This window comes from Vitis vinifera, chromosome 14, assembly GCF_030704535.1.
Source record: "Vitis vinifera cultivar Pinot Noir 40024 chromosome 14, ASM3070453v1".
In the NCBI taxonomy this organism is placed as follows: Eukaryota; Viridiplantae; Streptophyta; class Magnoliopsida; order Vitales; family Vitaceae; genus Vitis; species Vitis vinifera.
This window is the reverse complement of record NC_081818.1, coordinates 10,508,318-10,580,406: the sequence shown is the minus strand read 5'-3', so window position 1 is coordinate 10,580,406 and position 72,089 is coordinate 10,508,318. Positions and strand designations below refer to the sequence as shown.

General features: G+C 34.4%; 1 protein-coding gene and 1 pseudogene across 14 annotated transcripts; one reads left to right on the top strand and one right to left on the bottom strand.

Annotated features, from left to right (window-relative positions):
- Nucleotides 1-36,880: 36,880 nt before the first annotated feature.
- Nucleotides 36,881-39,182, bottom strand: LOC100255392 (cytokinin riboside 5'-monophosphate phosphoribohydrolase LOG5-like; annotated as a pseudogene).
- A 2,726-nt stretch (nucleotides 39,183-41,908) lies between these two features.
- On the top strand, nucleotides 41,909-59,831 carry LOC100243365 (putative lysine-specific demethylase JMJ16). 14 transcript variants are annotated; one of them, XM_059742921.1, is made up of 15 exons: nucleotides 41,921-42,039; nucleotides 42,517-42,587; nucleotides 42,787-42,839; nucleotides 46,388-46,567; nucleotides 46,675-46,970; nucleotides 47,304-47,378; nucleotides 47,656-47,733; nucleotides 47,879-48,424; nucleotides 48,517-48,741; nucleotides 50,498-50,659; nucleotides 52,543-52,911; nucleotides 53,543-54,992; nucleotides 55,101-55,204; nucleotides 57,273-57,470; nucleotides 59,202-59,831. In XM_059742921.1, exons 5-15 carry the CDS (start codon nucleotides 46,680-46,682, stop codon nucleotides 59,517-59,519), a joined length of 3,816 nt encoding a protein of 1,271 aa, XP_059598904.1. In that variant the 5' UTR covers nucleotides 41,921-42,039; nucleotides 42,517-42,587; nucleotides 42,787-42,839; nucleotides 46,388-46,567; nucleotides 46,675-46,679; the 3' UTR covers nucleotides 59,520-59,831. The 14 variants fall into 14 exon arrangements, with proteins under 14 accessions (XP_010660223.1, XP_010660215.1, XP_059598900.1 ...); XM_059742920.1 differs by having other exon boundaries at nucleotides 42,517-42,627; XM_059742916.1 differs by lacking the exon at nucleotides 41,921-42,039 and adding an exon at nucleotides 42,163-42,312.
- Nucleotides 59,832-72,089: the final 12,258 nt, after the last annotated feature.

Sequence of the window (72,089 nt, the reverse complement as noted above, 5' to 3'; positions counted from 1 at the left end):
TATGCCCGCTTGTAGAAGCAATGGATGTTGTAGTTTTAACAATGGGATCTCATGGACACGGATATGTCCTCACCCCAACTGATTCACCAGAAGCTATAAGTGCAGCAACCATTTTTTCCATTCCAAAACGTGTTGCCCAATGAAGGGGTCCTGTTGGGGATAAATGTATGCCCAATATCCAATCTATCATGTAATCAACTTTAGTTTTAATAAGGTATTAATTCTTTATTTCATTATCATATCTGTTTAAAATAGTTTATATGATAAGGTCCTTGATTAAAATTTGAAAATTGTTATCATGATAGAGATTATGATAATGAGAAGCAATTCTTTTAATAATTTTAATCTAAACTGTTCTTGATCATAGGATTATTGTCAACAGGACATCAATAATCCAGATAGATCAATATATATGTGATGGTCTTTATTGGATAAAGATTGATATATCTCATTTGTTAAATTACATATATAGATGATGCACATGTAGATGTGATCATTGAACTGACTCAACTGAGAATTTCTAATGGTTATCTTTACCTTAAATTGTCAATAGGAATTTCTCAAGAAGAAATATAATAGTTTTCTTTGACCTGAGATTATCAAAGTAATTAACAAGTTATTTATTATATTTTAATCCCGGACACTTAATGCCTTAGGGCACTAGTTGAATGGATATTGGATATAATTAAATACTTGTTTAATTAATGATTAATCAAGAAGGAATCCATCAACTCGTGGTAATGAGTTTGAGCTCTATGATAAAAAAAAATAAGACCTTGGCCAAGGGCAATTGAATGAATGAAGAAATGAGTTTCTTAAGTCATTCACTAAATAAATAATGTGTTGACTTATTAGAGTTTGACAGTAATACCATACTCTAGAGTTAGCCCAGAGCTGTAAATGATGGAAGGAAATATTACATTATTCTTCTACCGGTTCTTGAAAGTAAAAGATATTACTTCATACTATCTGGACGTTAAGGAGTGTTGCTAGACGCCTACCTTAATTAGTAAATTGATTTGATTAATTTACTACCAGCTTAGTAATGAACCTACGGGGTCACACATAAACGAGTGTTTTAATCTTTGCAAAGAGCTATTTATTATTATTTGATAATTAAATTAGAGAATTTAATTTTAATCAAATAAATAAATATGTTCTATGTGGAATATTATTATATTCTTTGCTAGCACCAAGAATATAATTAATATATAGATAAAAAAAATAAAATATTTTTCTTTGGACGTGGAAGTTAGTCCACGAGAATGTTTGCTAAACATTTGCAAACATATGGGTACATGCAGCAACTTACAGGAGGGATGTGGGTTTTGTTTTTAACTTACAAGACTTGGTCAAAGTGTTTTTCAAATGCTATTGAAAATAGCAAAAGAAAAACAAATGGACCAATAGAATCTCTTAGTAGCCCAAAAAAGAAGGAGGACACGATAGAGATAGATTAAGTGATAAAATCAAAAATCAAATTAGTTGAGTTATCTTATCACTTAAAACAAAAGTTGTATCGGATATGCTATATAGCATATATACACAATCTGAATAAGGATCGGTCTATCTTTATCCTCCTTGTTTTTACGCCAAAGAAATAAAAAGTGTTGTTCTATTTTTTTTAAGTTCCGCGTATCAAAGGGTTGATAGCAAAGATTAATTTCGGTGTGGATACACGTAGAGTCTTCATACAATTGGAGAAAATTTTATGCTTGAAGAACTGACATCCAGGTTATTATTTTAAATTTTTTGATAGCTGCAGTATATATTTTGAATGCAAAATAGATCAATTTTCTGCTGTATGTGTTATAAATTTATTTTATAACCTTTCAGGTCCACCCATTAATGTCACAAAAATTTATGCTGACTCCAGTGTTAAGAATTGGGTTTAAGGCCCACTCAAAGCCTAACCCAGCAATCATGTGTATCATTTCTTGCTTATCTCTCTATAAATAACTAGAACAATGTGCTCATATGTCGGATCCAACATCCAATATCTACGCCTTTGAAAACTGGGATTCTATTCTCCGTGTGCATAATAACAATTTATAGTTTCAACAGTTCTAACCTTGAGATGCTCATGTGCTTCGCCAACAATCCTCTCATCCTTCTTCTTACGCAAACTATGACCATCTTTACGGAAAAAACGAATGACTCTCTTATTAAAAAAAAACAGAGAACCACTAGTAGGTTTCTAAGGAGACTCTTAAGTAAGCTGATGCTTCTCATAATTCGGTAAAATAAAGAGCGCTTCGGGAGGCTTTAGCCAATGGATTTGAGCTTTTTAAATGATTTTTAAAATCAAAGCACGCCATTTTCGTTGCCCTAGAAACCAAAACCACACAAATTCCAATTCGTCTCTCACTCATTTCGACTCAGTACTTTTTTCTCCAAAATCACACCAACATGTTGAGAATTTAATACGGAAATTAACACACAATAATCCAGATCATTGAATTCAAACTCATCTCTGATAATAAAATAATAAAAAAAACATTAATTAATAAATAGATTACATACCGTTTGAAGAACACGCAGCCATGAGAAATTTCCCTTCAGTTTATAGATCTTAAATCCTTGATCTCTTCTTCTCCTTATCAAACCTTAATACATAGAATTGTTTTTTGTAATTGATGGAAGAGAGCACACTCACCGCACATGAAGGGGTTTCTGTATATATATCTTATTAATAGGAGAAGAGGGCCAAGAATACACGTTCAAAAACCGTTCTAAACGTGTTATTCGAATAACTATTTTTTATTCTAAATAATAATATTATAATTATTATAATTTACCCACTCCATCAAGGGTAAATATCTTTATAACAGTTTAAAGATATTGGGTATTCTTTTAATTGGCTAAATACTAGGTTAGTGGGCCACCCACTTAATTTTAATGTGGAAATAACATTCTCCCACTTGGCCCACTAAACCGATTATGAAAACTATAATATATATAGTTTATATATAAAATATATACTGGAAAATAAATTTGACACGTGATCACGATTTTAATAAACTTAGCCAATACGTCCAAAATCATATACCATAATACTGAATAGTTTAGATCATAAATGCGAGTCATGGCGGTCACATGACCATAATGTCATGTTTCCTTCCATGCACCACACATCAATAACCCTTACTAACCCAGTCCTTAATGCCAAATAGCCCTTGTAATTTGTCTTGTCAGGACAATTCTTGTTTATCAAACAATAAAACGTGCACCCATAATTGAAAACAAGAATAAACAGAAACAATTTTAATGCGCAAATTGTCAATTACATAACCACCATTCATTATCATACATATTATGGATTACTCAAAAGGCCCATCCTCATAACATGTTCCAAATATGCCTTTGGAGGTAATCCTTTAGTTAATGGATCAACAACCATAAGTGTGGTCCTAATATTTTCAATTGACACTTGTTGTTTCTGGACTTTTTCTTTAACAACTAAATACTTTAAATCCATGTGTTTCGATCCACTAGAATATTTGCCATTCTTAGAGAAGAAAACAGTTGCGGTGTTATCACAATATATTCTCAAAGGTTTAGCAATAGATTCGACAACACCAAGCCCTAAAATAAAATTCCGCAACCATAAAGCATGACTTGAAGCTTCAAAACAGGCAACAAACTCGGCCTCCATCGTGGATGAAGCAGTAATTGATTGTTTTTCACTCTTCCACGAGATTGCCCCATTTGCTAGCATAAAGACAAATCCTGAAGTTGACTTTAAGATATCGAGACAACCACCATAATCAGAATCCGAGTAACCGACAACCTCTAATTGTTCTGATCTTTTATATGTGAGCATATAATCCTTTGTCCCTTGTAAGTACCTCATCACCTTCTTTGCAGCTTTCCAATGTTCGAATCCTGGATCACTTTGGTATCTTCCTAACATACCTACAACAAAGCTAATATCCGGTCTTGTACATGTTTGAGCGTACATCAAACTCCCCACAGCTGATGCATAAGGAATTTTCTTCATTTGCTCCCTTTCCATGTTATTCCTTGGGCACTGCATTTTACTTAATTTATCAACTTTCAATATAGGTGCAATACCCGATGAACATGACTGCATATTAAATCTCTCTAAAACCCAATCAATATATCCTTTCTGAGATAAACCTAGCACTCCTCGAGATCGATCCCTAAAGATCTCGATGCCAATAACATAGTTTGCCTCACCCATATCAACCATATGAAAGTTTTTAGAGAGATATTCCTTGGTTTCACGTAATAAACCAAGATCAGTGCTAGCAAGCAAAATATCATCCACATACAGTATCAGATATATACACTAATCAACAATGTTCTCTTTAAATCCGAAAGATGTAATGGTATTATTGAACTTAACATACCATTGTCTGGAAGCTTGTTTAAGACCGTAAATGGATTTCTTTAATTTGAAAACTAGATGTTCATTTCCTTTCTTTGCAAACCCTTCAGGTTGTTCCATGTAGATATCTTCATCCAAATTCCCATTTAAGAATGCAGTTTTCACAACCATTTGATGTAACTCTAAATCAAAATGAGCTACAAGTGCCATGATGATTCTAAGCGAATCTTTCTTGGAAACCGGAGAGAAGGTATCTTTGTAATCGATACCTTCCTTTTGAGTGAAACCTTTGGCCGCAAGTCTGGCCTTAAATCGTTCGATATTGCCTTTAGCATCGCGCTTTGTCTTAAAGACCCATTTATAGCCGACGGGTTTACAACTATTAGGCAATTCGATGAGATCCCAGACACCGTTATGGGCCATAGATTTCAACTCTTCATTCATAGCTTCCATCCATTTACTAGAATCATCACTTTCCATGGCTTGTGAAAACGAAACCGGATCCTTCCTTATCCCAATATCAAAATCAGATTCCTATAGATACACCACATAATCATCTGTAATGGCAGGTCTCCTTTCTCTTTGAGATCTCCTCAAAGGTGCCGGTTGTGGTGGCTCTACAGCATTTTCAATGGCAATATTTTCTGGTGGTAATGAACCATCTCTATTATGTTGCTCATTTTCCTCAACTTGTTGAACAGGTTGAGGGACAATAATTTCTTGAGGTAAAAAAGGTGGTGGGATATCCACTCTTATCTCCTCAATATCTACCTTTCTTGGTTCATTACTCCCACTGATTTCGCCATTCTCTAAGAATCTGGCATTACCGGTTTCAACTATTCTCACACTGTGGTAAGGACAATAAAATATGTACCCTTTCGATTTATCCAGATAGCCAATGAAATATCCAGATATTGTTCTTGAATCAAGCTTTTTCTCATGTGGGTTATAGATTCTTGCCTCCGCTAGACAACCCCATATATGTATATGTCTCAAGCTAGGTTTCCTACCAGTCCATAACTCGAAAGGAGTTTTTGGAACTGCCTTACTAGGAACTCTGTTCAAGATATACATTGCAGTTTTTAAAGCTTCACCCCATAATGAAATAAGTACAGAAGAGTAACTCATCATACTCCTAACCATTTCCATTAATGTGTGATTACGTCTTTCAGCAACACCATTCTGCTGTGGCGTACTAGGCATTGTGTACTGAGCACGAATGCCACGCTTTTCAAGGAATTTGGCAAAAGGACCAGGATTTTGTCCTGATTCATCATATCTGCCATAATATTCACCACCTCGATCTGATCTCACAATTTTAATCTTTTTATCTAATTGTCTCTCGACCTCTATTATGAACATCTCAAAGATGTCAATGGCCTGAGACTTTTCATGCATTAGATAAACATAACCATAACGAGATAGATCATCTATAAAGGTGATAAAATATTTCTTTCTTGTAAAACATGGAACAGAGAGTGGTCCATAAATATCTGTATGAATTATCTCAAGGAGCTCATTAGTTCTTGTGGCACCTTTCTTTGTATGTTTAGTTTGCTTTCCCTTTATGCAATCCACGCATACATGAAAATCAGTGAAGTCAAGATTTTGTAAAATTCCTTCCTTCACTAATCTCTCAATTCTTTCCCTAGAGATGTGCCCTAGTCTTCTGTGCCACAAGATTGAAGAATTTTCATTAATTATGCCACATTTTGAACCAACATTTGAATGCAAGGTTATCAAATTGTAACAGAATTTAACATCAAACTTAATTGTCCAAAACTGAATAAAACAGAATATCCAGTAGCATCTAATTTAGACAAGGAAACTAAATTCCTAGAGATAGAAGGTACATAAAAAGTGTTTAAAAGATCCATCTGATGACTCGTCTCTAATAGTAAGTGATAGGCACCAACAACTACCACTTCAACCTTGAGACGGTTTCCCATATAGAGGAACTTTTCACTTTCCTTTGGTTTCCTGGTTGTAAGGAATCCCTGCATTAAATTAGTCACATGAGTTGTGGCTCCAGAATCAATCCACCAAGTATTTGAAGGAACTTCAGCAAGATTGGATTCATAACATACAAAAGAAAGATTTATACCTCTCTTTTCGAACCAAGCCTTGCGCTTGATACAGTCCTTCTTCACATGCCCTTTCTTGCCATAAAAGTAGCAACTTACCGTGAATTTTCCATCATGACTCTGGCTACCTTCCCCAGGTCCACTTTTCTTATGTGGAAAGTTCTTTTCTTTTTTGAATTTTCCTTTCTTCTTCGTGACTCCATGAGTTACAGCAAGAGCAAGATTATGTCCTTCTTGTCTTAATCTCACTTCCTCTTGTATACATTTACTGGTGAGCTCACTCAAGTTCCACTGATCACTGTTAGTATTATAGTGGATTTTGAATGGAGCAAACTGTGATGGAAGTGAGTTAAGGACAAACTGTACCAAGAAGGACTCATCCATACCCATGCCTAGTGCCTTAAGCTTTGTAGCCTTTTCAGTCATGTTAAAAATATGTTGCTGAATACCTTTCTGACCATCATATTTCATGGTGGTCAATTCAGCCATCAATGTGCCTGCAAGGGACTTATCAGCGCGTTTGAAGCGCTCCTCAACAGATTTCAGAAATTCCGAGGCAAACTCGGTTTGAGGGAGAGAGGTCTTGATATTATTGGCAATAGTCATTCTCATAAACATCAGACTGAGTTTGTTGGATCTTGCCCAGGCTTTTGATTGTTCCACTTGCTCCGGAGTACTGTCATCCGTAGCTTCAGGAGGTTTATCCGTTATTAAAGCCAGGTCAAGATCCAATACGCCCAGTGAGAATTGAACCCTTTCATACCATTCAGAAAGTTCGACCCATCAAAAATAGTCATTCCAGATGCAAGAGAGTGTAATGAAGTGGGAACTGTACTAAATAGAACAATGCTCACAATAAGGCCTCAAGTATAAAATAAATAGCAATGAACTATTGATATCATTAAAATTCTCCTTTGGGTAAATTTTAACATATCCAGTGTTCACTTGGAGGGAGCTTAAAACACTTTACTATTTTGTGTCATTTATATGTTACCTTTGGGTATCCATTTTACCTTTCTAAGCAACACAGAATAAAAACATTAATTAATACTAAGCAGAAATTGACTCTCCTTTGGGTTAGTCTCACTCTCCTAATTATAAAGATAATTATTAAGAATTTTACAATTCTCCCTTTATTCTTTTATGCAATTCAATAAATACAAGGCTCACTAATTTAGGTTACTTTGGCAACTATCTAATTAGTTAACCTTAATTTATAAATTGTCATTTGGATAAAATTTCACAAGATGAAATTAATTCTTTTATTTGAGTTAAAAAAAAATCAAGGAAATAGTATCTTTAATAATCATCTCATTCCACCCGGACGGGAATCCCTCATTCCACCCGGATATCTCACATCCGGCACCCTTGTCGCCGGATGGGAGAGGAGGACGATTCAACTTCCTCGGACAGACATGTCCGGATCCTTCAGTAACGCTTATCTGGAGTGCACGCTTGACTTGTCTGCGATCCCCACACTTAGCTCCTGGGGTTTGAACCACCAAATCTCCAGGCTTTCCTTGCTTTCCGCCTAGGCTCTCAAGGGTGCAAGGTCTACCCATGAGGCCTAATTCTCCGGGTCTGAATCAAGTGGCTAAGGGGCTGACAAACCAAACGATCAGCAATGGCACCTGAAATGGCGCTTGAAAATGGCCAGCAATGGCGCCTAAAAACAGCCACCGAACTGACACCAAACCAGCGCCCCTCACTGGCATTAATCCAGTCAGCGTTGCAAGGAAAAATAAAAATCTTCCTTCTACGCGTTGAGGCTGGTCTTTACTTTGTTTAATTAATTTATTTTTTTATTCATTTTAGTAAGACGAATTAATCAAAGATAAATCTCAAAATTTAATCTTTATAAAACAATGATTCTGAATATTTAAATTCAACCTTGCTCTGATACCAATTGTTGAGAATTTAATACGGAAATTAACACACAATAATCCAGATCATTGAATTCAAACTCATCTCTGATAATAAAATAATAAAAAAAACATAAATTAATAAATAGATTACATACCGTTTGAAGAACACGCAGCCATGAGAGATTTTTCTTCAGTTTATAAATCTTAAATCCTTGATCTCTTCTTCTCCTTATCAAACCTTAATACATAGAATTGTTTTCTGTAATTGATGGAAGAGAGCACACTCACCGCACATGAAGGGGTTTCTGTATATATATCTTATTGATAGGAGATGAGGGCCAAGAATACACGTTCAAAAACCATTCTAAACGTGTTATTTGAATAATTGTTTTTTATTCTAAATAATAATATTATAATTATTATAATTTACCCACTCCATCAAGGGTAAATATCTTTATAACAGTTTAAAGATATTAGGTATTCTTTTAATTGGCTAAATACTAGGTTAGTGGGCCACCCACTTAATTTTAATGTGGAAATAACACAACAAACTCCACTTCGACTTAAAATTTTTGCCAATAAACTATCGGACAACGCCGGAATAGCTGTTGAAAAGCCGATGAGTGAAGTAAATAGAATTCAAATGTGAAAGAAAGAGAAAATCGTTTTGAAGTCAAAACATAAGGCGAAAAAATCCCTGGCACACATGGGAGAAAATTCTGATCATCCTTTTGTTTCATCTTTCATCTCCATGCATGTTGTATATCTTTTTCAAATAATGATGCAACCCATAGAGGATTGCAGTCGTGCCTTTGGATCCTTCTTCGATGGCAATCCACATGTTTCATTATTCTTGAGTGGCAGTCTTTGTGTCATCCCTCCCATGTGTGGTTGTGCATGGAGATTTCTTCTTGGCGGTGTCTCCAGACTTTGGTGCCTCTGATCCTCCCTGATGTTCCCAAAACATGCCCTCCCTTTCTTCCAAACCTGGAATGTTCCATTTTTTTTTTTTTTTTGTTTAAAAGATCTCCTCTTCTCTCATCTTCCCCCCTCTAGAATGTCGAATCTCTATCTCAAAGGATGGCTTAGGTACAACCTTCGGTGAGTCCCAATTCCACGCATGTGCATATGATCTGGTACTAGCAGATTTTAATGGGGTGGCAACTACCCAAAGCAAGATACAGAGTGATGTATATATAGTGGTGAGGTGAGTAGAAGAAAATATGAGCTAGATGTAGTATATCCAATGTTCCACCGCAAGTTACCCGCCCAATCACTATTTCCAAATATCATCTCTACAACAAATATGATCTTTAAGCCAAGCATCCCAACTAATGCAATTATGGCGAGGAACTCTACAAACTGCATGAATAAAAGCAACTGATACGCCCCATTAACTCCTGAAGTCCTCACACGGTAGAGGGCTGGAATCATCGCAATTATCTTGATTTTGGCATGATAAAGCCATCCAGGAATGCCCATTCTAAATAAATGATGCAAGACTACTTGTCTGCTAAGATCCCAGGTTAATGTTGTGATTTGATTACATATAAATATCACCAGTCCCCATAAAACAGGTGCAATTGGACTCCTAAATACCTGATTCATTAGAGACATAACATCCCGAAACATAAGCAAAACAAGGCCTCTACTATCTAACACATTTTCTGCAGTCTTTCTCTCATTCCCTCTCCTCAGTCAATCCACGGTCTCCTACCCCCCTTCCCCAAAAAAAAAAAAAAAATCTAGAGAGAGCTAGCCATGTCATTCACCTCAGCCCAACATGATCAAAACTCTTCATCCCTGAACATAGCCCTCATTATGTCCATACACACACTGAATGTTTCCTTTTTCTCTGCCCCTAATAGCTTTGGTAATTCATATTTCAAAAATAGAAATGACATCATCCTCACAGACTGATTCTCCACTTTCCAAAAATCACAACTTCTTCTCTAAAACCTTCATATCTCTCTCTTTCTTTCTTCATATCTATCGTAGGTTGAATGCCACCACTTCACAGCCCTCCAACCTTTCTTCAAAGATTTCTTCCAATCCTTTCCATCACCTGCCAAATCATATCCTCCAAAATGTGCTGAAATTCTCCCCAAGGTGTGGTCTCAAGCTTCCAAAAAAAGTTGTTGACTTTCTTTTTTCGTGGACTCCTCTCTTGGGAGCCTCTTTCAATTCAGAAAAGCCTTCTTTTCACATGCCTTCTGTTAAACCTTACCAAAAGACCACCAAAACTAAATCCTACACCTTTTCATGTCAAAGCACAATCTGGTATCTTCCAAAAACCTTCATTTTCACATGCTAGTCAAATTGGTACTCTACCATCTTAGAAATGGCATTCTTAGTGTCATCTCATGCCCATGGACTTTCTTTTTTTTCCAATGGGTTTGGTTCCCTACAAAAGCACTAAATTATTATATTAAATAAATGCATAAAAGTGATGTTTTAGAAAATGATAAAAAAAAAATGAAATAAATAATAAATAAAATAAATAAATAATAATAATAAATCAAGTGTCATGTAGGCTATGTAAAAATGTCACACAACCATGCAAACCACACAAAAATGCAATCTATACCAGCCATGCAAACATGCAAAAATTACCTAAAAGATGACTTAAATAGGCCTAGGGTGCTTAAGTGGGCCTAAGGTGCCTAAGTGAACCTAAGTCTAAATTAGGGCTGCCAAGAGTCACAATGGGGTTATATAAATCCCTCAACTAACGTTCCCAAGGTAGCTTATAAAAGGTAGGCCACACGAGTAGTAATGGACAACCAAGGAATTGCTATAAAGTACCAAACAAATACCTAATAGGACATTTGCTAGGAGGACAAAATGGAGAGTCTACAAATATGCCCTTCTTCGATAGAGATCACGAGTGTAGCGAATGTGAATAAAAATACAAATAATGAGTGGAACGAAGTGACCTATACCAAAGAACTAAAAGAAAAGGACCAAAAAATTTGTCCTAGCACATAACGACAGTAAGCTCAGAACACGAGATCACAATCACAAAAATGGAACAACTCTATGTCATGAACTCAAGGCTCTACATGGAAAGAATGAATCTGGGTCATGAATGAGAAGAACGACTCTGGATCATGATCTCAGGGCTCTAAATGAGAAGAAATGACTCTAGGTCATAAATGAGAAAAAAAAAAACGACTTTGGGTTGTGAGCTTTGGGCTCTAAATGGAAAAGAAATGACTTTGCGTCATAAATGAGAAAAACGACTTTGGGTCATGAGCTCCGAGCTCTAAATGAAAAAAAAAATGACTCTGAATCATAAATAAGAAAAACAACTATGGGTCGTGAGCTCTGAACTCTAAATGGAAAAAAAATGATTATGGGTCATAAATGAGAAAAAAAAAAAAAACAACTCTAGGTCATGAGCTCAGGGCTCTAAATGGAAAAGAAATGACTATGGGTCATAAATGAGAAAAACGACTCTAGGTCATGAGCTCCGGGCTCTAAATGGAAAAAAAAATTGACTCTGGGTCATAAATGAGAAAAATGACTCTGGGTCGTCAGCTCCAGGCTCCAAATGGAAAAAAAAAAAACACTCTGGGTCATAAATGAGAAAAATGACTCTAGGTCGTGAGCTTTGGGCTCTAAATGGAAAAGAAATGACTTTGGGTCATAAATGACAAAAACGACTCTGGGTCGTGAGCTTTGGGTTCTAAATGGAAAAGAAATGACTCAGGGTCGTGAGCTCAGGGCTCTAAATGGAAAAGAAATTACTCTAGGTCATAAATGAGAAAAATGACTCTGGATCGTGAGCTTTAGGCTCTAAATGGAAAAAAAATGATTCTGGGTGATAAATGAGAAAGAAGACTTTGGGTTGTGAGCTCTAGGCTCTAAATTGAAAAAAAAAATGACTCTAGGTCATAAATGAGAAAAATGACTCTATGTCGTAAGCTCTAGGCTCTAAATGGAAAATAAAAAACTTTAAGTCATAAATGAGAAAAATGACTCTACGTCATGAGCTCTGGGCTCTAAATGGAAAAGAAATGACTCTAGGCCATAAATGAGAAAAACAACTCTATGTCGTGAGCTTTGGGCTCTAAATGGAAAATATATGACTTTGGGTCATAAATGAGAAAAAACGACTCTAGGTTGTGAGCACTGGGCTCTAAATGGAAAAGAAACGACTCTAGGTCATAAATGAGAAAAACGACTCTAAGTCGTTAGCTTAGGGCTCTAAATTGAAAAGAAATAACTCTCGGTCATAAATGAGAAAAATGACTCTAGGTCATGAGCTCCGGGCTATAAATGGAAAAGAAATGACTCTGGGTCGTAAATGAGAAAAACAACTTTGGGTCGTAAGCTTTGGGCTTTAAATGGAAAAGAAATTACTCTGGGTCATAAATGAGAAAAACGACTCTAGGTCATGAGCTCAAGGCTCTAAATGGAAAAGAAATTACTTTGGGTCATAAATGAGAAAAATGAAAAACTGATTAGTAACACTTACAAGGGTCCTTAATGTGCCAATTGAGTTAAAAGGTAATAAATACTACTCAAAAGTGTTTAAAAGAGTTTATAAGAAGCTATAAAAGAGCACTTTTTGAGTAGTAATCAGGAGACAATGAATCACATGACATCTCATCCTGAATTGGATGCTATCTATCTCACTGTCCATCAATCATCTTGCTCAAACCTGCTAATGCCTCTTGAATAGAGTCATGGTGACTGTAAGTCAATCAACTATATCATGTTGAGGATCTATACCTGATTGTTTTGAAACCCTAATCAATCTATCTCCAACTCTAATCTAAGAAGTCGAATCTAAATTGAAACGAGTGACACTCCTATAAGGTACAAAGGCACGAAAAGAGAAATGACATGAAGGAAGCTCAGAAAATGTGGAAATGCACTAATCACAATGTAGGAAGGCAGCCCAACTGAAACTCAAACTTGTACCGATCCCTAAGCACACCAAAAGGAGACCATGAAGAGGATAATTGAACCCAATTGTGACCAAGGCAGCTCTGAAGGTTCACAGATGCACCCACATGTAGGAATGAGATCCTAATTGGGTTTAGGCTAGCCTACAAGGTTAAGATGGCTCTATAAGATAGAATGGGTGGGTTAAAGGATCCCTAGCAGAAGTAATCGTACCCTCCGATGATACGCAACCCTCTGCACGCCTCCAAGGAGACGGGGTCCCACTTCCATGCAAGGTGGTCATCACCTCCATACATGCACTTCCTCGTTTTCCCAGGAGGTTTCTTAATGGTGAAGGCTCTCTCATATCTCAACACTCAGGGTAATCTAAGTGCGCAGTGAAAGATGTGGGTGCATCCAAAAAACCTAAGATTTAAAGTGATAAGGTAAACATAGACAAGCAATCATACAATCATGCAATCATGCGGGAGCAAGGATTGTCATGCAACAAACAGTCATACCAAGTAGATAGGTATCATATAAACAAAATCCTATTTAGCATATGTGAGAGTGAACCATGCTGAAGTGAGTAAATAGTCAAGTGATCATTCAAGGTAATCAAACATGCTAAGATAGCAAACCAAACAAGCAAGGAGATCAGATTGCTTTGCCTAAAAAAAAAAATTAGGTACCCTCTAATCGACCAATTAAACACCATATTTTCCTCAACTAGTGTTCAAGCTTGATCCTCAAGATCCCTAGCAAAGTCGCCAATTTGTGGACCCACATTTTTCACGTGCACCCCCACTCGATCGGCGAGACTCGCTTTTATTGGTGAAAATTTGGTTTTGGAAAAGTTGGAGTCGTCACTTATTTTATTTTATTTTAAAATGGAAAATAAAACAAGAAAGAAAACCCTAAATAAGTAAATCCATAGTTTTTGGAAAAACATATCTTTGAAACACCCGAGTCTAGGTCCGGGGATCAGGTTATCTATTGGGAAGGTACCTCTAAAGAGGTATCACCCTTCTAAGCCCTACAAAGGTCTCTACTGACTAAGTTATGGGAAATGTGGCAATTAAATGATTGATCATGGATACCTAGGTAGGCTTGGTGATTTCAAAAATAGCATGCCAAATAAGAAAGACTAATCACAAATCATGAAGAAGATTTAGGGTGTGTACCTGGACTGCTTCTCAAGCGCTATCATAAAACATCAAAGTTAGTATAAAATAGAACACATAACATGTATTTTACCCTAGTCTCTTAATCAAACATGGCAAGCTAAACAGACAATCAAAAAGATATGTTGAACAGGTTGACAATCGCATACGAAGCAATACATAACGATCATGTGTAAAGCAATACATAATTTATGGAATTAAGCTACGAAGGTAAGAAGCATACCTGAATAACACAAGTAACTTGTAATGTGCTTCCACAAGACATGAAGGGTTAGGTAATAAATAATAAAATAAAGAAATCCTTAACATGTTTGTTATCTAATTAGCATAGCAAAAATAATCAAAGTGTACAAAATCATTAATTATCACATACATCTTATATACAATTCCTAAAAAATAGATTTGATTACAACAAGTAGCAAAAGTGGTAGCAAAGATGAGTTTTGAAAAAATGATTTTATGTAAGGGTTTCACCAATTCCCCAATTGATATATACAAATCTAACCTAGAATTATCCCATTTATTTGGGACCACAATCTTGGATTCATGTCTTACTCAAAACCATAATTTTTATTGAAAACTGAGAAAGATGTGAACCAATCAAAACATGGTTGTATATTATTTAAGAAAATGAGATTTTGATTCTAAGGACTCTAAATGAGTTTTTGAAATGCACTTTAACGAGGAACATTTTTTAGAAAAGGTTTATTTTTAAAAGGAAATACATTATTCGCAAACGACAATACGCAAAGATCAAACATAGGCAACCCAAAAGAAAATAAAATCACAAAGTAAAATTTTTTTAGTAATCAACAAAAACTAAGAAAAGTGAGGGTAAAGGCCAATCTTCATGATTTTTCAATGGCTTTTGAAAATTAAATTTCATAAAGAACTATCAAAGCAATAAACTAAATGACTTTAGATCAAATAAAATTAGAAGATATTAATCAAGAATTAAAAATGGTGAATCAAATACATAAGCTGAGAAGAATAATTAAGCACTAACATAAGATCAACCAAACTGATAAACTAAAATTCTAGATAAAAACATCTAAACTAAATAGATAAATTAAAACGAGACTAAAGCAAGGTTAAAAACATGAACTTTATCAATAGAATTGATTAAATTAATGAACTAAGATTATTAAAAAAGAAAAAATGCAAACCAAACAAATAAATTGAAACTAAACTAAAACAAGATCAGAAACATGAATTTTATCAATAGAATTAATCTAAACTAAACTAAGATTACAAAAATACCTCAACTAAAATATGGGACAAAACAAAATCAAAACTGGTTTAAAAACATAAACTTACCCATTCATAACCTTCTTTTCTCTATGGAATTGTAGTCCTTTCTTCCAAATTGGTGTGCGATGTTCTTCGGTATGGAGAGATTCAATAGTGTGTTACCTTTGTGGAGAGCCTATGCGTCATGTATCTTCAAAAATCAGGATCCTTCCCTTTTAAAGACGAAGTGGAAGCCTCATCCTTGAAGACAAAGTGGCAGCCTTCTCTTTGTTGCTTCCGCCTGAAAGAATGTGTGTGAAAAGCAGCTTGTATGCGTGCAGCTGCCTGAGTTGTATTCCGAAATGCAGCCAAGGCATCTTTAAGTGAAATCTGATCCTTACTAGCAGCAACGCTCCCTTTTGAGGTACTATTTGTAGTAATTTCTGCTTCCACCTCAGCAGACCCTTTTGAAAGCTCACTTTCTTCCAGCATGAGGGATGACATATGGCTAGTTACTACCACCTCAGAAAGATAACCAACAAGTTCTTTATGCCCGCTTGTAGAAGCAATGGATGCTGCAGTTTTACCAGTGGGATCTTGTGGACTCGGATCTGTCACCGCCCCAACTGATGCACCAGAAGCTATAAGTGCAACAACCATTTTTTCTCTTCCAAAACGTGTTGCCCAATGAAGGGGTCCACCCATTAATGTCACGAAAATTTATGCTAACTCTAGTGTTAAGAATTGGGTTTAAGGCCCACTCAAAGCCTAACCCAGCAATCATGTGTATCATCTCTTGCTTATCTATCTATAATGAACTAGAACAATTTGCTCATCTTTCGGATCCAACATTCAATAGCTACGCCTTTGAAAACTTGGATTTTGTTCTCCATGTGCATAATAGCAATTTATAGTTTCAATAGTCTCAACCTTGAGATGCTCATGTGCTTCCCTAATAGTCCTCTCATCCTTCTTCTTATGCCAACTATGACCATCTTTACGAAAAAAACGAAGGACTCTCTTATTAAAAAGAAACAGAGAACCACTAGTTGGTTTCTGAAGAGGCTCTTGAGTAAGTTGATGCTTCTCATAATTCTATAAAATAAAGAGCACTTTAGCAAGCTTTAGCCAACGGATTTAAGCTTTTTAAAAGATCGTTAAAATCAAAGCTCGACATTTTCATTGCCCTAGAAACCAAAACCACAAGAATTCCAATTCCCTTCTGACTCGTTTCGACTCAGTACTTTCTTCTCTAAAATCACACCAACAAACTCCGCTCCGACGTACGGTTTCCGCCGATAAACTACCAAACGGCGTCGAAATAGCTGTTGAAAAGCCGACGAGTGAAGTGATAGAATTCAAATGTGAAGGAAAGAGAATCGTTTTGACGTCAAAACATAAGGCGAAAAAATCCCTGGCACGCATGGGAGAAAATTCTGATCATCCTCTTGTTTCATCTTTCATCTCCATGCATGTTGTATATCTTTTTCAAATAATGATGCAACCCATAGAGGATTGCAGTCGTGCCTTTGGATCCTTCTTCGATGGCAATCCACATGTTTCATTATTCTTGAGTGGCAGTCTTTGTGTCATTCATCCCATGTGTGGTTGTGCATGGAGATTTCTTCTTGGCGGTGTCTCTAGACTTTGATGCCTCGGATCCTTCCTGATGTCCCCAAAACAGCCCCGCCCCCCCTCCCCCTTCCTCCCCATTTCTTCCAAACCTGGACTATTATTTTTTTTTAAAAAAAAAAAAAAAAAAAAAAAAAAGATCTCATCTTTCCCCTTATAGAATGTTAAATCTCTCTCTCAAAGAATGGCTCAAGTACAACCTTCAGTGAATCACAGTTCCACTTCTATGCATCTGATCTGGCATTAGTATATGTAAATAGGGTGGCAGGCAGCCAAAGCATGAAATAGAGTGATGTATATGCAGTGGTGAGTAGAAGAAAATATGAGCCAGATGTAGTATTCTCAATGTTCCATCGCAAGTTACCCACCCAATCACTATTTCCAAATATCATCTCTACGACAAATATGATCTTTAAGCGAAGCATCCCAACTAATGCAACTACGGTGAGGAACTCCACAAACTGCATGAACAAAAGCAATTGATACTCCCTTTCAGCTCCTGAAGTCCTCACACAATAGAGGGCTGGAATCATCGCAATTATTCTGATTGTGGCATGATGAAGCCATCCAGGAATGTCCATTCTCAATAAATGATGCAAGACTACTTGTCTGCCAAGATCCCATCTTAATGTTGTGATTTGATGACATAGAAATAGAACCAGTCCCTAGAAAATAGGTGCAATTGGACTCCTAAATACCTGATCCATTAGAGACATAGCATCCTGAAACGTTCACAAAACAAGGCCTCTGCTATCTTACACATTTGATGCAGCCTTTCTCCCCTTCCCTCTCCTTGGTCAATCCATAGTTCTTCTTGTAAGATTCCATATTCTGAACAATGATCATACAGGATCGCATGCTGAATCACATGAATAATATACCATAAATCTCTATGCCAAATGGTACCTACCTGATTCCATTTGTGTGTTTGATGAAGACGGTATGGATCTTCTAAGAGCAACGGAGGGCACCACCTCTTTCACTGTATTCTCTCAGGCAATGGGAGCGGGAGAGAGAGGTTCTGTTCTTTCAAAAGGATGTGATAGATCCAAAAGACACAAGCCTAAGCCTTTTATACCCTCCTGCCTTAGGGACCATACCCATTGGTTATTGGGCCTCATGGGCCTTAGGCCCATCATCTAAAGCCCGTGATGGCATTGGGCTCTACACATTAGGTGGCTCATACTCAAGATTAAATCAGAAATTGCATGTTAAAAGATAGCTTAATCCTGGACAATGTTTAATATATTGTCGGTCCACATTTATTCTATCAATCTCCCACTTGGACCACATATATATTACAAACAATGTTCATAATAGTACTTTATTGAGCTCATCTTTGCTATCTTATTCAAAATATTCTTAAACAATCCGGTCTACTAATTATGTTAACATAGGATTAAAGCGGTCTTCGTTAATCATAATTATAACTTGACCTATCATCAATCACAACATTAACAAAATTAGCAACATGGATCAAGTATGGATGTGTAGTATGGAAATTATATAGAATATGATCTTTAATATGTCTATTTCCAATTGGTCCTACTTTATGACTAAAAGATAGCCAAAATACCACTTTCAACACTTGATGCTAAAGTGCTTCTGAAAGTCATCATTTCAATTCAGAGTGTTCAAATACAATAGTCTTTAAAATCAAGATCTGTACAGATAACACAACATAATATCACATCAAGAGAATAAACACAAAATCTAGATACAAACTCCCACTATTCTGACACATCATCAATGTGTACAACACCCATATGTGCGACGTGCTCATGATATACTTTGGGTGGCAAACCCTTAGTGATCAAATCCGCAATCATGGAGTTTGTGCTTATGTGTTCAATCGATACTTGAAGACTCTGAACTCTCTCTTTCACAACTAAGAACTTGATGTCAATGTGTTTGGACTTTGACGAACTTCGGTTGTTCTTAGAATATAATTATGCGGCCTTATTATCACAGTTGATTCTCAAAAGTTTCTCAATCCCATCAACTATTTGTAACTGAGTGACAAAATTCCACAACCATATCCCATGGTTTGATGCTTCGTAACAGGCTATGAATTCTGCCTCCATGGTGGAAGAAGCAATAAGTGTTTATTTAACATTTTTCCATGAAACTGCTCCTCCAGCTAACATGAAGATGTAGCCTGAAGTAGATCTCCTACTATCAAGACATCCCGCGAAATCGGAGTCCGAATATCCCACGATCTCTAAGTGACTTGATCTACGGTATGTGAGCATGTAATCTTTAGTTATTTGTAAATACCGCATAACCCGTTTTTCCTTTTTCCAATGATCCATACCTGGGTTACATAAATATCTGCCTAACATTCCAACAATGTACGCAATATCCGAACGCGTACAAACTTGTGCATACATGAGACTTCCTATTGCCGAGGCATAGGGAAATCTCTCCATATCTTTCTTCTCAAGTTCATTTTTCGGACATTGGTGCAAACTAAACTTATCGCCTTTTGCTACAGGCGTGTCTCCTGGTGCACAATTGCTCATGCCAAATCTACTCAACACCTTATTGATGTAGGCCTTTTGTGATAACCCAAGTATACCTCTTAAACGATCCCTATGGATCTGTATACCCAGCACAAAAGATGCATTACCAAGATCCTTCATGTTAAATTTACTAGACATAAATCGCTTGGTTTCATGCAAAAGTCCCACATCACTACTTGCAAGTAGAATATCATCAATATATAACACCAAGATAATAAATTTGCTCCCATTGAACTTGAGGTATATGCATTGATCAACGGTGTTCTCCTTAAAACCAAATGAAGTAATCACCTGATCAAACTTTCGGTACCATTGTCGGGATGCTTGCTTTAAACCATATATGGACCTTTTTAATCTGCATACAAGTTGCTTTGAATCATTAGACTCAAAGTTCTTCGGTTGCACCATGTATATTGTTTCATCAATGTTGCCATTAAGAAACGTAGTTTTAACGTCCATTTGATGTAGCTCTAAATCATAATGAGCTACAAGTGCCATGATGATTCTAAAGGAGTCCTTTGATGAAACTGGTGAAAAGGTCTCCTTATAATCAATGCTTTCCTTTTGAGTGAAACCTTTTGCAACTAGGCGTGCCTTATACCTAACAATATTGCCTTTTGAATCCCGCTTGGTTTTAAAAATCCATTTACAACCAATCGGTTTTACACCTTTAGGCAACTCTACTAGGTCTCAAACACCATTGTCTTTCATTGATTTCATCTCATCTTTCATGGTTTCTATCCACTTTTCAGAATCAGAACTTTGTTTGACTTGACTTACTGAAATTGGATCGTCTTCCAAACCCATGTCAAACTCATGTTCTTGGAGATATACAACATAATCATCTGAAATTGTACTTCTCCTTTCTCTAGTGGATCTCCTTAGTGGCACTTGTACTTGAGGTTCTTGAGGTTGTTGAGTTACCTCTTGATGAACTTGAATCGGTTCCATAACTTGAGCAGGAGGAATCTCATGTGTGTCTTGAATCCCTGTTATCGACTGTACATTCTGAATAGTGTCATCAAACATAATATGACCATGTCCAGTCGTAATAATAGGAATATTAATAATAGGAATATTAACAAATTTTTCTTCAAAGACCACCTTTCTTAATGACTCTCTCCCACTTAACTCAACATCCTCAATGAACTTAGCATTGTCTGTTTCAAAGAAGGATCTAGTTGAGGGATCATAAAATTTGAAACCTCTCGACCTTTCAGAATACCCTACAAAATAGCAACTCACTATTCTGGAGTCCAATTTCTTTTCATTTGGCTTGTAAGGCCTAGCTTCAACTGGACAACCCCAGACATGCAAGTGCCTAATACTAGGTTTCTTGCTAGTCCATAACTCATATGGGGTTTTGGCTACTACTTTGCTTGGTACTCTATTCAAAATGTAAACTGCGGTTTTTATGGCTTCGCCCCAAAGTGATTTTGGTAAGGTGGAATGACTAATCATACTTCTTACCATATCCTTAAGAGTACGGTTTCGCCTCTCTGCTACACCATTTTGGTTCGGAGTCCCTAGCATGGTGTATTGAGGAACGATACCACACTCCATCAAATATTTGGCGAATGGCCCTAGACGTTGTTCTCCAGATCCATCATATCTACCATAATATTCACCTCCACGGTCAGATCTGACAGCTTTTATTTTCTTGCTTAGTTGGTTCTCAACTTCAACTTTGAAATTCTTGAAAACATCCAATGACTGAGACTTTTCATGAATCAAATAAAGATAGCCATAACGCGAGTAATCGTCAATGAAAGTGATAAAATATTGTTGTCCATTCCAAGAAGGGGTAGGAAATGGACCACAAATGTCTGTATGTATCAATTCCAAGACGTCACTGCACCTATTGGCATTCTTTTTCCTCATATTTGTTTGTTTTCCCGTAATGCACTCTATACACACTTGAAAGTCTAAGAAATCAAGTGGATTAAGAATTCCTTCTGACACAAGCCTTTGAATTCGTTGATTTGAAATATGACCCAAACACTTGTGCCATAACATTGATGAATTCTCATTCATTAATTTTCGCTTAATGCCATAATTACTTGAATGCAAGGTTTCATTTCCATTAGTGGCCTTTATGTTCAATTTATATAATTTGTTTGTTAGACTACTTGTACCAACAATATTTGAATTTAGATAAAGACTAACCATTCCATTTCCAAATGAACGACAATATCCAAATTTGTCCAAACATGAAACAGAAATTAAATTCCGTCTAAACGACAGTACTACAAAAGTCTTTTCCAAATCCAATGTACATCCAGAGTCTAATTGTAATCTGAAAAGACCAATAGCCTTGACTACAGCCTTGTTGCCATTTCCCACATAGATGTATCTTTCACCATCAGTTGGCATTCGGCTCCTTAGGCAACCTTGCATAGTGACACTTATGTGAGTAGTTGCACCCGTATCTATCCACCAAGTGTCAGTAGGCACTATAGCTAAATTAATTTCTGAACAAAGAAAGTTGAGAAGTGTACCTTTCTTTTCATGCCAAGCAGTGTATTTGATACATGTCTTCTTCATATGACTAGCCTTCTTGCAAAAGAAACAAGTGATCTCCTTATCTTGTTTCTTCTGCTCCTTTTGCTTTGATGTCCCAGAAACCGTAGTTTGTTTTCCTTTATTATCCCTCTTTCTTTTCTTGTTGGTACCAAATCCCTGAGATGTGGAAGCCAAGTGAGCACTTTCTATCTTTTCTTGCTTCAATCTCTCCTCCTCTTGCACACATTGAGCAATAAGCTCATTCAAAGTCAATTTTTCCTTTTGTGTATTGTAGCTGATTTTGAATGGACTGAATTGTGTAGGCGGAGAGATCAAGACTAAGTGCACGAGTATGTCTTCTGACAACTCTAACTTTAGTGCCTTGAGTCTCGTCACAAGATTAGACATTTCCATAATGTACTCCCTGATATTCTCTTTCCTTTTATATGGCATAGAGACAAGCTTACTAAGAATAGTGCTTGTCTCAACCTTTTCATTTGCAGCGAATCGGTTTGCTATCTGGTCCAAGAATGCCTTGGCTTAGGTTTCCTTATGTATTACACCCCTTATTGCTTCTGGAATTGAGTGCTTCATAATCATTAGACTCATACAATTGGATCGCTCCCATTTTTCCATAGTAGACCTTTGCTCAGCAGTGCTGGCACTAGTAAGATCTGAAGGGCGATCCTCCCTCAATGCAAAGTCTAAATCCATGCATCCAAGCACAATTATGACGTGCTCTTTCCATTTCTTGAAATTTGTGTCGTTAAGCACAGGAATGTTATTAACATTTATAGATATAGAAGATGTTGAATTCATAATAATAAAGCTCACAATCAGTCACATGAGCATCATACATACATGAATAAATAAACATCATGCAAGATACCTAGCACAAACATTAATATTTAGTCTTTGGACAAAAATATTAACTTGTAATTGGCATCCTTATACAAAATTAATTCATAAATATTGACAATAAAATCAAAAACAATATGCTTGTCTTTGGACTAACATATCGAATGCAAGATAAACTTTATATGTCACATATTTATGACTATATTTATTACTATATTAAAATAATCTTCCTTTGGGCCGATTATTTTAAATAATAACAATATGTTTAGATATTGTAAAATAAATAAATTATATAGTATAGGTTACTTTGGCAATCGATATACATAATTCATTTATTTTAAAATATCAAACACAAATATAACAAAAATAATTTAATTAAAATCATTCATCTATTTATTTATGCATAAACTTATGTATATATCCATACCAATTGAAGCATAAAAGCATGTATATATATATATCAATTAAAGCATAAATACAAGAATATATATATGTTCAGTTGTGGCCTTGAAAATAAAGGGGAGCAACCTAGGTCATGGGTTCAAGCTCCCTTGGTGGCCTTTTCTCCATTTTCCACCTTTTTTTTTTTTTTTTTAAATCAAAAACGCCATTCATGGCGTCGGCCTCCAACAGCACGGATTCTAAAGTGGCGCCCCAAGCACGCCCTGAACGGCGCCGGAAGAGGCACCTGTAGTGGCGTCGGAAGAGGCGCCGACAGTGGCGCCCAACGGCGTCTGGGGAAACGCCTTAATGACGCTGCGGACAGCGCCGGAAGTGGCGCCTGAAGGCGCTGGAGCGACGTGCTTTAAACACGCCTGAACCGCACCTCAACGGCGCTGCCTGAGCCGCGCCTCAACAACGCTCAATGGCATTGCAGTGGCACCGTTAACGTGCCCTAACGGCACCTGGAGATGGAGCCTGCAATGGCGCCCCAACGGCGTCTAAACGGTGCTAGAGATGGCGCGGGAGGCAGCGCCTTAGCGACACCGGGAGTGCGCCCTGATGGCGCCTCAACGGCGCCTGGAAAAGCGCCCTAATGGCACCTGAAGGCGCCAAAGTGGGTCGCCTGAACCGTGCATGAAGGCGTTGGAATGGCGCGCTTGAAGGCGTGCCTTAAACCGCACCTGCAATGGCGCCTGCATCGTGCCTCCAAGGCACGTGAACAGCGCCTCCAAAAGGTGCCTAAATTGCCCCTTGACTAGCGCCTTAACGCTGCCGGAGAGACGACCTGAAGGGCGCTACATAACAGCGCCTTTACGGCGTTGAAGAGGCACTTTAACGGCATCTGAGTGGCGCCTGAATTCAATCAAAAGGAAAAAACAAAGGCAGTACAATTTTTTATTGCCCTAATATACCATTTCTAAGTGATTCAACATTGGGCTCTGATACCAATATGTAAGATTCCATATTCTGAACAATGATCATACAGGATCGCATGCTAAATCACATGAATAATATACCATAAATCTCTATGCCAAATGGTACCTACCTGATTCCATTTGTGTGTTTGATGAAGACGGTATGGATCTTCTAAGAGCAACAGAGGGCACCACCTCTTTCACTGTATTCTCTTAGGCAATGGGAACGGGAGAGAGAGGTTCTGTTCTTTCAAAAGGATGTGATAGATCCAAAAGACACAAGCCTAAGCCTTTTATACCCTCCTGCCTTAGGGACCATACCCATTGGTTATTGGGCCTCACGGGCCTTAGGTCCATCATCTAAAGCCCATGATGGCATTGGGCTCTACACATTAGGTGGCCCATACTCAAGATTAAATCAGAAATTGCATGCTAAAAGATAGTTTAATCCTGGACAATGTTTAATATATTGTCGGTCCACATTTATTCTATCACTTCTGATAAGTGTCGTTGACTCCACCAACATCAAAAATACCCCCTTGTCCCCTAGTCCGGAGAGAGTTAGCCATGTCATTCGCGTCAGTCGAGCACGATCAGAACTCTTCCTCCCTGAACATAGCCCTCATTTTGTCCATATACACGCTGAATGTTTCCTTTTCCTCTGCCCCTAACAGCTTTGGCAATTCATATTTCAGAAAAAAGAAATGACATCATCCTCACGGACTGATTCTCCAATTTCCAAAAATCACAGCCTCTTTTCTAAAACCTTCTTATCTCTCTCTTTCCTTCTTCATATCTATCGTGGGCTGAATGCCACCACTTCACAGCCCTCCAACCTTCCTTCAGAGATTTCCTCCAATCCTTTCCATCACTTGCCGAATCATATCCTCCAAAATGTGCTAAAATTCTCCCCAAGGTATGGTCTTAAGCTTCCAAAAAAAAGTGTTGACTTTCCTTCTTCATGGACTCCCCCCTTGGGAACCTCTTCCAATTAAGAAAAACCTTCTTTTCACGTGCCTTCTAGTAAACCTTACCAAAAAGACCACCAAAACTAAATCCTACACCTTTTCATGTCAAAGCACAATCTGGTATCTTCCAAAAACCTTCATTTCCACATGCTAGTCAAATTTGGTACTCTACCATCTTAAAAATGGCATCCTTAGTGTCATATCATACCCATGGACTTCCTTCTTTTTCCAATGGGTTTGGTTCCCTACAAAAGCACAAAATTATTAGATTAAATAAATGAATAAAAGTGATGTTTTAGAAAATGATAAAAAAATGAAAATAATGAAATTGAAAAAAAATAAACAAAATAATAAATAAAATAAAATAATAATAAAAAAATCAAGTGTCATGTAGGCTATGTAAGAATGTCACAAAACCATGCAAACCACACAAAAATGCAATCCATACCAGCCATGAAAACATGCAAAAATTACCTAAAAGGCAACTTAAATGGGCCTAGGCCTAAGTGGGCTTGAGGTGGTGCCTAATCGGCCAAGTGCATCTAAATGGGCCTAGGGTGCTTAAGTAAGCTTAAGGTGCCTAAGTCTAAATTAAGGTTGTCAAGAGTCACAATGGGGTTATATAAATCCCTCAACTAACATCCCTAAGGTGGCTTATAAAATATAGGCCACACGAGTAGTAATGGGCCACCAAGGAATTGTTGTAAAGTACTGAACAAATACCTGATAGAACATGTGCTAGGAGAAGAAAATGGAGGGTCTACACAATGTTTTTTATTTCCTTCATTGAGTTTGCTTTTCTAATGGGTAGGAGATCACAGACCCGAGTTTGGTATCTTGATCTAATATCATAGAATAATGAAATGCAATTGACTCTCTTTAGTGAAATTTGATTCAACCTCAAAATTTTATTTTGAGAGAGCTAGTATTTTCATATGGTTCATAAACTCTTAGTAGTCCTTAATCAAGCTCACATTCTTGGGTTACATTTATTTTGAGAGGGTTTTTAGTATTTAATTATAAGTGTGCAAAAGAGTGCTTTTATATAAGTATAAGGTTGCACATGGACTTATAATTGAATGACTTTAGGGTTTTGTTTTTATACTATTAATTAATTAGCTTAAAAGGCCTAATTAATTAAATAAGACTCATTAGACTAGATTAAGTTACCTAAGCTCTAGTCACTTAAGCCTAGTTAAAAGTCTATATAAACCGGTTTAGGGTTTAAGGTTAGACTAAATATGATCTTCTACTTTGTTTGGAGAGAAACCCTAGCCATCACTCCCTCTAAAGAGAAGCCCACTCTTATCCCTTGGCAAGATGCAAGAGTCATCAAGTGTAAGATTATGATGTGTTCAAGATTTCTACTACTAGAAAAAAGATTTAGGAATCCAAATCCAAAGTTATGCAGTCAAAGAACACCCTAAAGCAATTTTTGAAAAACTATGCATCTTTCGTTGTGCCTAAGATCTTAATTGCATGCAACTTGAATCTAGATCTAAGGATTGTTTTCCTAATAAGGATGTCATTTGACATAATCTATATAGATTGAGACTTAAGGATAGAGAGGTAATCTTAAGAGGTTGATATCTACTACCTTATTAGATTACAAACATAAGTTCATGGGGAACCTGCATGCAATGGACAGTAGATAACATACTCGAGAAATTAATTAATTAATTTGTATTTTGGTTTATAGCCATTGGATATAGAGTATAGTTGAATCTCTTTAATAGAGTATTAGGTTGAGGAAGCTAGTGTTTTTTTATGGGTCTCAATGGTCCCCGCTTGAACCCACATGCTTTGGCATCACACAGTTTAAAGGAAATTTATATCTAATTAGAAATGTGCATAATGGTGCTTAAGCACATAAGTGTTTTTGCATAAGCACAAGATTGCACAAGATCTTATAATTAAGTATTTTTTGTTTCTACTTAGGCTATTTAATTAATTAAATTATAATGGGTTAATTAATTAAATAGGACCCATTAGGACTAGATTAAGTGTCCCAAAGCCCATGAGACAGGTCCTAGTCACTCAAGCTTAATTATCTGTTTTTATAAACCCTCTTAGGGTTTAAGGTTGGACAATCTTTATATTTTTCCATTCATTGGAGGGAAATCATGGCACCATACCTACTAAGAAAAGAAGCTCATACTTCTCATGTGCCTAGATCTAGATAGAGAGCCATCAGGTGGAGGACTCCCTTGCTTTTCGAGAGAGCTTCTACAACTTAGTAAAAAGGTTTGGGAACATCCAAACTCAAAGATATGATATTTAACACCCTTGAGAATTTTTAATGATAATTAATTCCACTACATCTAGGATCTTAGAAGCATGCTCCTCTTTCTATTGATCTAGTGATCCTAACACTAACCACATTCTAAAGATGCATGTTAAGAATTTTTTTTAAAATATGATAGAGAAGGTAGTTAAAATTTTCATGGACAACCTAACGATCTTCATAAATGACTTTGATGGTTGTTTGAATAATCTTAAGAAGGTTTTAGAAAGATGTGAGGAAACTAATCTGGTTTTGAATTGAAAGAAATGCCAATTCATGGTTTCCTCTAGCATAGCATTAAGCCATGTGACTTCTAAAAAGAAAATAAAGGTGGATAAAGCTAAGATAAATACAATAGCTAACCTGCTGACACCTACATGTGTGAGGAATATTAGATCCTTCCTTAGCCATGATGGTTTTTACAAAAGATTCATAAAGGATTTTTAGTAAAACAAACTGGTATCTTCTTTGACTTTTGCCCCTTTTATCCAACCTCAAATTGGTCTCAACCATTTGAACTCACATGTGATGCAAGTGATTATGTAATAAGATTGGTATCGCCATGTGATATATTTTGCAAGACCGACCTTAAATGATGCTCAAATCAACTACATAGCTATTGAGAAAGAGTAGTCGGCAATCTCCTTTGTGTTAGATAAGTACAAGCTATGTGATAATCTCCCCAATAACAATATTCATTAATCACACAACCCTAAAGTACTTGTTTTCAAATAAAGATAAAAAGGCAAGATAAGATGTATTTTATTGTTACAAGAATTTGATTTAGTGGTTAAAGACAAAAAAAGAGTTGAAAATATGGTGGTTGATCACATTCCAGATTCCCTTCTCATCAATAAGCAGTTTCATGAATCTATTAATGTCAGCCAATTTTCCCCAACCAACTCTTTAGGAAGCGTGCACCTAATGAATAAATAGAGGATTTTCTTCCCATGTGCTCCTATGAGGCATGTGAAGGGCACTTTTCAACTAGGAAGGTAGCCCTGAAAATTTTTTCAAGTCAAGTTTTGCCGGCCCCGCGTTTTTTTAAGGATGCTTTTGTATATTGCAAGGCCCATGACAAATGTCAATCAATGGGGGATCTCCCAAATAAAAAATAAAAAACCCTAGCACTTATGAGATGTATTATCTCATCTTTTACAAAGATTAAGGTGGTATTTGTTTTTTGGTTGAATAGAAAAAGTCAAAACATTTGACTTTTTCTATTCAGTTAAAAGTAACATGTTGACATCATCTAATATAACTAAACTGAACCTATTGATAACAAATTCATTTTAACTATATTGGATAATGTCAATAAATTATTTTTAATTGAATAAAAAAAGTCAAATATCTTAACTTTTTCTATTCAGCCAAAAAGCAAATATCACGTAAGACTTTATTTAACAGTAGTATTAAAAAACAGTTAGAATATAAAAAAATGTTTAAAAAAAATGTGGGTATTTGATCAAATTTAAAAAGTACTTTTAAAAGTTGGAAAATTACTTATAATAATTCTTTAAAAAATATTAATAAATGATTTTTCCAAAAACACTTTGAAAACACTTTGGTACATGTACTCTTAACTCTCTCTTAAACCCAAGCAAAGCGTTCTAACTGGGCCCAATATAACTCAGCCGCAGCTGTCCACCTTCATAAATCAACGACAATCTACTGCACCTCACAATTCAAGATCCACAGAGTCACCCACCAATGCATCATTATGGGGATGCATTAAACCTCCGTCCTTAAAAGCGTGAAAATACCAAGTCCCCTCCTGCTAATTGTTGGCTCCGGACAAGTCTGACTTTTACACCAACCTCATTAACCACTTCAATGTAGCCTAAATTTTCGGGTAGTGGTGGGAGAGCTTGTCACAAATAGTATTTAGTGCACAAAATTTTAATTGCTAATCCAAATATGTATCCAAATATTTAAACAGATTTTTTTATTTGATTTAAAATTCAATATTACGCCAACCTCATTAACCACTTCAAAGTATTTTGTTTTTTACTTTTATCTTTTAAAATAAATACTCTTATTTTCTATTTTAAATAAATTTACATTCATATTTTAATTTTATTTATTTATTTATTTATTTATTTATTTATTTTGAATGTAAGAGGACAACTTAATAAAAGGGAATTATTTAAAGATGTAATGACTACCTTAAAATAAAAAGATCTAAAAAAATCATTTTTAAAAAGTTAGGTCTATATGGCCATATTTTCTAAAACTTATTTTTTAAAATTATTTTTAAGTTAAAAAATAAAAATATTTTCTTGTATTTACTAAAAATAAATGTATTTGATACGTGGTTTTTAAAAAAAAAAAACAAAAAATTTAAATATAGTTGTTTTTATAAATAATTTTTCTAATGCTATTTTATAAAAAACTTGTAAATTCAATTTTTGTATATTAATTAAATTTAATTAAGGTCATTTAAAAAAATAATTATCTCACTTATGAAAAAGTGTATATATTTTAAAATATTTTTAAATTGACAAAGAAAAAACAATTTATAAAATTTGAGGTTTTTTTATGTTTTTTTTAAATTAGTAAGTTAAAACCCATTTTTCCCTTAGATTTAGGGAATAAATTTAATCAAACAAGTCTTATTTAATTTGAATTATTGAGGATAAAATTTGGTCTATGACTATTTCATATTAATTAGATTAGTTTTGAATTTTATGATTCTCTAGTATTATTAATTAGATCAATTTTTTAAATTTAAATTATTTTTAAAAAGTAGCAAACTTAATTTGGAATCGACTTATGATTGAAAATATTCTGTTCAAAAGAAATTTAAAAAAAAAAAAAAGAAAACACACCACAAAGAGATTGTATTTGAAGATTTTACATAATTAGGCGATGGCGAAAATGAAAGAAGAAAGAGGTTGTTTTACTTAAGTTGCTTTTTACAAGTTCTGAAAATACTTTTTCATGTTTTTATTTTTAAAAATATTAAAATCTAAAAAATAATTTCTATTTATTTTTAATATCAATGATTAATTCTTAAAAACTGTTTTCAAATAATAAAGGTTAAATAATGCTATATATATTTTTTAAATATAAAAACACTATTTAAATCACAAATTTAAACAAATTCTAAGTGAATTATCTATTTTATCTTTTAAGAACCAGTCTTTTTTTATTTCATCAAACAAGTTAATTATAAAAAAAAAAAAAATGACTGTGGAAATGACTTTGAGGGGCTAAAATAAAGTTTGAAAAGGAGTCCATAATGAAATCCTATTTGTGATCTACCATATCACATTTGAGCTCATTCTTGTCATCTATTGAGAAATATTTTAACAGAAAAAAATAATTAAATTAAGTGTGGTCCAAAGTGAGCTAGAAAGGAGCCATGCAAAAAATAAAAAAGAAAAAAAAAATATTTAAAGTGGAAGACAGCTAAGTGAGTTGAGGGATGTTGCATATTTGTATCTTTTAGGACTAGGAAGCTCCCTCCTTACCTTACGAAAGCGATTTGCGTGTGAATAAATACAAATTAGTAATGCTTCCTATGCTGTTTCTACATATATATATATATATATAGAGAGAGAGAGAGAGAGAGAGAGAGGGGGGGGGGGGGGGGAGCCTTATTTACTTCCAAAAACAAAAAATAAGAAGATATTTCCACCTACATGTATCATCAAAAAATTTATTCTACTTATTAATAGAAGATAACGTCATTTATATAGTTTTCAATGTATTTTATTTTTTTTAATATTTGTTAATTAAATAATATGTAAGAAAAATATTACATATATTTATTTGAATTTGATTTTTTTTATTTTTATTAAATTTTATTAAATAAAAAAGAAGAGTGGATAATGTTTTTGTGTTTAAATGGGAGAATTATGTTTTGGGGGTAGATGGGTCCATAAATTAACAAAAGGTCCATGCAACTCTTCAAATTGAGCCCAAGACGCAATGAAAGTATGGAAATTAAGTTAAAGGATATCATCTTTCAATATTTCCAACAATGCCCTTTGTTGATTTTGAGAAAAAAAAATTAATATTTTTGAAAAATATTTTTATTTAATTTAATATTTTTAAAAAATACTTTTATGTAATTTAATATTTTTTTAAATACTTTTATTTAATTTAATATTTTTTTAAATACTTTTATTTAATTTAATATTTTTTAAAAATAAATTTATTTAATTTAATATTTAAAAAATATTTAATTTAATATTTTTTAAATACTTTAATTTAATTTAATATTTTTGAAAAAAAATTTAATTTAATATTTTTGAAAAAAATTTAATTTAATATTTTTGAAAAAAAAAATTATTTAATTTAATATTTTTGAAAACTACTTTTATTTAATTTAGTATTTTTGAAAAAAAAATTATTGAAAAAAAATTATTTAACTTAATTTTATAAAATATTTTATATATGTTCTTAAAGGGTATATTTGTCCGTTACTATTTCATATCCTTCAATTCAATTTGAAGAGTTATATGGACATTTTGTTAATTTGGGGGTCCATCTACTCCCAAAAGATAATTCTCCCTAAACAAAAACAACATGAATTTAATAAAAAAAAAAGAGTGATTTTGAAAATTTTAAGATTTAAATGCTTAATTAATCATTTTTGTCTTTTTAATAGTATAATTTAAATTTGTAGTAATGTATGTATTAAAATAAATATTCAAAAAATGTAAATTAATTAAAATTTTAGTTAAGTGGGTGAATTGAATTTGAATATAAATGAAAAAATTAGGGTATTGTGAAGCATACTTTGAGCGTGTTTGGTTCGTAAAAATGAGGAATGAGAATGAAAATTTTATTGTCATTTATATTTCCTTTTGAATATAAATGAATTTGGTAATTAATTCTAATTCTTGTATTTGAATGCATATAAGAATATAAGGTTTGAATGATAATTTGTTTCGATTTTAGTGTAAGTAAAAATGGGAATAAAAATGAAAAAAAAATTGTTCATATGGTTTAAAATATTTTTTTTTAATTTTTATTTTAAAAAATCTCATAGTATACATAGTTTGAAATAATTTTTTATTTTCATTTAAAAAAATTCATTTGAGAGTTTTTTTTTGTTAAATAATAAAACCCTATTTGAAATAATAGGTTTAAAAAAAGTTTACATCATTATAAAACCATAATAAAATTTGATTTAAATAATTTATTTCAAATAAGAATTAACACAAATTAATTATATATTGTTTTACCTTTTATCCAATATAATGATAACGCATTTATTATTAAAATTCAAACGTTAAATTATTGATAATGAGTAATCATAATAAATTTGGATTAAAATTTTCTTTTTTGAAATATTGTTTTGCAAAAACTTAAAAATTGCGATGAATATAAAAAACAACATCACTCAAACATCTTTATGTGAATTAATAAGTATTAATATTATGTAATAAAGAAAATCATAAATTTAAAATATAGTTTATGTTTTAAAAATCATTTAAAAATAAGTGAATATAAATTTGTTATTAATTTATATTTAAATTTTTTTCTATTAGTAAAATATTAAAATATATATATATATACTTTACTAGCTGACATGCCTTGCACGTGATTTTTAACTTTAAATAATTGTAATAAAAATTTTTAAAAAAAATTAAATGAAGACATAATAATTCCTTATAAATAAATCCCATGGCATAAGTATGAATAAATTATTAAACCATTCTACAAAATTAACTCCTCAGGTAATAAAATGGGAGATTATTAAGTAAATGTTGGATGCATTTCCTATTTTTATTTTTTAAAATAAAAAGTCTCATATATTGTATAGAAATTTTTATTTAAAAATAGGTAATACTTTATGTACTCGAAAATTTTTAAAATTTAAGGCAATAAAAAATCAAAAGTTTTTAAAATTTAAAAAAAAAAAAAGTGTTTAAGAAACTAACTGTATTAAGTAATTTAAATTAAATTGACAATTTTGTTCTATCTATCCTAATTTACACTCTTTTGAACTTTCGATGTTGCTATAGAAATCAATTGGAATTAAATAAGTATGGTTAAGTGAGAAGAATGAGCTAAAAGACATAGAGTGAACTTATGCCAATTGGGAATAAAATTAATTGGAAGAAACTTTAAATTGAGAATTTAGAAAGAAAATTATTCAAATTTGGAAGGGAATTTTAAATTGAGAATTTAAAAAGGCCATCCTTCAACATCTTTTAAGAAATTTAGAAAGAATTTAAATTAAGAATTTCAAAGGAAATTTTTTTGCAAATCTTGTTGAAGTTAAACTATGAAATCTTTCCAATTTTTTTTTTTTTTTAAAAAAAATTCCTAAGTTTTTATTTTTTATTTTTTTGGTAAATATTATTTCTAAATTGATTACAAGTCCATTGAGTTTTCTCTAATATATAATTATCGGGAGAGTTCTTTTAAGATTTCATGTACCTAAATTTTAAATTCATTATTCTTATTCTTGGGTACATGAGAGAGATTCGCATTCGTGAAAAGTATAAGCATAAATTAAGTATAGGTTTTAGAAAATAAGTCTCAAGGAGCAACAACCGTCAAGTAAATCTTGGACCCTATGTTTTTACATTTGCAAAATAGTGATTTTGTGAGTAGTTTTCTATGTAAAATCTTTTATATATTATGCATTATCGTTTCTTTTCTCTTCCCAATATCAAAAGAGAAAGTTAACAATAATAATTTTTATTCTAAAATGATAGAACACCTATTTACCCCATTTAGGTATTTCATAAATGAGATCTACAGACTTTCAAAAAGCATATGGTAAATTTCTCTAAAATTTTATACTTTGTGTAAAAATTTCTATTTTTAATAATAAAAAATAGAAAATGCATCCGAAGCCATCAAACATCTCTAAATATCTAATTAAGAATAATTTAATAAATACATGTTAACATAAGTTATTTGTCATGTTTGCAAAGATGAAGGTTATTCTTCTAAATATGTGATTATTTCATTATTTTTAATCAATTTAAGAAAAAAAGAGGAAAAAAGTAGGTTTTGACTCACTTATTTGAAAAAACATAGAAAAATCAACCTTTAACTTTTATAAATCAATTTTATCTTTATTCATTTAAAAAAATGTAAAAATATATCAAAAGAGGAAATATATAAAAGTTGAGGTTCCTTTTTTTATATTTGTTTTCAAATTAATGAATCAAAACCCATATTTTCAAAAAAAAAAAAAAAAAAAAGAGCTTAAATAGAGTCCAAGGGGGCCGGGAAAGAAGTGTGTGTTTAGCTCAAAGGATTTTATTTATTTTTTTGCATTTAGAAATTCTTTTAAAGAATATTCATATTAAAAGTAAGGATAATTTTGATATTTTTAAAAAGTTAGTCAAGTCAAAATATGACTTATGTTTGAAAGACGTTTTAAAAATTGAATAAATTGTAAGTAAAAACTTGTGTTTAAAGGCTTTATTTACTTATTAGAAAATTTGAAGAAAAATATAAGGGATGTCATGGTAGCAGAAGCTTTAATGCAAACAACTATGCTTGCATTTATAGATATAAAAAAAAATCATTTCGCTATATCATATAAAATATTATAGAGACAGAGCTTCACATTCCATTAGTGTCTCACATCTCTATCCCTCATGTATAGTTTTTACAAGTTCATCTTTATCTTATAACTTTTTCCGTTATTTCTTATAATATTTATAAATATATTCATAATAGCTTTTAAAAAAATCTATTATTACACTAATATATTTAGAAAATGCTTTGTAAATTTTTTTTTAAAGGTCTATTTTAATTAGGATTTTTACTTTTCAACATCGAAAAAATAAAACATAAAAAAATAAAAAAATAAAAAAAGAATAAAATATGAGAAAAATAAAAAATAAAATAAAATTAATAAATTATTTTTATTTACTACTATAAATTTGCTTGACTTATTGTGGATCCTACATTTTCGCTCAATGTATTCCCACTCGACTGTGAAACTCGCTTTTTTATTTGTGTTGGTGAAATTTTGATTTTTAGAAAAAGACTTGGAGTCGCCACCTATTTTTGTTTTATTTTTGAAGGAAAAAACAAAATAAGAAAAAAAAACTCTAAGTGTGACTCCTTATTTGAAAAATAAGGTTTATAGAAAATCAAAGTCAGGTTCGGGGGTCAGGTTACTTATTAGGAAGGTACGACGAAAGACTGAAACACCTCTCTAAGTTCCTAAAAATAGGTCTCTACTAAATAAGGTGATGCAAGCATGACAATTAACTAGGAAATCAATAGATACCAATGAAATAATCATACACCACAAATCAAACATGCATAGAGAATGGCCAATGAGAGAGTGCATGCGTACCTTGGCAGTAAACGATAATGCGTTATAATAAAATGAGGTTAGTGCACAATAATGAGTATAAAATATATCACATGCATATCAAAGAGTAAGGTAAAGATCAGGCGAAATTCATTAAGTATAACAGTTGACAATTAGAAGAGACAACTCATATATAGGGCCCCCACCAAAGCACAATTGATTTTGCATGAATTAATCCCATAAATTCCATTGTTTTAGAATTATGAAAATTGCATTCATGCTTATTAAAAATCAAGAAAAACAGAAAATTATTTTAAAATCAAAGGAAATTTTTGAAAGTGCTTATCTAAAAGGAAATGTAACAAGTTTATTTTAAAAACGAGATTTTTAGTGACTTAAAACTCTAATGAAGGATGAAAAGTGGTAGAATTAAAGAATATTTGAAAATTGGAGTGGAATTAAAATTATTTGATAGAAAACTATATTTCTGAAAAATATTTGAAAATTGAAATCTTAAAAATTAAATTTAAAAAGGAATTTAAAAAAAAATTGAAAATAGGAGTTTTGAAAATTGGAATTTTGGAAAAGTATTTGGAAATGGAAATTTTGAAATTTGGAATTTTGGAGAATTAAATTTAGGAATTGAAGTTTTGAAGATTAAATTTAGAAATTGGAATTTTGAAAAATTATTTGATAATGGAAATTTGGGGAAATTATTTTTAAAATCAAAGAGGAAGAATGACACGTGGCTACTATGGTTGCATGCCAAAGGGGGCATAGAATGTTTTCTCCTGTAGCTTCTTTTTCCCTCATCAAACTCTGCAAGTGGGTGAAACCTACTGCACTACTGGCAGAACCTTTGCATCTGCTTCCCAACTAAGGCTTTGGATAGTTGCTGTTGTTGATGCTACTGTTGTTCAACCTCTTGTCTTGCCTTTGCAATGACCCTATCATGCACAAGCACGTACTCCTCAAGCTTTTGGACTAGCTTTTTGGCGTTTGGAGCTGACACAATGATATGGCGCTGTGAAGGCTTGATGAAGCCATCATCCACTGCCTTGTCAATGAAGGTGAGCAGGTAGTTGTAGTAGCCATCCACATTGAGAAAACCAACTGGTTTGTCATGGATTCCAAGTTGTGCTCAGGTGATGACTTCCAATAATTCTTTTAGAGTTCCATTCCCACTTGGTAAGGCAATTAAGCAATCAGAATGACGGGTCATTTATGCTTTTCTTTGGTATGCGTCGACCACATGCCTATCCTTTCCAACAGTCTCTCCAATTATCTCTTTGCACATCAGAGTTCCGGGAATGCTCCTAAGAACATGTCCTCTACCACGATGAACAACTTGGGAAACCAGACCTATCAAGTCAATACTCCTACCTCCATGCACAAGGTCCAGCCTCCTCGCTGTTGACAGTGGATGTGATAAATGAGGGGTGATTAGATGAGCATTGAGACTTTATGCACATGGGAAGGGAAAGGAAAGGAAATGAACCTAAAACAAGCTAGGTGGTGGGTTTAGGAAGATGATGAGCTGAACGGGATGAATGTGTCGTGGTGATCCGATTTAATGGATATGAATGATGGGACCTAATGGGTATTGTTGAGGTCTCGCGTCCCTGGTGATCCACGTAGTTGCCAAATGGATGGACGCACGATCTCAACCAATATAGATTCCTGGTTCAGTCGTTCCTACAAAAGGCGTCCGGATAGGGTGTCCGGACACACCCTCCGATGGTTTTGTCAGCCATGGTTAGAGAGATAAATCAGTTGGTCTTTTACTAGGTATCACAAGCTTACCTTCCTCTTTGTGTGAAGGTCCATATATATAGCGTTTAGGAGCTTTGTTTCTCTCTTTAATGGTGGGGAGATATTTTGGTTTGTCATGATGCCTCTAGGTGGTGGCAGAGCCATCATCACCCTACGGGCGGCTGATAGAGATCGTGGGAGGCGCCGTGGTTGTCAGAGATCGTTGGAGGTGACTTGCCATCATTTCATTCCTGTCCTTTCACTCTGTAGGTGGCGGAACGTGGGCCGTGGCAGGCTGTTGGAATGATGTGCAAGACCTACTTACTTCAGTCAACGATCCGGACAAAACATATCCGGTCAGGATATGTCGGTCATCCGGATGTGATGCTTGCGAGTGTCGTATGCCTCTCCCTGAGGAAGTCCGGATAGGAGAAGCGCGCCACGTGTCCTCTTGGGGAAATCCGGATGGGGATCATCAGGATAGAAATGTGTGCCACGTGCCATCAGGAAATGTGTGCCACGCGTCATCAGGGGAAGGGGTCCCTACAGGTATGAAAGATGTGGGTTATAGTGGTGGAGTGGGTGGTGGAAGGTAGTGAGAGAAATGGGTTTAGTGTGTATGAAAGATAGGGGAGTGGTGGAATGGTGATGGGTATGGTGGGTATGAAGAATGAGGATCGGTGGGTATGAAAGGTAGGAAGGTTAGTTAAGTGTGAAAGAAGTTGAAGGTGGGAATGTGGTGATGGGTTTGGTGGATGGGTTTGATGGATATGAGGGATGGAAAGATGAAGATGACCATGTGCTCAAGATTCCATGTATGTGGGAGGATAAAAAATAAACGAATGAGGAATGAATGGAATGGGTGGTAGAAGGTGGTGAGGGAAGTAGGTTTAATGGGTATTGAGAGGTGGAGGCATGGGTGGTGTGGTTAGGGAAGTGATGCGCATGAATGGTGATAGGTATGGTGGGTATGGTGGGTATGTTGGGTAAGAGGTATGATTAGTGGATCAGAGATTGAGAACTATTGTGTAGCATGTAACTTCCCATTTCTCCTTGCAGAAGCCAGCTATGTTGAGTTTGGACGTGGTCTAAAAACAACCAAAGGCGGTCCATTCAGCAGCCTTGTTAAGGTTGACATCCTTAAATACAAGAATGAGACTCTTTCCACCAAGCTCCAATGGAACCGGCTTCATCAATTGAGTTCCAACTGTCATGATCTTGCTCCTTGTAACAATGCTTTCAGTAAATGCAATCTTGTCAACATGGGGGTGAGATACCAATGGAGCACCAACTTCAGAGCCTAGGCCTGTCAGAATATTAAGGACGCTAGGTGGCATACCCACTTTTATACACACATCAACCAACTCTAAACAAATCGCAGAAGCTAACTCATATGGTTTTAGTATTGCTATGCAACCAATAGCTAGGGCAAGAGTCACTTTCCACGTAACCACCATCTGTCCTCTTCAAGTCATTAAAAACCTTTTTCCACCCAGGAACTAGCTTCTTACATTGTCCACACCATGCCGAGGAAGAGTACAGGCCACCAATCAATTCAGAAATAGATTCCTATGCATTAGTTCCTTCTCAATTGATCAATGTAGCATCCTTAGTGATGAACTGATCCAAATCAACCATAGCAATAGTATTTCCACAAGACATAGCTTGAGCAGTTTCCTGCTTCTTTCCTATCCAAGGTCTCTGCACAGACTCCAAATCATATAGGAACTTCAGCAGTTCTTTCTTAGCTTTCAGACAATAAACCAACCCTTGATAGCACAATCACCCATCCCTCAACAAACTGAAAAACCTTTTTGGCCCAAGTGATACACCTTACCTTCTTCAGCTACACCAATACAAGATCCCAAGCTTACTACCAAATAAGCTAGGAGCAGTTTCTTAGAGCAAGCGAGATCTATCCACAGGTTCTTCATCCCTGAGAGGTCATGCTTGCCAGGGTTTATAATCAAAACAAATTGCATTTAAGGCCTCTTTCATTCTGGGACTTGACTCATTGCTGTAGATATATAGTCCTCAAATCCTAGAGCATCTTGAAGCTTCTCAGGCAATGACAACTCAGAACAATAGGCTCAAGGGAGATATCATTTGCAACATGCCCCAAGGAAGGAAAGAAAAGAAACCAGAACAGGGAAGAATGCATTTAAAAAGAAAGAAAGACAAATAATCCAAAGCAAGCAACATTAAGCTTGAAAACCAGGTGGGACATCAAAATAGATCTAAGGATAATACTAACAATAGCGAAACTTCCAGCAAAATCTCAGTAAAGCCAAGTGACACACAAACAGAATTATATGAACAAAACATGAATCAACAATATCAAAGCCCATTGATAATTCAGGCCTCAGCTGAAGACATATAAATCACCAGCCCCCCACATCCAAACCAAAGAAATAGTAACTAGAAATAACAAAAAAAAAGAAAAAAAGAAAAAAAATGGAATTATAAATTGATAAAGAAAAAAACAGGGAGTTTACAACATCATACTTGAGAATGCTCCATTCTTCTCCCTCAGTTTCTTCTCGAATTTTTTCTCTAGTTCGTTTTTCTTCCTATAGCTCCCTCTCTCTCTCAAAACCTCCGAAAATCCATCACACATGGACAACCCTCCTCCTCTGCTGCTTGCTCTGTTTTTTTTTTTTTTTTTTTCTTTTTATCAGCTTCTCTTATCTTTTCTTGCAAGCTTCTAACAACTCCATTACTCACCCTTCAACAAGTCCCCATCCTCAACCACCACCATGGCAAGGTGGCCATATGTCCTATGGAGCTCGTTCATACAAGTCGTCCCCCACTCCTCCAAAATGTTCAGCTCCTCCCAAGGTGATATGAAATACCCTTTGGTGTTATTAAATAAAACAATAATAATAATAATAATAAACAAATAGGATTTGGTATGCAAAAGGAAGTCTACACTTATTTTTCCTCTTCTACATTGAAATTAAATAATTTTAAAATATATGAATTTCTAATTCGTTATTTGTATTTAATATTCTTTTATATTTTTCACAATTATATCATTTTCGTTAACATTTATTTTATTTTTCTAATATTTTTCTACAATCAAACATAATCCAAAAGTTTTATCCCCATCTTTTTATTTTTTATTTTTTTTATTTATAAAAATCAAACTCTACCTTTAGATTTAATTAGCTATCATCGACAACTCATTGATTGAGAGTGATGAGTCATTTAATTAGCTCTTAAGTATTAAATATAATGGAAGTATTATTAAATTCATTGTAATTCGTAATTTTGTGGTCTTATAATTTTTTATTGTGTTAAATTATTTATTTAAAAAATAAATAATAATTTATATATAGGTCCCACCATAAATAGAAGAAATAAATATAATATCCAAAATCATTATAAGAATAACTACCACTTAGAATTCGGTTACGACCATAATGTAATAAATTTTAACTATTATATTAATTTTAATTTTTTTTTAAAAAATTTCAAGAACATAAGGATTGCTTGACAATTATTTTTTAAAACAATTTTTTGTTTTTTAGAACAAAAAAAATATAGAACACTAGTTTGAGAATTAAAAACTATTTTTTTTTGTTTTGTTTTCAAGAACAACAAAAAGGGTGTTTTCAAAAAGCCTCTTTTAGTTATTTTGTGTTTTTGTTGTTTTCACTTATTTTTTGTGGTATGTTTTAAAAAATAATTATATAAACATTTAAATTGATTAAAAATAAAACATTAGTCATAAAACTTATTTTTAAAATATATTTAAAATAAGATAAAAATATTTTAGGTTTCCAAATAGATTTTTATTTTATAAAATATTAAAAATAATTTCTAAAAACAATTTTTTAGAATTGTTTTCGAAAACAATTCTCACACATGCCCTAGTATTTCATAAATTATTTTTAAAAAAATTTCTTTATTTTTTTTATAAATTATGAAATAACTAATTGAAAATAATTTTTGAAAGCACTTACTAAATAGATCTTGAGTATTTGATAAATTATATTTTAAAAATATTGCTTTATTTCTTTTATAAATTATGAAATAACTCTATAAAATTAATTTTGTTACCTAACAATCGATTTGCGGGACCCACCTGGTATAAATATAATATACCTAACTAGTTGGGGGTGATAGTAATTTTGGAGAAAGTGAGGGGAGGCATATATAAACTACCCAAATTGCTTGAACTAAAGAGATGCCCACAGAATTTGTCCTTGTGGGAGCCGAGCCTGGAGGGGGTGGGGGAATCGCAACAAAAAGTCTTCCTATCTCCTCACGCCAAGTAAGGGGAAAGAAAAACAAGGAAACCACCACCCCCAGGTAACAATTCCAAAATCTCCTCAATTTCTCGGGCCCTTTCAACTTCTCTTCCCAAAATAAAATAAATTTAAATCTCCATTTATTTGTAATTTATTAATCTTTACCCATCCGTTCGTAAGATTTTTTTCCCTTATTTACCCTTCCAAAAGAAATTTGTGCTGAAAACCCATCTAAACTATCTTTTTAATAGCTGTCACATGATGGTAATGGTTTCTGGAAAAAGAGAAAATGAAATTGATAGTAAGGAATTATTAGCCAGTCCTTAATTAAAAGGTTTTGATTTTTTACTTCTCTTCTATATGCTTTGGTTTTTCTTGTTTTTCTGAGGTTAGGGTTTTGAATTATTTGGAAAATTTATTGAAAATTTCATCCGATGTACCCTTATCCGCATCTTGTGTGAATTGGGTCCTTTTTGTTTTGATGAATTTGTTGTGTTTGTTGTTTGATTTGGTTGTGGGTTTCTTGATGATTTTTTAGGTACCAGTGTCATTGTGGAAACTGGTTTTGGGTTAAATGGGAAGTGGGATTTATTCGTCTTTTTTGGGTTTGTGAGTACCCTTCAGACCACTTCCTGTTCTAGACCATCTGGTTAGGGTTAGATCTGTTGAATCTGATATATATTTTTTTCCTTTTATATATTTGTAGTTTATTTTATTTTAGCTCATTTACGGTTTCTGCTTTATGTTGTTTTTATTTTTGTTTTTGGGGGAATTTAATTTTGGTGGTTTCTTTGACACCTGGATGTAGATAATGGAGTATTGAGCTTCTTTAGGTCCATGGAAACTTTGGATCAAGATTATGTAAGTCCAATAATTTTTTTTTTCCTTTTCTAATATTGGTTATTGTGTGATCTTGATCTGTTCTATATATTTCCTCCCCTGATTGTATGAATTTGTTGATGAAATTATGAGATTAAAAGGTTTTCTTGGATCAATGATACTGATAAATTTGTCACTTTGAGTTGTTCAATTGATGGATTTGGTTGATGCTGTTGACATGAAAATATTGTTGCTTTTCATCACAATATGATGTACATAGGGTTTGTGGTTTTGAATCACAAGTGGGTTTCAAGGATGACCATCTTTTTTGCTTTAGGAATTAAATTTCTCTGTTTAATATCCTCAAATGAAAGAATGTTGTTATTTATAGGGATCATGTACCAATTGGTTGTAGATACAACAACTTCTGGATCTTGAGTTGTTTGCTGTCTAAAAAATAGTGATATGAATTAAGCTATTTTAAAAAACATTTGAGATGCCAGTGGAAATACCAACTTGTGTGCTGCTTTTACTTATAAAGATACCATTCTTGTCTATGGATTAAGGGTTCTTTAAGTACTACTTGAAACCCGATTGGAAACTTGGCTATATCCTAGGCTTAGCCCAAGATTTAGTTATTGGAAGGACACCATTGGATTCTGACACCTTGTTGCAGTGTTCCAAACCTGAATGCATCAGTTTGTGTATTTGCATGTATATTGTACATGTTGTTTTATTCTCTGGTTTATCAAGATGTTGAAGTATATACTTCAATGAGTTGGTTGTGCTCTGCTGTGAATCCATGTGTATATAGCTTGGAATCTTGTTTTTAAGGATCTGAGCTACATCCATTTATTACATGGTATTTAGATGCTGTTTTAATAATGCAGGATTCAGGAATCTCTCACTGAAGGTCACTTTTGTTGCATCTCAGCTATTGAAACATCAAATCCCTTGTTTTTGTATTTAAATTTGGAATTTGTGGCTGAGGATTTTGTTGGGGAAATGTGGTGCATCCTTACTGATGTTGGTGTGTGACATAGATGCTACGTGCCTAATGTAGCAACAACATGATCAAGTAAATTGCAAAATGGTTATAGGTTCCTTAGATAGTTTGATGTACTAAATCTGCTTGTATTGAAAGAAATGTCTAGGCTGGAAATTAAATAGGCTGGTGGGGTTGTTTTAGGTTTGGGGGCATTCTTTTTCTATTTATCTCAGGTAGGTTTTAGGGTGAACTTTCTGAAATGATTCAATAAGCTTGTTGCTAGATAACAAAGTTGTAGATAAGAAATAAGGTTTTGAAGTAAAAAAGAAGGGAGTATTTCAAGGAAATTCTGGCTTTCAACAGAAAAGGATATGGATCAGGTTAAGTTATCAAGAGAATTATTGCCCATGATGCCTGGCACGAGTGGCAAGGTTTTGGGGTGGGGATATGGAAGGTTCTAGGTTTGATTCCTAAGTAGGGTACCCTCCAAAAAGGTTACCTATCTAAAAGAAAAAAGAAAAAGAAAAAGAGATGGGTTGAAGGACTCAACAATGCCATTAGAGTTGTAATTCCTTAGGGCAAGTGGATTTGGAGATTTTCTAATGAGAGTTAGTCTTTTTGGAAACAAATCATTGTAGGAAAGTTTAGAGAAGAGGTTGGGGGATGGAGCCCAAGGGTTTTGCAGGATGGTTATGGGGTGGGAATGTGGAAGGGAGTACAAAAAGATTGGGAATGACAGAAGGATGAAATTTTGGAAAGATAAATGGTGTGGGGATTTGAATTTGAAAGGGGCTTTACTAGAGTGTTTTTCTATAGCTGTTTCTAAAGATGCTTGGGTGGTAGAGATTTGGGAAGAGAAAAGGGAGGGGGTCTGGTAGAGTCCCAATTAGAAGCAATGGTGAGGATCAGATGTGTTGATTGGAAACCAAGAGTGATATTTTCTCAATTAAATCTCTTTATACTTCCTTGGTGAGGGTTGAAAGGGGTTTTTCCTTGTCAACATTGTTTGGAACCCCTTAAGTGCCTACAAAGATATGGTTTTTTGCTTGAGAAGTGGTATGGGGGAAATTTTTTGACAATTGATCAGCTAAAAAGGGAGGGGATGGAATAAGGTGAGGGTTGTGCATGTGTGGTTGGGAGAGTGGGGAGGGATGAAGGGCAGAGTGTCGCAGAGGCTTTACAGGTGTCTGGTTTAGTGCCGAGTCCCTTTGTGCACCCAACAGCGGTGAAAGTGCTCTCTGGAAACAATGGCAGCAGCTTTCTGTTGGAGCAGGTTGGGAAAGTGGGCTTTGGGCCCTCTGTGAGTCCAGTTGAGGCTCTTGATTCCTAAAGACAACACAGAGGTGGTCTCTAAAGAGTGGCACAGAGATTCAGAGGTTAGGGAAGAAGGTGAGGGTCGTGCATGCATGGTTGGGAGAGTGTGGAGGGATGAAGGGAAGAGTGTTGCAGAGGTTTTGCAGGTGTTGGATTCAGTGCCGAGTCCCTCTGTCCATGCAATGGCTGTATTCAGATTAGGATAAATGTTACAACCAGTGTAAAACTTCTAAGTCTTACTCCCCCTTAAGGGGTTTGTGTTTATTTAATGTTCTGACTTTCTGTACTGGCAGTTGAATTGTGACTCTATGCACATCTAACAGTCAACTTTCAGGTTGAATGTTTAATAAGTAGGGCAAGATATTAATAAAGAATATGCCATAAAGTTGTTTTGGAAAATTATTTGTAAGGTTGTGTTATAAACCACCAATATGCTAAAGGCCTTAGACTGTTAATTGTGTGAAATCAGGAGATTTTAAGAATCTGGGATCATGACATACGCCTATGCATGCTGATGATTCCATGGCTTCTGTAGCTACACCCAGCCAAACTAGAGGTGGCCCTTTCCACATCATGTCAGCTACATTTTCATTCAGCTGATTCGTCCATGACTTAAATCAATCTAGGTTATGGCTTCTGATGCCATATATGGTACAATACCAGTTAGGGAATGAGAGGCATGCAGATTAATGTAATGCATCAAAATCAGGACTTTCTAAAAATTTTCCCTTTTGAGTATCTTTGTTTCAGAAATTGAGGCAGTTTATGTGATACCGCGTAAAAGGATGGTTATCATTAGGATCAAGGCTGTTTGGACTTTAGCCCAAGATTAGTTTGATGGTTCCATTAACTATCAGATTTAGCGTTCAGGCCAATTTGCAGTTAGAATCTTGATTATTGGAGGTTGTGAGGTCAACCTCTTTGATATTTATTTCCGCTATTTATTGAGTTGATGGGCAAGCCTAGACAAGGCTGCCTATGAGCTCTATTTTTTATTAATTATTTTTTTAATGCTTTGAGATTTTTTGTTTTTTTTGGTGTTGGTGGGGGGGTGGTTTGGTTTAGCTTGGTATTCATTGTTGGTCAATTATCTAATAGTTGAAGCTTCCCATTATTTCAGTGTGGTGACCATGAGCCATCTGAAAAATGTCATATAGCTACATGCATGCACATTATCATGCCAAACTTAGATGATGATGAACCTGTTGGATGTGATTGAGCATATGGATGTTCCTTTTAGTATCTTGTTTCTTATATATCATTTTATTGTTGCTATTTATGTGGACAGTTTTTCTCAGCTCTGCTTAATGGTACCTGAGATATCGGATTAGCTTCTCTAGAAGACTTCAAATGCTGTTGCAGCTTCACAATCGGCTGTTCACCTATCAGATGCAGTAGAGTTTTGAAGAACAGAGTGCTGCATAATTCTATTTGTCTCTATAATTCCATTTAGTTTTTATTTAGATTGGTAAGCCCTAAATTAGTTCATTTTCTTATTGAACTTTTAACTGAGATTGTCTCCTCCTGTATTTGAAGAAAATTTGTGATGACATCATCATTATCCTTGTTTCACAGCATTGATGGGGACAGAACTTATTAGAGCTTGTGTTAAGGAAGAGAATCTTGATGTTCCACCAGGGTTTGAGTCACTAACATCTTTCACCTTGAAGCGGGTAGAAGACAATGAAATCACGACTCCTTGCTTGGCATCCACGAGTGGTTCTGAATCACAGTCGATCAAGATGGAAACTGAGTTTGACATTAGTGATGCTGCAAACATATCGAGGTCCCTTAGGCGTAGACCATGGATAAACTATGGTCAATTTGATAATAGTTCAGATGATGAGTCTGATTCTGAACATCTTAACCAAGTTAGTGTTTTCTTTGTAATTTTGTTATTACTAACTACTACCAGTGGTATTATTGTTTTCAATTTTCAAGTACCTTCATCAAGCTATTTTATGTTATTTTTTCCACTATAACTACTACCATTAAATTGCTATTATTATTTTTATTGTTATTTTCCAATTTTATCGATCTCTGAGTTCTGGATGTGAACCATATTTCTAGATGTTTACTATATAATTTGGTCTTCTTCTTCTTCTTCTGATTTCTCTGATTTCTTGAAGTTAACCATATATATTTGGTATTCCCATTGGTGACTGCTATATTTCTTGTATCTTATGTTCTACTTCTTTTTGCAGAATCTTCCTTTCAGGCGGCCTTGTCTTCCCAAAGGGGTTATCCGTGGATGTTTAGAGTGCATTCACTGCCAGAAGGTTGATTTGTAAACTTTATGATCTCTCTTAGTTAGCATTTTTACCTGGTTTGATCCAAGAAGGCATTGCTCTTCCATATTCCTTTTTAAACTTTACAATTGTTACAATCACCAGGCTCTGGTCATTTGTTATGCACTATGGTACTGTGATTGATTACGGGCTGGTGGCTGATGATTTCATAGGATGAACCTGATGAAATCCTAATCCGGTGTTTTATCTTCAGATCCTTGTTTAGCCTATTGCATCCTTTCATTTTCTGAATCTGATATTGGAACAGGTTACTGCAAGATGGTGTCCAGAAGATGCTTGTAGACCTGATCTTGAGGAGGCTCCTGTATTCTACCCAAGTGAAGAGGTTTGTATTGTCACTTGGAATATTCAAGGCTTCCAATTTAAAATATTTTCCTCTATTCTTGTTTCTTTCATTTTCTCATTTGGGTTTTTTCTATTGGCAAAATTTATAATTTTTTTCTGAAAGCAAGTTTATAACTCATTTACAGGAGTTTGAAGACACTTTAAAATACATAGCAAGCATACGATCAAGAGCAGAACCATATGGAATTTGCCGAATTGTTCCTCCATCCTCTTGGAAGCCTCCCTGTCCTCTCAAGGAGAAAAACATTTGGGAGGGTTCTAAGTTTGCTACAAGAATACAGAGGGTGGACAAACTTCAGAACCGGGATTCAATGAGAAAGATGCCGAGGGTCCAAAACCAAACAAGGAGGAAAAGGCGAAGATGTATGGGAACAGGGATAGATTTTGGACCTGGCACTGAAGATGTCTTGGGCACTGCAGATGTCTTGGGCCTTGGTCAAGTTGGATCATGTGATGGGGAGACTTTTGGGTTTGAACCTGGTCCAGAGTTTACATTGGATGCATTTCAGAAATATGCAGATGATTTCAGGGCTCAGTACTTCAGCAAGAATGGAAATGCTACTGATTTGAGAGGTAACATGACTATATCTCAGGAGCTGCGGGAACCATCAGTGGAGAATATTGAGGGTGAATATTGGCGGATTGTAGAGAAACCTACTGAAGAAATTGAGGTATGATAAACCTATCAAGAGTTTTTTTATTTGATGTGTCCGCACCAGTGCCAAACATCCACCCTAATGCTTATTGTTGTTCTACTCTATAGGTGCTTTATGGGGCTGACCTGGAAACTGGGGATTTTGGCAGTGGGTTTCCCAAAGTTTCTAATCCTGTTGGTTCTACCTCAGATGAACGATATACAAAGTCAGGCTGGAACTTGAATAACTTTCCTAGGCTACCTGGCTCTGTTCTCGCTTTTGAAAGTGGTGATATATCTGGAGTATTGGTACCATGGTTGTATATAGGAATGTGCTTTTCCTCGTTCTGTTGGGTAAGGCATAATTCTGCTTTCACTTAGATGGAATAAATTTTTTGTTCCTTCAATACCGCTCTTTCAGTTGACCCTGATATCATGTACTTATTATGTGTGGACATATATAATATAGATCTATACTTAGAAATGTTCATGTATGTGTGCAGTTGTATGTGCATTTTGACTGGGGCATGGAGACTGACTTCACGAATGCACCTTTTTTAGAATCAATAAATACATACAGCAATTAAGAAGATACAGAATATTTGAGAATCAAGGAAAAGTCATTTCATTATGCAAAGTGTTATATTTGTTTAGTAGTAATTAGCCTTCAAACTTCTAGGTTCTAGGTTCATGAGTTTAAATTTTTTATTATCAACATTGCATTAAATGGCATTTTATGCTGTAAGCATTTGATTTGTAAAATCATGGTAGTGAGTAATGTTTTTGTTGTAGTATTTTTGGGTACACTATGATACCCAAAAAATGGTTTATAAAAAAGAAAAAAATGAAAAGAAAAGAAAAGACTTGTGAACATAAGAAATATTGGAAAAAAATACATATTTTAACTGAAATGTATATATCGTTTGATAAAATATGACAAAAGTTCCCATTGTAGAAACATTGATATTATCTTGTAAATTTAAATAACTAATATAGAAAAAACTTATCTTCACCATGAGTGGTTTTCTCACCATGTTTCAGTTGAAAAGAATCATTTTTTTTTTTGGATAAATAAGAGTTCAGTTGAAAAAATCATTAACAAAAATTGATTTTTATTTCTCCCAAATAGTGTTGTTATCAAAGTTTCCTTTTATTCTGTAAGATGCTTTCTATTGCTGGATAAAAATAGTTTAGGGTGGTGTTACAAATGTTGTCTGGCTATTAATTGTAATCAGCTGATATGGTGTTTAAACCAATATGCCATGTCTGATAGGCATGATGACTGGGAGACATTGCTCCACTAAATCTGTATATCATACATATGTTGATACATGCATAATGCGTAAGGGTGAAAATTTAATGAGAGGAGAGCAGGAAGACATTTAAAAGAGATCTGAGCAATGGAAATAAACAAAACTAGAGAATAAGAGTGAAAATTTAAGCCTACATTTGGTTCTGAGAAAATTTGAAGGAAAATGTGAGAAAAGAAAATAGAGAGGAAAAATAGAAGAAAAGAAAAAGTGTAGGAAAATAAAAAATGGATTTAAAATTAATAAGGTGGTTCAGTCCAATTTTTAAATCATTGAAGTTTTTAATAAAATTTAATTTGTTTTATTTTCTTTTTTATTTTCCATGGTAAACCAAACATTAGAAAATGATTTTCCTTATGCTATGTTTGGTTCTAGGAAAGTACTATAGAAAAGAAAAAAAATGTTAAGCAAAATGATTTTCTCATGTTTGGTTTTACCATGAAAAATACAAAAGAAAATCAAATATAACTAACATTGGTTGGAAACTTATGCGAGGCAAAACAAGCAAAATGTGTTTGAAGTAGCATATAAAAATAATGTGTTTTTAATTTTCCTTCATTTTTTTCCTTCTCATTTTTCCTTAAATTTTCTAGGAACCAAACATATCCTTGGCTTTTTTTTTTCGTTTCCTCAGTACTTTCTAGGAACCAAACATAGCTTGAAGGAACAGAAATAGGAGACTCATCATGCAATATGTTGTAGTATTTAATGACACTTTTAGATGTTGATTATGCTGATTCTTTTGTTTATTTGTTTATTTGTTTATTTATTTATTTTTTCAAATTTATTTTTGAGAACAGCATGTTGAAGATCATCACTTATATTCGTTGAACTACATGCACTGGGGTGCTCCAAAAATTTGGTATGGTGTCCCAGGGCAAGATGCCCTTAAATTGGAGGCTGCTATGCGAAAGCGTTTACCGGATCTATTTGAGGAACAACCTGATTTACTTCATAAGCTGGTGAGTTACTGTTGTGTGCAACCAAAGATGTTTGATGTACTTTGCCTATGTTACATGGGTTTGGGTATGCAGGTATGTGTCAAGGTGTCTAATCCTTCAAGCTCAAATTTTAGGACATCAGGACTCGACTTAAAAGAATCCAAAAAATGAGCATGGGTACTGAGATGCAACATAAATAAAAGAAAAATTAAATAAAAAATAAATTGATAGTGAAGATATCTTTTTTAAAAGCTATCATTTTTTTCCCTCTAATCCTCTTTTTATTTTATTTTATTATTATTATTATTATTTTCTTATGTCTAAATATTCTTACAAAAATTCACTTTTCAGCTAACTTTTTCTCTAGTGTAATTCTTATTAGGGAAGTTGAAAGAATAAAAGGATATCAATGAAAAGATCAAACCATCATATACAAAGTGAAATAGGAGTGTCTGAGAAGGATCCCATACCCATACCCATACCCTTGTCTTGTGTTGACACTGGTATGTCGAGTGAAATTGAAGGATCCGGGTATCATAGTTCTTTGCTATTGTAGCATAGTTCACTTATGCAGCTGTTTTTAAGACATAAGTTATGCAGCCAGATAAAGTCCAAAGCAGATTTCACTACTTTTTGTTTTTTTTTTGACATCTTTTGAAAACATTTCAAAGCAAAAATTGCTGTTTATTCTTTAATTTTCAAAAGATTGTGAAGCTTCATCTTAGTTTCTGACAGAAGGTCAATATTCCTCAACAAAAACTTCCTGCATCTAGATAGTTGAGAGATTTTATCTTTATTTTGTAATTTTCATTTTTCTGAAATAAAATTATTTTCTAATTTAGTTCTTAATGGTGAGAGTTTATAGGTTACTATGTGGGTTGGATTAATTTTAAAAGATTTTTAAGGGTTTTATAGAGCCTATAACTTGGGCATCAAATGTAAAAGCTGGATCTTGGTTTCTTTGACTAAAGAAATTTTATGGAGAGTTCATTTTTTAATAGGAAATGTTTATTGGAAAAAGTAAAGGAGAGTATGAGAGAGTTTTATCATCTTCTTTTGTTAAAGATGGTGAAATTCCTTAATATTATGCTTCCTGAAATGTTCTTTTGTACCATGGCCTTGATTGAGCATGGTTGAGTGGTCTGAACATTCTTTTGTGCTTATGCTTGATTTAACTTGATCCAGTGGCTTAATATGTATGGTTGCAACACTTTAATGATGGTAATCATGGAAAGTTTAATGTGAATATGGTGGCAACACTGTGATGATGGTTATCATGGAATGTAGGCCTGTTGGGTAGCAACAGGGATTCAAAAACAAGATAATCCTTGCACTAGAGATGTGGGTTGCTTACAGCCTAATTGTAGGCAAATTCCTATTCATCGGAATTCGAGTGTTATAAAGATATTCCCACTTTCGCTGGTTTACCTTTCATGGAAAATTTTCTTAATTGAGTATTTGAGTGGTTTTTATTTTTCGTTATTATTATTTTGAGAAATGTGAATATCCCGAAAGAGCAAAAGGTCTGAGTGGCATACAAGATCAGATGTACAGTGGTAACTGAATTCTTTGCTGCAGTTGTTTAGAGGTGACAAGGTTAATTCCTAGATTTGTTTGTTGTCAAGAATGGAGATATTAACAATCATGCAAATTTTCTTTATGATTATGGAGAAATATAATTCAATATGAATCAGAATTACTTAATGGACCACTTCAAGGAGTTAATGTCAACTGGCTAAAAAAATTCATATCAATAAGTTGTGTATTTTAACCAACATCTGTTTGTGAAGAGAATTTGGATGTTAAAGAAGTTGTTTGAGACTGAGCCCATACTAGGATGAGAGCAATATTATACTGATGATACTGATGATACTAATCATGCCCTGACTTATGATTTTGTGCAGGTCACCCAACTTTCGCCCTCCATTGTGAAATTTGAGGGGGTACCTGTCTATCGTTGCGTTCAGAATCCTGGAGAGTTTGTTCTGACTTTTCCTCGAGCTTACCATTCAGGGTTCAACTGTGGCTTCAATTGTGCTGAGGCTGTAAATGTAGCTCCTGTTGACTGGTTGCCCCATGGACAGAATGCCATAGAACTTTATCGTGAGCAGGGACGGAAGACATCCATTTCCCATGATAAACTGTTGCTTGGGGCAGCGAGGGAAGCGGTGAGAGCTAATTGGGAACTTAATTTATTGAAGAAGAATACTTTGGATAACTTAAGATGGAAACAGGTCTGTGGAAAGGATGGAATCTTAGCAAAAACGCTCAAGGTACGGTTTACCTCTATCATTTCTTGTCTTGATGGTCATTGGACTAATCAATAACATCCACATTTTTTTTTAATTTTTTTTTTTAATTGTTCCTTTTTCTGGGGTTCTGTGAAAGGGCATAATGTGGAGGAAATAGAGTGACAACAATCTATTAACACTTAAAATCTAATGAAGTTAATACTTGATAATGAAGTTGCCCTTGACGCTTGGCTCAAGTGGTAAAGGGATGGGGGGAGGGTTTGTGGGAGGTTCCTGGTTCAAGTCCTAATGGGGACAAAAAATTCACCTATCAAAAAGAAAAAAAAAAAAAAAAAAAAACACTAGATATCTAATGAAGTTACTTGGAATATTTCAAAAATCATTCACAGTCCTGAATAATTCCCAAAATTTCAAATGCTACATCTTTTTTATCAAACAAGGCAAACCCAAATGTTGGGTTATCTATAATCAAAATTATATATTCAATACAATGGCATTATAACTATAATGTCGTACAATTTTGGGACTTATGGCACCTTGAGCTTAGTAAAATATAAACTTCATCCCTATTTTTACTTCATGTACAACTTTGGGGATTGGTGCCAATTCTTGTTGCTTTCTTGACTTCTTAAATATATTTTTTCTTGTTTAGGCACGTGTTGAGACAGAGCATACGAGGAGGGAATATCTTTGCGGTTCTTCACGGGCATTGAAGATGGAGGCTAATTTTGATGCCATCAACGAGAGGGAATGCATTGTATGCCTCTTTGATTTGCATCTGTCAGCAGCAGGTTGTCACTGTTCTCCAGATAGATATGCATGCCTAAATCATGCAAAGCAGTTGTGTTCTTGTGCTTGGAATACCAAATTTTTCCTCTTTCGTTATGACATCAGTGAATTAAATATCCTTGTTGAAGCTTTGGAAGGAAAATTAAGTGCAGTTTACAGATGGGCAAGACTAGATCTTGGTCTAGCCCTGAGTTCTTACATTTCCAAAGACAATTTGCAAATTCCTGGGCTTATTGGTAAATTATCTCAGTCCTCGGAAGGAACAGTACTGAATGAGCAGAATTCTAAACCTGTATCATCCTTAAAAAAGGTAGGAGGGGCAGAAAATGCTACTGGTATCCCACTTAATTCAACAGGGAACATTGGTGAGACCTTGTTGCCACAGAAGGAGAAGCCATCCAAAGCTTTATTGGATTTGGAAGGCAGGAAGGTTCCCAGTTCAAGAAACCGAATGGGAAATCAGAGGTTTCAGTTCACGAAGGAAGAATCTGTACTTTCAGCTCCTAGTTTAGGAACCCCAGTTTGTCATCCCTCTCAAGAAGACATGTATAATACTGAAAACTTGGCTTCAGTGAAATCTGAATTGGAGAGGAATACGTTTCCAGGGCATGGTAATGTTATACTTCTCAGTGACGATGAGGGTGAGGAGCTGAAGAAGCCAGTTCTAGATATTGCTAAAGAAACTCCTTTTGCTAAGCATTCAGAATTTTTTGAGAGGCTAACAGATTCTGATGCTAAAGTGAATACCTGTAATTATGTTAAAGATTCAGTTTTAACCACCCCCGCAACTAATGCTGCAGTATTGGGTGAAAGAAATGCTATTTCCTTACTTCATGGTGAAATGAAGAATTGTTCATCTTTCTCCATGTTTGCAAAAGATGAAGACCATGGAAAAGGTGGAATGCTCCTTGGATCGAATCCACTGAACTGTTCTTTTCATGTAGGTTCTACTAGTATAGATTCTGACAGAAATGCTCTGTACTTGTCGACTACAAGAGAGAACAGTGATTTTAATGTGGTAAATGCTGGAAGTTACCTTCAGCATCCGCTGCCACATGTTGGCGGAAAACCTAATGGTGAGGATAACAATGACAAGGTAGGACCTGCTGCTGGCCCAAAGTTAATAGACAATGCTAGAACCATTGCAGGAAACCCATCTTGCAGTCAAAACAATTTGGATAGATATTTCCGCCAGAAGGGACCTCGCATTGCAAAGGTTGTGCGAAGGATCAACTGCATAGTTGAGCCTCTGGAATTTGGAGTTGTGATTTCTGGAAAGTTGTGGTGCAACAGGCAGGCAATTTTTCCCAAGGGTATGTTGCATGTGAATTATCCACAAAGATAATAGTTTTGGAAGCATAGATTTTGTCCCAAAATGAAAGAATGGATGCACGTGTACTTATTTATTTTGTTTGATGCAGGGTTTCGAAGTCGGGTTAAATACATAAGTGTTTTGGATCCAACAAATATGTCTTACTATGTCTCAGAAATTCTGGATGCAGGATTAGCTGGACCTCTGTTTATGGTAATTAAAATCTTAAACCTTCGTCTGCAATTAATAGCTCACTGCTGCATCCTTTATATTTCTTTCTTTTCTTCTTGAAAAAATTGGTAACCATTATCATGTTGCTTCTCTTTCTCATGTCCCATGCAAATGAGTTGATTTCCAGTGAACGTTGACGAAGATCCGGAAAAAGGGTTTGCCCCTATTCTATATATATGATATTTAAAATAGGGGCAAACCCTTTTTCCAGGTCTTCATACAACTTTCAGTTGCAATCAATCAACATCTAAATGTTAGTTTATACCCTGTCTGGATCTCATCAGAAGTTTTGCCAAAGTTTGTGCATAATTAAGAGAAGAAAATGTTACATTATTTTGGAGATGACTTAATATCATATGACCCTCCTTCCCCTTCTTCAAACTCCAGTTGTTATTTTTCATAGAGAAATATCTAATCAACAATAGAGCAATATCCATTTTGCACCATATCTAAGGGGTTCCTTGGTTCAGGCTGAAGAAGCCATGATTCAATCATTATCAAACTAACTGCAATCTTTTTGTGTCTTTGAGGATCCCACCGGAGCGCTTTCTACTTCTAATAGGCTGTGAACTAGAACAAAATAATTCTCGACGTGTCCATAAGAAGTGATCCCATTTTTTATCATTGATAAAGATAAAGAAGTGTCATAAATTTCTTCATGCTTGTCAAAAACTTATGATACACGATATGTATCACAATTTGTATCTTATTTTAAGTATATCTTACTATGCATATGCGATACACGATATAATATGTAATACAACGATACAACAATACATATACTTTCAACTATTTTTCATAATTTTTAAGAAAAATCAAATTCATTTTTTTATTAAAAGAATTATTAAATCAATTGTTTAAATGTATAGAAAGGTTAGCAATTAGTCATAAAAGAGAGAGAGAGAGAGGGAAAATAATCTTGCATAAAAGGCTATTTTATTGTTGTCAAAGATCATATTAGAAGTTAAGTAAATTTATTTTTGTAGTGAATATTAAATAATTTTTATTTGAATGCTTTAAATGTTGACATTGAAAATTGTGGTGATTGGTGAATAAAAATTTTTATGTAATACATCAGGTTTTTATTTTTATTTTTATTTTTTGCGGTGGGGAAGGAATGATGATGAACATAAAAAGTATGACACATAAAGACATATATCAACAACACATGTAAGTGCATATGCCTAGTTAGAATTTGGAATTAAAAGTTAGATCTAAAAATTTTAAAATTTTATTTGTGGATTTTGTGATAAAAATACACATTAAATTCATATTTTAAAATCAAGTTTTCAAAATTCTATTGTTCAATGTTTTCATATGATATGATATAGTTTAACTCTGTAAATCCTACTAGCTTTCATGAAATTGGTTATAAATTACTCTATACTTCATGCTTCCAAAATGTATGTACATGTATGCATATTGTTTCTATTTATTTTCACTATATAAAAAACTTATGGTGTGATACATAATATAGAAAAATAGAAAAATAATACATAATATGTTTTACAAGTTAATAACCATGGATACGATTGCTAAACTGCATGGACAGTGCTTGCTGTCAAAGCTACGTACGTCTATGCAGCAAAAATCTCCCCCTTCTACTCGAATCACATTTTTCTCTGCCCAACAAATAACACTGGGGCCTGAATTGTGAATATTAGAGTTGTCAAAAATTGAGCAAATTTTTTTTGTTGAAAAATTGCTATATATATATATATATATATTAATTTTATTTTATTAATTTTTGAAACATATATATATATATATATATATATATATTTTTTTTTTTAAAACAAATATCAAAATTAAACTATGAAACATGTTTAGTATTTATGAAAATTGGAAACATAATGAAAAAAATATTCATCTTTTGTTTTAAAAACATATAAGATTGAAAAACATAATCTATATTCATGTCTGAATTTTGTATTTGGAATTTTACATGAATATAGACTTCCAAACTCCATCATAGTAATATATGTATCACCTTCTGGAGAAAAGAAAAAAAAAATTAATTACTTAATCCTTATGTTATGGTGCCTTTCAGGTTTCCTTGGAGCATTATCCAAGTGAGGTATTCGTCCATGTTTCTGCTGCCAGATGCTGGGAAATGGTGAGAGAGAGAGTCAATCAAGAGATCACGAAGCAACATAAGTTGGGAAGAATGCCACTTCCTCCTTTGCAGCCTCCCGGGAGTCTTGATGGCCTAGAAATGTTTGGTTTTTCTTCACCCACAATCATGCAGGTAAACCTACTGTTGGATCTTATCCCATTGTTCTCATCATAGTTCTAGTGCCCTTTTCCTGATAGGCAAGCCAAAAAAATTTATCAATGGTGCCTAGCCAAAATGGCTCTACCAAAATACACATGCTTTATACAGAGGGTGACAAAAGTCAGAAATAAAAAAGGGAAAAACTCCCTTCCCCAGCTAGCTCCTTGCCAATCTACAAAATTAACCAGACATCGACACCCCATCTATAAACATCCTAACTCACATCAAAAGAGTACCAAGAAACATGGATTTGAGTGCTTGATTCATCTGCTCCTCATTTTTGAAGGATCTCCAGTTTCTTTCTTTCCAAAATAGTCCCAAAAAGGTAAAAATAAATAAATGTATAGAAGAGCAACCCTTGCACTTTTCCTCCACAAAAGACCTGTGCCAACCTAATAGTTGCTCTCATGCATGCTATGTCAAATAAAGAGAGAACTAGCTACCATAAAAACCTTGCTTTAGCGTAATGGTGGAGAATGTGATCTATGGGTTCATCCTCTTCTTTGTAACTGGTCCAATGGCAAAATATTCTTTAAAGTTGTTTCCCAAGCAGAAAAACCCCACTTTTATCAGAACCAAGAATTCCAAATTACGCCTACTGCCAAAGAAACTCACCTTCCCAACGCCACCAAAGAATAGATCTGACTGAAGCTTCCATCCTTGTATCCATTCAAACTGCTGTACCGTCCTCATCTCTGTTCTCTGAATTTTGCAATCTTGAGAGAAGTGCCTGACGCCATCCAACTCCCAATCATTCAACTATTAGAGAAACTAGGTTTCCTAATACCCTTTTCATTTTGATTTTGGCAAATTTTTTACTTTAATTTTTGTCCCTTACACTTGATCTGTGAAACTGGAACTTTTACAAATCATTCTCTAAAAGGTTCTTAAATTTTTTTCTTGGTTTTTGGTGAATTGTGATTGTGTTAATTCTGGTTCCTCCAAAAGGGGATGGATCCTCTGCCATCCATTGGCTTATGATCTTCCATTAAATCTCCAAATGTGCCTCTTGGTGAGTTGCATTTCATTGACATGAGAGAGCTATGCATAAATGGTGGGAGATGGTGATGGAAGAGGATATCTGAAAAATGGATAGGAGAGGACCATCTTCCCCACTCAGTCCTGGAAATTCTTGAAGTTGCTGAAAAAACTATTTACTGTTTTGTCCAAATCCATAATATTGAAAGGTTCATCTGCAATATGAATATCAAAATTGTCCAAAACCTTTTGAATTTTGTTAAAAGTTATATGAAGTAGATGAAATATGCACTCCTAATACTGTTCTTTTCTTGTATTGTTTGTACACCTTTCTGTTTTGTAATTTTGAGAACACAAATTGCAGCATCTTTGATAATCTAGGCCTTTCATTCAATTATCAGGGACATAAATTTCTTGCTCCCTTACAAAAAAAAAAAAAGAAAAGAAAAAAATAAAAATTTCTTGCTCCCTTGAAGCTTGTTCATTTGTTGCTTTATGTGCTTGGCTTCTGTTTACCAAAAAGGCAAGTTGACCCGAGCTGTGATTGGGCATCATCAAAGTTTCACTGTATGCGTTGAACATCAGCTGTCATTTGTCTTATCAATTGCAAAACTTTGAAAGTTTGATTGTTGGTGACTGTCAACTATTCTTTTTCTCTTTTTATGTTCAAAGCAGACTTAGATTACGTGAAATATATTATATTTTCCTTTTTGTGACTTAAAACAGGCTGTAGAGGCAATGGACCGAAATCGAGTCTGTACAGAGTACTGGAACTCTCGTCCCTTGATTGCACAACATTCTCAATTAGAAGGTAGTGTTGGAAACCTCCATCGGATGCCTGAGGAACAAAATTATCAGTATGGCCAGAGTAACCATCCGTTTCCGGTTGGAGTTGACACAATACTGAGGGGCCTATTCATGAAAGCAAACCCTGAAGAATTACACTCACTGTATAGCATTTTAAATGACAACAGTAGGCCAACTGGTGATGGTGGGCTGGTGACTCGGCTTCTGAGTGAAGAGATTCACAAGCGGCCTAGGTGAATGGCAGTGAGTAATCTGTAAATTCTTCAACCTGGTAAATTTGGAAGTTGATGGCAGTGAAGTGAAGAAGCTGGAAAGTGAATCCAGTGGATGCCCCTGTTTTAGTTAGTGGGTATGGTATCCACATTCTTAGAGCAAAAGAGAGTGGGGGTAACAAAATGATGCAATACCACATCTACCGATTTTTTTGTTCATTCAACTTGTATGAGGTTTAGTGTTGCTTAAGCGTTAATAACATGAAATGAAATGGGTTATACAGGTGGATGATACTGATTGACCTTATTTTTGACAATAATACAGCATTCACTAAAACATGTATCTTTTTTTTTTCTATGTTAACATTTGAACTTTCTACTTGCATGTCTCTATGCTTCTCAATTTCTATTTGTCATATACAGCTAGCAGCTTTAGGATGAGTGTTGTTGTGTTGCCTTTGATGTCCACGCTCCACTCTACTCTGCTTTCCCACACCACACGACATGGGTGTAGGTGTTGGATTTTTTCTTATTCCTGCTGTGTACAAATTTATGAATATTTAGGAATAAGAAAAAAATATAAAGATAAAAAAAAAATGAGAGGTTGTTTTGAAGAATAAATTTTTGTTTTTTGAGGACAAAAAACATGAAAATGTTTGGTTAATGTTCATTGTATTAAGTAGCATCAGATTCATATTGAATCTAAATCTTGTAAACCTAAGTTTTTTGAAAAATTGATAGTTGAACATAGTATCAGAATAGTTTGATAATGGAAGGTCATGTGTTCGAGCCACCTGTATACTTGATAAGTTTTGATAATTGTTTTAAAACTATGATTTTTTTAAAAAGTATTTTAATTATTTTCACATGTTTTTTTTTAAAATTTGTTCTAAATAATACTTGTATAAATATGAAAAATGATTAAAAATAAAATACCAAAGATAAATGTTATTTTTAAAAAATACCAAAAAAATAAATAAATTGAAACATTTCAACTTAAAACTACCTTTTCATTGTAATACTTTAATTTGGATTATTCTCCATATTTTATTTAATTATTTTTTTGAAACAATTCCTTAAAAATAAATAAAAATAGTTGAAGTATGTTATGAAAACTACTTTTTTTATTTTATTTTATATATATATAAAGAAATTATTAAAATTATTTTCGAGTCTAGAAAATGGCTTTCCACTTTTAAAAATAAAAAATTGTTTTCCCCTTTTAAGAATAGAAAACTGTTTTTTTATAAAACAGTATGGTTCTGATGAATGTTTTTATTGACATCCCAACAACCTAGACATGCATTTCTATTGGAGAAAAAGAATTTTGAAAGAGAAAATTACAACTCTCCTTAAAGCTACCACAATTACACTCTTAGTATTTTGGTTTTTTAAGATTACACTATTATCCCATTGCCCACCTTATTATAGTAAGACCACCCTTTCTTAACTAACAGTGATCGGTGAAAGAAACCAAAACTGTTCTGGAAAAGCTTACCAGATACAGAGTATATACATATATTTATAAGAGAGGAATTACATTTGGATCAGATCAAAAACTCAGAAAATCAAAGGTTGTTACAAGAGATAAACATCTAAACATAGATTACAATCATTCAAATATAGGATAGAGCTAGTGGAGATAAACTCAGATTATTATCGTTATCACATTGGAGATAAACTCGGATCATTATCCTTATCACTAACATTCCCCCGCAAACTGGCAGGAAGATCGTAGATAGCCAGTTTGTCACGAAGGAAACAAAATCTATCAACCGTATGACCTTTGGTGAAAATATCTGCAGGCTGAATAGAAGTCGAAATGTGCTCCAAAATGATGTCTTGATGTGCTACTTTCTCATGCACAAAATGATAGTCCACTTTGATATGCTTAGAACGGGCATGAAAAATAGGATTAGATGCAAGTGCAAGAGCACTAATGTTATCACACCAGATAACAGGAGGAGAATCAAGAGAAATTTCCAATTCACATAACAACATACGCAACCAATATACTTCAGCGGTAACTAGAGCCAGACATCTATATTCGGCCTCAATGCTGGATTTAGATACCACTGGTTGTTTCTTTGCTGACCAAGAGATAAGATTGGGACCAACAAACACGCCATAGCCACACATTGAACGTCTATCATCAGGGTCACCAGCCTAATCCGAGTCACAATATGCGTTAATGGCGAAAGAACCAGGTTTGTAAAGGAGACCAAAGTCCAGAGTAGTTTTCAAATAACGTAGGACACGCTTAGCTGCTGTCCAATGAGCTGTAGTTGGGGCTTGCATATGTTGACAAAGTTGATTCACGGAGTAAGCGATATCTGGGCGAGTGAGAGTTATATATTGTAAGGCACCGACTGTGTGACGATATTCGGAAGGATCAAGCAGGGGATCTCCATCAAATTTGGATACCTTAGGACCCGAAACACATGGGGCACGATAAGGACGTATGCTAATAAGGTTGACACGATCTAAGAGATTAATAATGTATCTTGTCTGCCGAAGATGTAGATCGGAAGAATCACGGGTAGCTTCAATACCCAGGAAGTATGATAATTGCCCAAGGTCCTTCATAGCAAAATCTAGCTGAAGATTAGAGATCAGCTCATCAATAAATGACCGAACATTAGATGTCACGAGAATGTCATCTACGTAAACTAGTAGGAACGCATGAGTAGAGTCACGGTGATAGGTGAACAAAGAGGGATCAACCTAAGAGCTTACAAATCTAAGAGATAAAAGGGTAGTGGATAAGTGATTAAACCAAGCTCGAGGGGCTTGTTCTAATCCGTAAATAGATTTATGCAACTTACACACAAACTGTGGATTGGTAGGATCTTCAAAACCTTTAGGTTCAGCCATATAAACTTCCTCATCCAAAATGCCATGAAGGAAGGCATTAGACATATCTAGTTGTCGAATGTCCCAATTAAATGAGACAGCAAGGGCGAGTACCATGCGAACTGTGGATGGTTTAATAATTGGGCTGAATGTGTCAAAGAAATCAATACCACTACGTTGGAGATAACCAACTGCAACTAGCTGTGCTTTGAGTCTTTCAATACTCCCATTTGGGTGGCATTTGCATTTAAAAACCCATTTACTTGGAACAACATTTTTGCCGGGTGGACGAGGACATAAAGTCCAGGTGTCATTCTTCAACAAAGCTTGGAATTCAGACTCCATAGCTAAATGCCATTTAGGTATAGCAGCAGCTTGAGCATAGGAATGGGGCTTGGAAATAATAACACTTGCATGCAAAGCTCAAAGGGGATGACGTGTTGAGTAATAGAGATGAAAATCAGGGTATGTGCGAGGCCTAAGATGACCAGTTTGTGATCTAGTGACAATGTGATAGGAAGGGGCTGAACTAGTCAGAGCAGAAGATGAGGGCTCAAGGATGTTGCTAGGAGAAGAGGAAATAGGAGAGTTGAGGTCTAATGGAGTGTTTGGTGGAATAGAGAAATCATGGTCAGTGGGAATTATGGGAGTAGTGTAAGGTGGTGAAACTGAAGGGGAAGGAGAAGATGAAGGGAAAATGTGTGAAGGAGGAGAAAGAAGTAAGGGTAGAGAATTACCTGTCGAGGGAACCCTACTGCCAGAGTCCATGAGAGGAGATTGTACACGAGCAGGAAACACAGTCTCATCAAATATCACATTTATGGAAATATACACACGGCGGGAAGAAGGATCATAGCAACGAAACCCCTTCTAATTAGAACAATAACCAATGAAAATGCATGGTGTGCTACGATAAGAAAGTTTATTAGGCCTGTAAGGTCGAAGACAAGGAAAGCATTGACACCCAAAGGAACAAAAATAGCTAAAATCTGGAGGAAAATGAAATTGACATTCAAAGGGTGAAGAAAAATTGAGAACTTTTGTGGGCAACCGATTAATGATAAATATGGATGTTAAGAAAGCATCGACCCAAAATTTCTTAGGTAATCCAGATTGCTCAAGAAGAGTGAGTCCCATTTCAACTATATGACGATGTTTCCTCTCGGCAAGACTGTTTTGTTGAGAGGTATGTGGACAAGAGAGCCGATGAAAAATCCCATTATCACTCAGAAAGTGTTTAAAAATGGTGGAGCAGTATTCACCACCATTGTCACTTTGTAATTGATTAATGGGATAATTAAATTGCTTTTCTACTAAAATTTTGAATTTGACAAACGTAGCATAAACATCAGATTAATAAGAAATGGGATATAGCCAACAAAAGTGAGTAAAATCATCAATAAAAATAACATAGTAGAGACAACCACTCAAAGATGGAGTGGAAGTGGACCATACATCAGAATGAATTAACTTGAGAGGAGCAGTTGATTCTCTTGAGGAAGCAGAAAATAGTAATTGCTTAGACTTACCTAGTTGACACGACTCACAAATAGACTTTTTATTGAAAGAATCACTAATGGGTAGAGAATAATTATGAAGAACATGATGCAAAGTGGACGACGAAGGATGTCCCAAACGACAATGCCAAGTAGCGGGAGAGGCCTTAACCCCAACAATCATGGAAAAAGCATGAAATTTAGATGATGATAGTTGTTGTAGGTTGATCGGGTACAATCCTCTATCACTGGGCCCCGTCATGAGCGTCTCCCCCGTCTTGAGGTCCTTCACAGAAAAATCGGAACCAGTAAGTTCAAATAACACATTATTGTCCTTACAAAATTTATTAATGGAAAGAAGATGGGAAGAGACTTGAGGGCAATAAGCAACATTATTTAAAGCAAGAGTAGAGGAAGGAGTTTTAATAGTAGTAGTGCCAGTACGTGAGATTATCAAACCTACCCCATTACCTACGCCCACGGTATCAGTGCCTTCATAAGGTTGAGAAATTGCCAAATTAGCTGCATTAGAAGTAACATGAATGTTCGCACCACTATCAGCGTACCATTGATGCTGATTCAGGTAGGTGGTATTGGCCTCAGCAATCATGGCAGCCAACTCTGTTGGAGAATGCCTCCCTTGAAAGGCATAGTTCATTCAGTTGTAACAATCTAATGCCTGGTGATTTTCTCTTTTGCAGATTTGACAAGGTGATCGAGACCGAGAATCATGGGACACGGGTGGAGAAAATGAAGATGCCCAGTGGGGTAGAGGTTGCCGAAATGGTGAAGAAGATGGAACTGAGCCAGGAAATTTGGACGTACCTGAAGAGCGAGACCGATTGATATTGTGACTGCGTGCTCCTGGTTTAGAACTATTTTTGTGGGAGTAAAGAGCATAGGAACCAGTCTCGGGTTGAATGGTGTGATTGTGAAATTTCTGCATCAGATCATAGTTGAGCAGCTCGGCATGAAAGTCAGAAAAAGGCATGGATTTTTCCTTTGCAAGCAGCATGTATGTTGTGACAAAGGAATGAAAGGAGGAGTTGAGTCCATTGAGCACAGATAAAATCAAGTTAGAATCCTCAACAGGTTTGCCAACTGTTGATAATTCATCTGAGAGAGATTTGACTTCATCTAGAAAATTTAAAGGAAATACCCAAAAATACACTTCTTTATCTTATCCTATACAAAATGTTTAAACTATCCTTACAATCTTATCTTACCTTATGTACCTTATTATATCTAATCATCTCTTTAATTGTAATTGTGAGTGCTTTAGGTAGGTTGATAATTCTAAGTCAAAATTTCTAAAATATACTCCTAACCCTTGGACTATTTGTCTATTTAAGATCAAGATTATTTGAAAGTGATTAGAGACAAAAGTAGGTGGTTGATTAATGTTTGCAATAGAAGCATAAAGAGTCATTACGTGGTAGTTTTTTTACTCGGTCTTTTGCACACTACTTTATGATTGAGTTTTTAAATATGATTGATCCATCTTCATAACTTTGTGAAATTTTAGTTGTTTGATTAAGTTTTCTCATTACTATTTAAACCTAAAATTTCATTTTAAGGTCAAGGGAAACCAACAATTGTCATTTCTTCTCCCATTATGCTCAATGGTCATTCCAATTTGGGAGTGTTTGCTTCCCTAGAAAATCTATCTTGTTTTGAGTTATATAACTATTTTTCATTGGATTTTCTCACAAAATATGGGTTGATTCATTTGGTTCTTCTATCTCATCTCTCATTGTTCATATTGGATTGGGTTAAAGCCATTTATCTTCTTAATTGAGCAAGAAATGATATGGATAATTGATTGTATTGCCTCCAAGTGTGCTTTGGAAGAAGACATATAACTAAAGTTAGAAGGTGCTAATGAAGTAGTTTGAGAGTGGATTGGTGGATTTAAGTTGGGTAAATCGTTATATTCACTTTATTTCTTCATATTAAATGTTTTTATACAAGTGTATGTTAGGATAAAACCCTTAAAAACATGTCATGATGTAATAATAAACAAATTTTATTATTTATAATATGATTTTTGTTTCTCAATTTATGTATTCTATATTCATGCATTATATTATCAAAACATTCAAACCTGATATATCTTGCATTGTACATGACTTATGTGTATTAGAAGTTATACTAAAGTTCTAAGTCATGGGTGTTGGGATTGAGCTCTTAAAAGCAAGACATTATGTAACAAAGATAGACTTTATTGTTCCTTTTGTTATCCTTTTTATGCATTGATATTGATTTGAGCACTCAACCCATATCACTTGCATTGTACATGACTTAGGTGCATTAAGATTTACATAGAGGATACAAGTCATGGGTTCCTTACAAGATGATAAGTTGTTTACAATCAATTCATGAGTTTAGGCAATCTAGTAGAAACTGTAGTGCACTACCTCTTAATTGGAGGAATGGATTATCTTGGTCGTCAAGATGAGGTTCTTATGGTGAGTGCACTAGTATGTATGGTTACACATTAGATAAGACCTATGGTGAGTCATTATGTAAGGCTATCAGATAGTCATGATTCATTTAACTATTGTGTTGCATGGACTCTCAACCTTGAGGGGATATCGAGCTTGTAATGAAATCAATAGGAGGCTTTGACCTATGGGTTAAACCCTAAGATGGTCATATATTTCCTATGGATTGGGTCACTATTGATAGAGACTGGTGGCAATAGGTAATCTCAATAAAACTAATATGATATCTCATGGGATTGAGACAATGTGTCCCTTGGGTGATCCAAAGGACATACAATAATGAAATTTGTGGCCACAATAATTCTTTTAGTGGATTTTGACATATGCTCTTTAGGGCTAGATTATGTCAATTAATCACATATTAAGTGAGATCTATAACTCAAGGATTAGAGTGGTAATCTTGATAGGTGATAACGCTATCTTGTTAGATTACAAACACTAGTTGATGGAGAGTCTGCATGCAATGAATAGTAGGTCATAGACTCGAACTTTGTTTCATTGTTTCATAGGATATTGGAGTGTAATTATCTTTATTTAGTGGAGTGTTGAGTCAACTTCAGAGTTAGATTTTGAGGAAGCTAGTATTTTCCTATGGGTTTGAGTGTTCCCCACTTGAGCTTCTAATTCTTGATGACACATGCTTTGAGGGTATTTTAGGTATTTAATTCATAAGTGTGCATAAGGGCGTTTTGGTAAAATGTAAGGTTACACTAAATCTTATGAATGACTTTTTTTTGATTGAGCTAATTAATTAATTAGATTCAATTAGGATTAATTAATTAATTAGGACCAGGTGCCTTGGATTAGGTGACCTAAGCCCAGTTTAGGTTGAAATCACTTAAGCCCACAAGGAAGTTTATATAAACATCCTTAGGGGTTAGGGCTTCAATATGAAAATTTAGTTTTTTGAAATTTCAAAGAGAGGAACCTTAGCCAACCTCTAGAGAAAGAAAGAAGCCCACCATTTTGTCATGCTAAAACCTATGGAGGGAGAGATCGAGTGGAAGATTGTTGGGTAGATGAGTTTTATGATGGCCATTGCGGTTTTAGAGTCTTTATTAGATGAAAATTGATTTGGGAACATCCAGATCTTAGGTTTTAACTTTCTCCTCTAGATCTAATATTCTTTTTGGGTTATGAAGCCATAATATTATGCTGTGTTAGATTTAGAAAAGGTTAAGATAGATGTATGCACCTTACAAGATTAGGGTTAGGGAATGGAGTAATTTGAGATTCTGAATAATAGGTTCCTTGCAACTAGATGAGTTGTTCACAACTGGTTCATGAACTTAAGTAATCCATTTGAGGCTGTAGTGCACTACCTCCTAATTAGAGGGATGACCTGTTTTGGTTGTTGAGATGAGTTTCCCTTGGTGAGTGCACTAATGTGTATGGTTACACATTATATAGGATCTCCGGTGAGTCAAGACATCGACTATCAGGTACTCATGATTTCACCAAACCACTACACTGCATAAGCTCAATTTTGAGATGATACTGAGCTAGTACTAAAGTCTTTAGTGACTTTGACTTATGGGTGAGATCCTAAGATGATTATATATTTCTTATGGATTGGGTCATTATTGATTAAGATAGGGATAACATATATACTTAATGTAGGCACTATGATATCTCATGGGCTTGAGAAAGTGTATCTTCTTAGATGATCCTAAGGACATATGATCAAGAAATCTATGATTGTAGTAATTCTTTAAGTGGAATTTGAGATATGCTCTTGGAGAGTTAGAATATGCTAGTTGATCAAAGTTTTTAAAGGTGAAGGTGTAAGGTGAGGCAATTTTGTGATTGTGAGGCAAGGTGTAAGCCTCAAAGCATTGAGACACAAGCTTTTTAAGACCCTTATTTTATAATTAATAAATATTTTTAAATATATAAAAAATTAAAATAAAATAGCATATATTAAAAACATGAAAACAATCCATTAGAATTATAAAATAAAAACCTTACTAGTTCCATGCTTTCACAACAAACCATAACTAAGTCACAATAGAAAATAGAGTCAATCATACTAATAGTTCCAAACTTTTACAAACAACCATAACCAAGTCACAAAATATCAAATAGAGTTAAACACATATCACTAGAAGGTTTCTTAAATAATAATCTCCAATGTCATTATTATCCTCATCCAATGTATCAATAGTAAGAAAGTTCCCACAATTAAATCCTCTCATTTCATCTAACTCCTCATCTTCATGAGTTGGTGTCAAATTCAACTCCTTCCCTTTTCCTTTGTCTCCACTTTTACTTAGCATGAAGTATAAATTAGGTGTAAATATTATAAGTTCATTAATAAATTTAACAAAATTTACAACTTAAAATTTTTAGTACTTACTTACAAATTCATCATGTTTTCGTTTGTTGGAATGTGAAGAAACCATGTTGTTCATTGATGCTTGAGTCTCTTGGTCTCGGGATGACACAATTCTAATGGCATCAACATTAAATAGTTCATATCTTCAAGCCAATAAAGATCAAGCGAGATGAGGTGATCTTATTTATCTGCAATTCATTCGTCATCCAAATCAATCTCATTTATAAAAACTGGATCAATATTTTGTTTCCTCTATCTATTGTGCTATCTCAATCTAGTGTTGTACCTTCATACACTAGAACATTTAACCTCTTATGTTTGATTCTATTTTTTTTGGTATGAATCTAAAAATAATAAAAGAAACAAATTTATATGTTGAGATTAAATTAAAGTTCTCTAACATTATAATATATATATATATATATTTCTCTAACATCCCAAAGTACTATCAGTGGGGCTAAGGACTCGAATAACAAAATTCAACAACTTTGTTGTTGAACCCCGAAAATGCATCCACCAACTCATGGGACTTCTTAATTTTTAAGAATTTATTGCTATACGACTTCCAAATTCACCCATTGCTTGGTCATATGAGTCCAATTGAATTTTAACTCTTAAACGTTCCTGGTAATCCAACATTCTATCCATGCATTTAAATAATCCCTTCCTTATCTCATCCACATTAGAGACTTATCTTCGTAATGCAATTGAGATTTTAAATAATAACTTGTTGCATGTAAAGGTTGATGAAGTTGCGGAGTCCATCTTACATCTATTTTTCTCCAAATTGGACCATATTTCCTCTTCATGCCCCCATAATTAAATGCAATCTTCTCCTTGGCTGAGTTCATCAACTCATAAATATAACCCATGATTAGCCTTTCCTCTGAATCAACATTTCTTAAGACATTTACTAATGGAATAGTGGTCTTAATATAAAAAGCAACATGTGGCTAAAAATTTGGATCAAACAACACTTTACTTTGAGCTTTTACACCTACTTTTTTTGCCTATGTACTTAAACACCATTTTTCAAAGGAGAACAATGCTATAAGAGCTTGTTTTTCTTATAAAGAATTTGGAGAGTAAGAAATGTAGTAACAAATCGTGTAATTGTTGGGTGAATAAGTTCATGATTTTTTGTAAATGTTCTCATCAAAATAAAAACCCAAGTTTGTCCATATATGAACTTCACCACTTGCCTAGCTTGCAAAAGTGTATTATCATAAACATTTAGCTTCCTAACATCCTCCAACATCAAATCTATGTAATGAGCAGCACATGGAGTCCATTACAATTTTTTCCTCTTTTCCATAACCTCATTTCAGCATTCACATAATCAGTAATAACTTGCATTATGAATTACAAATACTTAAAATACCCTCAAAGGGTACCACCATGAAATAGGAGCTCAAGTAGGGACTAGTGGGACTTAGGAAAATATTGGCTCTCTTATAATTCAATTCTGAAGTTGACTTAACATTTCAATAAAGAGAGTCAATACCACTCTAGTGTCCTATGAAATTACAACGAACAAAGTTTAGGTCTGTGACTTACTATTCATTGCATGTAAACTCTCCATGAACTAGTATTCCTAATCTAACAAGGTAGTGCTATCATTTATCAAGATTAGATTTCCAATCCTTGATTTATAGATTCCACTTATTATGTGATCAACTGATATACTTTATCTCCAAGGAACATATATACGTTAAACTCCATTAAAGGAATTACTATGACCATAAATTTCATTATCACATGTCATTTGGATCACACAAGAGGCCACACTATCTTAATTCCATAAGATATTATGGTATCTTTATTGAAAATACCTATTGCTACCAGCCTTCATTAATAGTGACCCAATCCATGGGGAATATATGACCACCTTAGGGTTTTTCTTATAGGTCAAAGCTTCCTATTGATTTCAGCACAAACTCAATATCCTCTCAAGCTTGAGAGTCCATGCAATATAGTAGCTTGGTGAATCATGCCAAGTGATAGTCTTACGTCATGATTCACCATAGGTCATATTCAATGTGTAACTATACACACTAGTGCACTAACCATGACAAACCCATTCTAATAGCTAAGATAAGTCATCCCTTTAATTAAAAGGTAGTATATTACAGTCTTTATTGGATTCTCCAAATTCATAAACTGATTGTGAACAACTTATCATCTTGTAAGGAACCCATGACTTGTATCTTTTGTGCAACTTCTAATGCACCTAAGTCATGTACAATGCAAGTGAGATGAGCTGAATGATCAAATCAATGTCCCTACATAAAATGTATGGCTAAAGGTCAACCAAGTCTAAATTTGTTACATCATGTCTTACTTTTAGGGTCTCAATCCTAATAAGAACCTTTCTAGGATGTGCTAACCTTGGTGTTATAGGGTATTTTGCTCATTCCATGGCCCCAAGGATGAATGTATGTGCATTCTATATTGTGAACTTATAATATGATCATTATTATGATTGTTATTTATTACGTTTGCATTTGTTATTCTCTAGATGGGTTGTAAGCCTTGTAAAGGGCATAAGATTTTGTTTATATGTAAATTTTTTTTCCGTAGATTGGTATGTAAACTCCAAATCTTTAGAGTATATATTTTTGTTATAAAAACCAAGTTTTTAATCTTTCTATGTAACCCTTAGAGAGATTGGAAGCAATCCAGATCATCATGAGGTTATCTTGGATACTACCTTATTAAAAAGTTGAAATCTTTGGAGGAAAACTATCAATGGAGGTGCAGAAACTTGCTCTCAAGTTTTGGAAATTTGCAAGAGCACACAAGAGGAGGGATTATCGCTCAAGTGCTTTAACTGATCGAGAGATGCTTTCAATGGTGGTAAGCTGTATCCAATGGCTCAGAGTATTCCATGCACGCTACAAGCCATTTCCAGTGTTCTTGGTCACTCATTTGATGGTTTTAGGGTTCTTAAGGGTATTTTGGTTGTTTGTAAATGCCATTAAGCCTAATTTGTTGTAAATACAATTTTTTTTTTTTGGATTTTGGAAATCCAATTATTTGGGTTACCAAATTAGCAGTAGGATGCCTAAGGCTATGAGATTTAATTTTATTTCCTTATGTTATTTCTTTTATGCTTATATTTTATATGGCATCTATTAGGAAATTTGTAGGAAATATCTAAAATATTTTTCCAAAGTTGGTAATTTTGGAATTTTTTAAAGAAATATTTTTTCATGAATATTTTATTTATTTATTTATTTACAGGATTGATTGTTGCTATATTGAATTTTATTTTCCTTTTGAAACTTTCCTATTGGTATGAATTAGGTGGTTCTTAAGGCTCTTCCCTTAGAGAAAAGAAGAACAACACCTAAATGTGGTTTTCCAGGCTCTTCCATTTGAGAGAAAGAGGATAACACTAAGTCCTT

Coding starts and splice junctions, on each gene's coding strand:
- LOC100243365 (XM_010661921.3), top strand. CDS start 46,680: ATGGGGACAGAACTTATTAGAGCTTGTGTTAAGGAAGAGAATCTTGAT. Junction 46,971..47,303: donor ATTCTGAACATCTTAACCAA/GTTAGTGTTTTC, acceptor TTCTTTTTGCAG/AATCTTCCTTTCAGGCGGCC. Junction 57,471..59,201: donor CTTCACCCACAATCATGCAG/GTAAACCTACTG, acceptor GACTTAAAACAG/GCTGTAGAGGCAATGGACCG.